Below are 71691 nucleotides of genomic sequence, written 5' to 3' on the forward strand. Positions count from 1 at the left end.
GGCTCCCGGTTGGTGGTGGAGCGTGGCTGCTGCTAAGTTAGGCTCCCTGCCTACCCTGGCCCCACACCACTCCCAGAAGGGGCCGACGTGCCCCTGCTGCCCCTGGACGGGACGGGGGGCACGTGGCTCCGTCTGCTGCCATCTCTGCAAGCACCACCCCCGCAGCTCCCATTGGCCAGGAACGGGGAGTTGTGGCCAATGGGAGCTGAGGGGTGGTGCTTGCAGAGATAGCAGCACACATAGCCACTTGCCCCCTGCCCCGTCCAGGGGACTCAGGGGCATGTCGGCCCCTTCTGGGAGTGGTGTGGGGCCGGGGTAGGCAGGGAGCCTGACTTAGCAGCAGCCCCACTGCACCACCAGAGATCGCGATCAACTGGGAGATCCTCTAGGATCTCCCAGTCGATTGTGATTGACCGGTTGGTGACCACTGAGTCAGTCTGACCTCTTGTGAATCACAGGTCACAAAATTTCACCCCTGTGTTGAGCCCAGTAACTTGTGTTTGGCTACAGCGTCTCTTCCAGAAAGGCCTCCGGTCTGGCTCTGAAGTAATATGCAATTGTGCAAGTCCAGATACGTCCTGTAGAATACACCTGCACAGCTGGGTGGATGCCAGGGTGCGTAGAGCATAAAGTGTTTATATAAACAGTGTAATATGATTGCATGTATACAGTGGCGCATGGGTGAGGTAGGAGAGTCATCCAATTGGGGCACACGACTAGCCAGCAGATCACGATACTGTGTGACCTCGGGCAAGTACCTCCCTGCCTCGGTTTCCCCCTTCTGTAGAATGGGCATCGTGAAACAAGGAAGCTCAGGAGGCTTCATCCATTAAGGTTTCTGGGATTCCTGGATATTACACTGAACAACGCCACAGCAAAGCCTCTAAATAAACAAGGAGCGTCTCAATGACACAACGCCAGTGGGCGTTAGGCACCCAAGTGCTACTTGTGCCTTTGAAAATGTCACCCTACGAAGCTACCAGTGAATATTGTCTCTGGGCCAGATCCTCACCGGCTGTTTATACCTTGTGTTGTGGCTGCTGCCTTGGTAACTGTTTGTCCGGTATGTGCAGATGAACGGTGCAGCTGAATGGTGCTCACTGAAGTGACTCATTAAGGAGTCCACCTTGGGACCCAGCAAGGTGCTGCATGTCGCAAGATCCTTAAACACCTGTTTGTAAGCAGTGAGTTTTCCCTTCCTAGGTTTTCCTTCCTTTTTGTGAGTGACTCTCTTGGGTGTAACTAATTATATATTTCCTTCTGTGTCCTACACCTTTAAATCTCTATGAAGGGTGCAGAGACAGGCAGTCATTTTGAGTTCATTTCAGTGCAGACCATCTCCTGGAAGACTTTACCATAGGTTCCCCTAGCGATTTAGGGTTCCTCTATTTTTGGATGCCTAACACAAGACACCTTAAAGGGCCTTCCTTTTTTGCCAACCCCAAACATTCAAAAATCGCGAGTCAGGTCTCCAGAAAACACGAGACGGGCTTAAAAATATGGGGTTTTCTTTTTCAAATGAAAGCTGCAATTTTTCACGCAATATCATGATTCCGGCAGCTGAAGCTTTAAGAAAAATGCTAAAAATCACAAGACTTGTGATGAGGTCTTGAAAGTTGGGCATCCTTGGTTCGGTGCTTTCTGAAAATCAGGTGTCTCGAGAAGAGAGCTGAAAATTCAAGGCACCCAAAAATTACTAGTCTTTCTGAAAATAAAGATCTTTAATTATTGATGTCAGTGGATCTACGGCAAATTACACCAGTTGGGAATCTGACCCACTGTCTTCAGTGAATCCATGTTAATTTATACCAGCTGAGGGTCCAGCCCAATGCATATATGTTTTAATTAATTAATCAGATTGCATAATGTGCCAGATCCAAAGCTGGTCTAAATTGGCATTGCTCCATTGAAGTCAAGAAAGTAACACTGCTTTACACCAGCTGAGGATAATTGCATTTCTATGGTACTTTATTGGCGTGATACAACACTGTGTTACTCTAGTGTTACTCCAGGCTCAGTTGAAATGAATGGAGTTACACCAGGATAAATACGAAGCTAACACAATAGGTAACCAGAACCAATCTGCCTTATCTTCATCTGGTGTAAACGGGTGTAGCTCCACTGAACTCAATGGCGCTGTGCTAGTTTACACCAATTGACCCCGCACGTTTAAAGCGGTGTAAAAGCATTTGAAACTTGAGTTTCAAAAAGACTTAGCCCCCAACATGTGGGACACTTTAGAGAATCTCATAGACCTTAAGGTCAGAAGGGACCATCATGATCATCTACTCTGACTTCCTGTGCATCACAGGCCACAGAACCTCACCCACCCACGCCTGGAATAGACCCCTCACCTCTGGCTGAGTTACTGAAGTCCTCAAATCATGGTTTAAAGACTTCAAGTTACAGAGACTCCACCATTTACAGTAGTGTTTGTGTTTGTACAGTGCCTGGCACATCGGTGTCCTGGTCCAGGATTTAGCCCCTTAGGAGGTCCTACAGCAATAGGAATGATAACTATAACCATTCTGCTGCCTAAACGGGAGCTGAGCTCTCCTGAAAATCTCGGCCCAATTGTGAGCGCCGAGATCTTTTGCAGATCAAAACCGTCAGCGCAAATTGGTTGCTTAAAAGTCTGAAGGAATGTTCATGGGCAAGTTGCAGGGGGAAGGGAGAGACAATTTGCTGCGTTTGCCCTGGTAACTCAGCACCGAGGATGCCTTAGCTGGAGTCCTGAGTCCAATTCTTGGCACTGCTCTTTAGGAACGATGTAGACAAATTGGAGAGACTCCAGAGCAGAGCCACAAAAATGGAGAAAGGTTTAGAAAACCTGACCCGTGAGGAAAGGTTAAAAAAACTGGGCAAGTTTAGTCTTGAGAAGAGAAAACTGAGAAGGGACCTGATAACAGCCTTCAAATATTTCAAGGGTTGTTATACAGCAGACAGTGATCAATTATTCCATAGGCTCAACACTCACCAGCCACCTGCCGATCAGCTGTCCGACGGTGGGCTGGAGGTGCTTGGTGGAGGGGGCGGAGCTGGGATGGAAAGAGGTGGAGCGAGGGTGGGACCTTGGGCGAAGGGCAAAGTAGGGGCGGAGCCGGGGGGTGGAGCACCCATAAAGAAGTAGTGGACTTAATCTGCAGCAAGGGAAATGTAAGTTAGATATTAGGGAAAACTTTCCAGCTATACCAGTAGTTAAGTCCTAGAACAGGTTTCCAAGGGAGGTTATGTAATCCCTGTCATTGGAGATTTTGAAGAATAGGTTGGCTGTCGGGGTGATCTAGGTATGCTTGGTCCTGCCTCAGTGCAGGGGACTGGACTGGACGACCTCTCAAGGTCCCTTCCAGCCCTGCATTTCTATGATTCTAGGATATTATCTAAGAAAGGAGACTTTTTCAAAGCAGGAAGGAAAGAGGCAAAATTCCTTCACACTGCTCCGTTCCCAGCCTGCATCCTTGTATCAAATTGAAGGGCTGATGTTGGTAGCAGCGTAGGGTGGATTTGATCTCTGACAGGCACAGGGTTAATAATGACAATCTTTCTTACACCAGTGTCATCAGGAATTCAGTTACTCCACCATGTCTATGGGGGTTATGTGAGTGTGAGAACAGTGTAAGATCACAATCAGGTCCTTGAGTGTGCGGGGCCCAATTTTCCACTGCACCTGGTGTTAGTCATTCCGACCTGGGCAAAGTGTTCATGCTTTCCACAGGAGTAAGCGACGGCCCGAGATCCTATGTGTGCATGGAGGTGTTAACACCATCAAAATTGCCCTGGAAGAACCAGATTCACCAGCGCTGCCTAGGGTGTGAAACACCAGCATGGAGTTTGGCCCTGGGAATTAAAACTAGGATGAATCAGATTATGTATCACAAACAAAGAGGATTAAATACTCTCCTGAGAGCTTTTGTTTGGAATTTTCTCCTTCTCTCTCTCTCTCAGACACACACACACACACACGTAAACTCTGCAAGCAAGAAGATAATTCCTCTGTCCCCCTCAAGGGGAAGTGCACTGACTCAGAGCAAAAGTTACTGCCTGGTGTAAACTTGTGCAATGCGCTACAGGGCATGCGATTTGCTGCCAAAGTTTCCCATCCAGACCAACTAGGACAGCAGGTGGCCCTGTTCCAAAACAAAAAGAAAAGGAGGACTTGTGGCATCTTAGAGACTAAGAAATTTATTTGAGCATAAGCTTTCGTGAGCTACAGCTCACTTCACGAAAGCTTATGCTCAAATAAATTTCTTAGTCTCTAAGGTGCCACAAGTCCTCCTTTTCTTCTTGCGGATACAGACTAACACGGCTGCTACTCTGAAACCTGTTCCAAAACAGGTGATACTAGGAGTTAGTTGCCCAAACAGCATTAGCTCATGCCTACAGCACCACTGACAAGAACCCATTAAACGCTTGACCTCAACACTGACCAACAAATAGTGCGCGAGTTGCATAACCCAACCAGCTCTGCAGCTGGCTGGGTTGTATCATTTACAAGGTGGTTCACAGTGTGGAGCCATACAGCCCTGAGGAGGGAGCTTTGGGAGGCGTCTAACCCCTGCTTCGCGCTCATTCTGAGCAGCTGCTAACAATGGAACACGGTAGCGGAGAATCAGGTCCAACGAAAGTACCTCAGCCGTAAGTGGCAGGAAATCAGGCCCTTTGCCTTATAAAATATCTTTTTAAAAATCAAATTTTTGACTGTTTGAACTTTCAGATATTTGAAATGTTGGATTTTCTAATTTGTGACTTTTGTAATGTTCAAAAATTTCAGTTTTTATTCCCCCCACCCCCTTTCCCCCTTTTTCTCTTCCTTTTTTGCCACTGAGTGCCATGAAATGAATAATTTCTGGGGTCCTTTCTCCTCAAGCACTTTTCTCACTCTGTACCTTTCTTAGACTTCACCAATTTGGAAAACGTTACCGAGTGGAGAATAACAGAATTTCATTTTTCCTGGTGCGTGGAAAAAGGAAAAGGTGGTGTGTGTGTGTGGGGGGGAGGGGACGACAAAACAAAACGGGGCTTCATTCGTGTGGTTACATTCTGTGGTAAAAAGTGGGGGGGAGACCTGAAAACTGAAGTGAAACAAATTTCAATTTGAAGCAAAACTAAACGGAACATTTGGTTTCACAGCGTCCCGCTGAAAAATTTAGTTGAAAACCTTTTCCTATGAAAAATTCCACACTCGACAAACCTTTATTTTTCATCATTTTCAAGTAATGGCTCTAGCTAGCCACTCTGTCTAGTGTCTTCCTCCCTCTTTATGACTCCTCCTTCCTCTGATTTCTCTTTCCAACACAAGGCTGCCTTCTTAGCCCTGCTCGGGCTTAGCATATCGCTACAGTTGTTTTCCAGTACCACCCTGGAACAAAACTGCCCTTTACCAGAAAATAAGGACGTGGTTGTTTTGTTTTGTTTTGTTTTCAAACAAAGGTTGCAGGGCATTCTAACCTCACGATCCATCTAGTGCAAGCAGGTACGCAATCGTATAAATACCCACGTTGCTTCATAAACCGCTAGCTTTGAAATGTTTGCAGCGCCCACTGTAACAGAATACACCATGACTGATGCCATAAACAATGAGTTAATGAGACATAATATAAAACCACAGGGCATCGTTAAAAAAGATGATGCAACAAAGCAAGCCAGATCCTAATCTCATTTACAGCGGTGTAATATGGTGTACTGTAACTGCATTGAATTACTTTATTGTGGATTGGATTATATTTAGCAGCATATGTCAGAGCACTTTGCAAAGACAGGTATGTATCACTTATGCCCAATGGGGAAACTAAGGCACTAAACAGCCATTTCACTTGCTCAAAGTAACACAATAGGGAATAACAGTAATACCTAGCTCTTATATAGCACTTTTCATCAGGAGATCTCAAGCCACTTAACAATCTTTAATATTTTTAGCCTCACAACACCCCTACCAGGTAGAGAAGTATTATCCAAAATTTACAGCTAGGGAACTGAGGGGCTACATACAACCCACAGGGCTGAGAACAAAAACCAAGATTTTGGGGGTCCCATGGTAGCATGTTAGCCACAGAACCATGCAGTTTCCCTGTGCATAAGGGTAACTGAAAGTTCACACTAGGCAGCAGGTTTAAAACAAACAAAAGGAAGTATGTCTTCACACAATGCACAGTCAACCTGTGGAACTCTTTGCCGGAGGATGTTGTGAAGGCCAAGCTAAAAAACAGGGATCAAAAAAGAACTAGATAAATTCATGGAGGATAGGTCCATCAATGGCTATTAGCCAGGATGGGCAGGGATGGTGTCCCTAGCCTCTGTTTGCCAGAAGCTGGGAATGGGCAACAGGGGACGGATCCTTGATGATTTACCTGTTCTGTTCATTCCCTCTGGGGCACCTGGCATTGGCCACTGTCGGAAGACAGGATATTGGGCTAAATGGACCTTTGGTTTGACCCAGTATGGCTGTTCTTACGTTCTTACATTATGTTCTAATTTGGCTGTGTTTTTTGTTATTGCTGTGTTCGTGGCATGCAAACAGATGTTAGATAAGAACACAAACAATTCTTTGTCGAAGATTGCAACATTAACCCTACTTTATGTCTTCAAATCCGGAATGTAGATTCATAGATACTAAGGTCAGAAGGGACCATTACAATCATCTAGTCTGACCTCCTGCACAATGCAGGCCACCGAATCTCACCCACCCACTCCTGCGATAAACCTCTCACCTATGTCTGAGCTATTGAATGTAAACACACAAGACCCAAAAACAGAGAGAGAAAAAGCAGGCTGCTCACTAATTCAACTCAGACAGCTCACCCGGCCTTATTCAAGGCTGGCTCTTAGAAGGCTGGCTGTGGTAGATGACCCAGAGCTCATGCATCCCTATGGAGCCCACGTAGCCTACAAGCAGTCAAGAAAAGAACCCTGATTGTTTAAAGTAATAGCACACAATTTGAATATGGTTTTCAATGCACCACAGTTATTACCGAAGTTGTCTATCCTGGCCTATGTTAACCACTGCTGAAACTCCATTGGGGTCACTGATGTTAAATCAGGGACGAAGCTGGCTCAGGATAGAAGGGAATTATCCACAATTACGCCGAATTTGGAACCATCTTGTACACTGCAGGTTTGAAAGACGTCAAACAGTATCAGCTTCTTGTTACACTTGGATGAGGAGAGACTGAAAACCAAAAAAGGAACAGAGAGGGAGAGAAATAAAAAGAAACCAACCAATGCCAGGTTTGAAAACAGAGCCGAGAGCAGCACGGAGTAAAACACACAGAGAGATTTCCCTGGGTAGCTAAGCCCTTAGTCTGATGCAGTTAATGTGGCCTGGTGGATATTAAATTAGGACTAAGAAGAGCTGGGCTCCTCGTGTTGTGCCTCAGTTTCCCCATCTGTAAAATGCAGATAATGATACAGCCCTCCTCTGTCAAGCACTTTGAGAGCTACTGATGATCAGGGCTATGTAAGAGCCAGGTATTCTCATCTCACACAACATTGCACTGGAGCAAGCTCGTGAGATTTTAGCATTGCCGAGTTGGAAATTAGCCCCGGTCTGCCTTGAACTCCCTCATTCCAGCCTAAGCATAACCCAGAAGCTGATGTGAACTTTGCCCTTTGGATAAGTGAGTCTGTCTGTGTCCCTCTGTTGCCTCTTGTCTTATACTTAGATTGGAAGCTCTTTGAGGTAGGCACCTAACATAATGGGGACCTCCTGGTCCATAACTACTGGTAGGCAGTGTGATTTAGTGGTTAGAGCACTGGGTTGGGATTCAGGAGACCTGCGTTCTATTCCCAGCTCTGCTACTATCCTCCTAGTTGACCTTGAGCAAGTTACTTCACCTCCCCATGCCTCAGTTTCCCCATCTATAAAATGCAGATAATGAGACTGACTTCCTTTGTAAAGTGCTTCGTGATCTACTGGTGAAAGTGTTATGCAAGAGGGAGCTACTATTATTGTCACTGCAATACAACTAATAAATACATCATTAAAAAAAAATAACAGCATGCAAGAGCAAGCTAAGCCACACAAGCCAAAGTCAGGCTTGTACCTGCCCCTAACCCCAACACCCGTCCACACACAAAACCCTGTCTCCTGAGCTCACAGTCACAAACTTGCGATGGTCAGAAGTGTGAAGAAGCAGATGCTGAACCAAAGGCAGGGTGGCATGTGGAGACCAGAGAGGCATATTCAGGGAGCTGGGCACAGACACTGTGTTTACACTAGAGAACTGAACCAGCTTCTGGTGAACCCGTTTAAACACAAATGGGCTGAAATTTTCCAAGTGGTTTAGTGGATTTAGACACACAGCCCTCTTAATTTCAGTTTGCATCTAAAGCTCTTAGGTGGCTTGACAATCTCAGTGACATGCCTCAATACATCCACAATAGCAATGCTGAACTGGTTTGAGTTTTGCCTCATAGGCGTTATTCTAAGGGTCTAACTCTGCAGTGAAGATAACTTGGGTGATCGGCACCTGGGTCTACCAAGCCCAGGTCTGAGCCACCACACTGGAAAGCCCTCTCCATAGTAATGTGTCCTCACTGGTGCCGTGCTACATGGGGGTGTGTCCCCTTGGACTTTCCGGGGTTATGTCCCATGGGTCCTTGGAGCGTCTTGTGGGAAGGCATTGGAGGGTTATCAGCATCAGAGTGATTTAGCCTTCACTGCAAAGTGGTTTAAGTGGGCAGGATACCAGAGCAACAGAAGAACGAGTCTCTAACCCACCCCCCAGCCAGGCCAGCTAGCCCAAGTTGAAAGCACCACTAAACTGGGGAGAGAGGGTTTTGTGTGTGGCCAGGTGTTGGGGTTAGGGGCAGGTACAAGCCTGAGTTAACTTGGCAGTGAAGACAGACCCTAAACCATTTCAGCTGCAGTGCTTTCTGGATACCTACCCCACAATTCTCAGCACAGCTCCAAGAAGCAGTGCATTTTGGGAGATTTTTGCAAGACCACCAGTGCAGCAGTGACTAGGACAAGTTGACCTGTTTTAGCTTATCTGCGTCCAAACTGGTACTAAACAAGTTTGGACTGAGCCAGTTTAACTTTGAACCAATTTAACTGCTATTCTAGGTAGCTATTGGACCAGCATTTGTGTGTGCGTGTGAATACAAAGCGTTCCATCACAGTCTGAGCCTTTAATTGGGATTTTTAAAAGAGACCAAAGGAGTTAGGCACGCAAATCCCATTAAAAGTCAAATAACTCCTTTGAAATTCTTTTAGAGTAGACCAGAACAACAAGACAGGGAGTAGAAATGGGTGGGGAATACGTTCCTCCCCCCCCAATCCTGTTTTGCACTGGGACGAAACTGACACCACTCAAAGTTCTTTGTGAAAAAATAAGGGAGTGCCCCACAGCCCTGATAGTCAATGGGCCGGTAGTTAGGGTGCTCACCTTGTAGATTGGTGACTCCGGTTCAACGCCTTGCTCTCCCTAATTCAGACCAGACACTTCAGTCTGTTAGAGCGCTGATTGCAGGGGAGTGACCTAACCACTGGGGTGTGGGTCTCTCTGGATCTGAGCAGAAAAATTCCATCCTGAACCTGATAAACTGCTCCTGGCTAACATGACTTTTGATTTCGATGAACTGGCATTTTCAGATGAAAAATGGTTTAGTCGGAAAATTTGCAACCAGAGCCAGCGGGGGGGTCGTTCCAGAGGTGCTGGGGAGTGTGGGAGTTTCTCTCGGCCTTCCCCTGCAGGGCAGAGGGAAAGAGACCTGGTGTCCACCAAGGAAGGCGGGCAGGAGAACAGGAAGAGACAAATGATTCTGTCACCGCTTAATTGATGTTGTTGTTACTTATTATTTAGTGCCTGAAATTCCCAGGAGCTTACGTGGGCAGTGAATGGGTTGAAATCATCCTTGTGTATGAAATTGGAAGTATCGTGCTGGCCTGTCCCGTCCTGCCTTTTACAACTCTTTGTAAAATTCTCTTTGGGTGATGTCTTTATTTATTTTTAGCATCGCTGTTAGATTTGGCAGCAGAAATCTGGGTGAGAGGGGAAAGGAAGGAAGGGGACAGTGGGATGCTAGGAGGAGTGGTGGGGTGGGGATGGATTTGGGGGAGCAGATAACAAAGGGAAGAGAGAAAGGAAGAATGAACTGAGACAAAAAAGGGGGAAGGACCAGGAATAAATGAGAAAAAAGAGGGAATAGATGAATAAATAACAGGGGAGCAGAATAGTGTTGGAAGAGAGCTGAGATGGGGAAGGAGCCAGGGAAGAAAACTGGAGCAGTGGGACCCAGACTGGGACCCTTTTTTTTCCATACAGAGCAACCCCTACTCCGATGCTCCCCAGCCCCAGCTTGCTGAGGTCAGGCCAGATTCCCCCTCCCATTTAGCAATATGGGAAGCAATATGCAACCCGCCGGACACCCGTATGTGAGCTTCCAGGTTGAGAACCCTTGGACTAGAGCAGCGGTTTTCAAACTTTAGCAACCCGAGGACCCCCGTTTTGATTTTAAAATGTTCACGGACCCACACCCCCCACCCCACTCAGCCCCAGGCACCGCACCCACTCCACCCCTTCCCCCAAGGACCCACCTCTTCCCACCCCTGCTCCAACCCTGCCCCTCCTTTTCCCCACCTCTTTCCGCCCCCCTCCCCCAAGCGTACCCCCTCCCCGCTCCTCCCCCTCCCTGCCAGCGCCTCCTGCACACCGCTGAACAGCTGTTCCCCAGCGTGCAGGAGGCGCTGGTAGGGTGGGGGAGGAGCTGAGGTAGGAAAGGGGAGGAGTTGATCAGTGGGGCCCGCAGGGGTCCATGGTCCCCAGTTTGAGAAATGGTGTACTAGAGGGATAAGCTGAACAGAATGACAGAAGGGAAAGGAGAGAACTAAGACAGGAAGGCTAGTTAAAGCACTAGCCTGGGAGTTGGGAATCCCAGCATCCATTCCCTGCTCTGCCACAGATTTTCTATGTGACCTTGGGCTAGTCACTTAGGCCCTGATCCTGGGAGGTTTTTAGCCTTCTAGCGTCCATTTAGTTTCACTAGGAGTTAGCAGCCTAACTATCTCGGAGGTTCTGGGCCTTAGTCTCTCTCTGCCTCAGTTCCTCACCTGTAAAAGGAGGCTAATAGCATTTGTGAGAATTAAAGATTATGAGGTGCCCAGATACTCCAGGGAAGGGGGCCAGATAAGTAACAGCGTGACAGCATCCAAAGAGCAGGAATGGACAGAGACCCAAATAGAGGAAAGAGAAAGGAACTGCTCCCCTGGTATTTACACAGCTGAAAATCAGGAATGAGGCCTGGGGAGTTATTCCTGTTTTATGCTGCTGTGAGGGAGAGCTGAATAAAGGGATTGATTGTCTCACATACTTGGAAAGGTGGGGTTGAAAAAAGTAGCCCAGCCAGACTTCCCCCAGGCTTCCCTTCTGGGACCTTCCCCCTCACCTCCTCGCGGAGTCCCAGAGCCCAGGCTCCGGCCCGAGCCCGAAGGTCTACACAGCAATTAAACAGCCCCATAGCCCAAGCCCCACAAGCCTGAGTCAGCTGACATGGGCCAGCCCTGTGTAGACAGGTCCTTAGGGAGAGAATTGGCCTCCAAAGCACACCAGTGTTTGCTTTTGCTCACACCCGTGCAGCCTTCTCCAATACAGTGGGGTCTCAGGGGTGTTAGTGAGGACACAGCTTGGACCTCTGTCCTTATTATGGTGGCGTCTGCCATCTCTGGGAGGGAGAGCTAAACACTTACACAGCCCAAGTCAGGGCTTAACCCACAGGAACAATTTGAGCTTTACATGAGACCTCCCCGGGGGGAGAGGGAGGGTCGGTTGTCCCACTTCTGCCCGCTGGGGGGTTCTAAACCTTCCTCTGCGCCACCCGGCCCCCACCTGTGTCACAGACAGGCTACTGCACGGCATGGACCTGGGTCTGATCCCAGTGCCCTATCCACCACCCATCCTAGTTGCATTTGCCCGCCCCGAGATAGATCTGTGATATCGGGCCATTCCCGTGTGCCTGCGTTGATTAACCTCCTGCGGTCCCACTTCACATACGCCTCAGAGGCCGGAACTGGTTTCAATGAACCCTGTTGACCCAGGCCATTATAAAGCCAAGACTACAATAGCATTCAAAAAAGAACTAGATACATTCATGGAGGATAGGTCCATCGATGGCTATTAGCCAGGATGTGCAGGGATGGTGTCCCTAGCCTCTGTTTGCCAGAATCTGGGAATGGGAGCCAGGGGATGGATCACTTGATGATGACCTGCTCTGTTCATAACCTCTGGGGCACCTGGCATTGGCCATTGTTGGAAGACAGGATACTGGGCTAGATGGACCTTTGGTCTGACCCAGTCTGGCCGTTCTTATGTTATGTTCATGCGCATTCCCCTCTCTGGGTCTCCCATTCCTCTCTTGCCTGCCCTTTGTTGTTCAGACTCCGTGGGGCAGGGCTGGCTTCTTTATTTGTGACACGCAGGGAACCTGCCTATAGCCCAATAAACAGCGTTGAATGAACTAAGAAATAACCCCACTAGGCAGGAGAAACCTGTGTCAATAACCGGAGGAGGTCAGTTTTGGGGTGGTGGGGGTGAATCATGGCAAGGTTTCTAGGAAACCCGTGGTTCGTCTGAACTAGCTGGATTGTCACGTCTTGCAGTGACACAAGGGCTGGGTTTTTGTTTGTCAATCTTCCCCCACCCCCCACTCCGCGGCCCAGAAAGTGCCAAGTGTTATAGACGGGAGCTGCAGATTGCAGCCTTCAGAGACCAGCCCATTTTCACTTGCTCCAAATACCTTGCCCAGGCGGGTATTTTCAATTGCTCCAAATACCACCGGCCGGAAGGGAAGGAACACCCTGAGACAGAACGGCTGCCTCTCCCAGAGGGCAGGGGAGAGACACAAACACAAAGCAGGATTCATGCTGGTGGCACTCAGGGTACCCGCCCCCTCCATCCCTGCAGTAAGATCACACAGTGATGCCAATTCCTGCTGCCGGATTGGTAGGTGCGGAGTGGCTGCGGGCTTCCCAGCGGCAGTGCCATGCCAATGCCGGGTCAGACTGGCAGGCGCTTCCACATAGCAGTGCCCTGGCTGGATGCTCCCCGTATCAGCCTTGCAAATAGCTCCACCAGAGAGGACACCAGCGGTGTGAGCTCTCCTACAGCAGTGCCGTCTCTTAAAGGGCCAGACTGGGCCCCCTCTTACACAGCCATATAGGGCAGAGTGAAGGGAGGAAGGAGCCTGTACCTTGCAGTTCCTGCTCAGAACAGCACTCCCTGCCCAAGCTGGAGAGAAGAGGCCCTTACCAAATTGCATCTCCTCCCTCCGACCCCCTGCTTGCCCCACATGAAGCTGGGAGGGGGTCGGGGGGTGGACAGAGCTCACAGGTGCTGCAGAGGGAAACAGGGGGTAGCAGAGCATTCTGGCACTCCTTAAAGGGCTATACCTCTCTGCCCGGCGCAACCAGAGAGCTCTAGGGGACGTGTCTACTCTGCAGCTGGAAGTGAGCCTTCCGGCCTGAGCAGACACAGCCGCTAGCGGGGTTCAAGCTAGCGTGCTAAAAATAGGGCGGACACAGCAGCTCGAGATGGAGCGCGGGGTCTGAAGCCCGCCTGCCCCCTTCGGCTCGGGAGCCCAAGCCGCAGTGTCCACACGTGCCGTTTTTAGGACACGGGCTCGAGCATTCTAATGCAAGTCCATTCACCCAGGCTGGGCAGGGTCCAAGGCCCCCATCATCATTGTGATCACCTAGGCTGACCTCCTGTATAACACAGGCCCGAGAACTTCCCTAAAATAATTCATTTTGAACTAGAGCAAAGCTTGTAAAAAACAAACAAACTCCAGGCTTGATTTAAAAATTGTCAGTGACGGAGAATCCACCATGATGTCTTGGCAAAATGTTCCAGTAGTTAATTCTCCTCACCAATATTGATGCTCTCGCTATAATTAAACCATGAATGAGTAGCCCACAATGCAGGCTGGGTAATCTTGCCTCGTCTTTCAAGAGACATGAGTTTCTCCATTTCCTACGTCTGGATTTTGCTTTGAACCTTTGTGTTATTTTTTTAATTATTTGTATTCCGAAAAGCCCTCGTGTGAACTTGTTGACCCATCGTGCGAGGCACCGTAAAAATGCTCGCAATGGTTGAAAGTTGTTCAACGAAACGTTTGTCGCCCTTTGAAAATGCCGTTTCGTCAAAAGCAAAACAGAAAATTGAAACTGGCCGCAGAACTGTGTCGCTTTCGATAAAAGTTTGTTTTTTTTTAAAAAAAGTCACAGACTTCTCGCAATGGAACCTTTTGATTTTTCCTTTCAAAGGTTCTTTGATTTGGTATTAATTGTAAATTATAATAGACATTTAAAAAATAGGAATGACAAGTTCAGATGGACCAAAAATTTTCAAACTTTTTGTTGAGTCGGAAATTTGGAATGTTTTTGGTTTCGTTCCAGTTTGGAATGAAAACAAATTTCATAATGTCAACATTTCCCGCAGAATGGACATTGTGAGCTTCAGCCAACTCGAACCACCTCAGCGTAAGGGCTAATCTCTTCCCCCAAGAGTTTCTCATCTAAATAGACAAAGGGTGGAAGACAGGCTGTAGCACTTGATCCTCATGAGGAACTAAGAACCATAGATGGTAAAATTGTCAAAAATGACTCACAGTGACTTAGGCGCTTACGTTTCATTGAAAGACAATGGGACTTAGGCTCTTGGGGCCAGATTTTAAAAGATTTTTAGGCACCTAACGATGCAGGGACATGCCTTGTGGGGTTTTCAAAAGTACCTGGGTGACGATTAAATTGGGTGCTTTGGTGCTACTGGGTGCTTTGGTGCTTTCAAAAATCCCACTAGGCACCTCTCTGTGTATTCAGGTGCCTAAACACCTTTAATAATTTGGCCATAAGGGCTCGAGCCACTTTTGTAAATGGGACTGAAATTCCTAAGTCACTTAGGGTACATCTACACTGCATCATAAGCCCACATCTGTGGGACCCCGGTCTGTGGACTCAGTATTGCCGAGCACGCACTTGAGCATCCACACTGCATTGTTAACCTGAACCCGGGTCTCACAGCTGTGCTAATGTGTCCACACTGTGCTACCCAGATGGTCTATTTGTCTGCAGCTTCAGTTGCCTCCCCACTGCAAAATGACAGGGCTTGGACCGGCGTGACAGCAGGACTTGGGCTCTGACCCATCCCCTTCGCAAAGTCCTAGGACCTAGATCCTGAGCGTTTGCTGATCCAAGTCACAGTGATCTGTGTGAGGATGGAAACAGGGCTGGGGCTCAAACCCGAGTGAGAGCGAGGGCATAGTGTGCAGATATATCCTTAGATGATTCTGAAAATTGTATTCATACCCAGCGTCACAGAGGGGGCTATGACTTTCTCTGATGACTAGTGATTTTGCATGCCTTAAATTTTAGGTGCCTGACCTAAGACGACTTAAAAGGGCCTCATTTTTAGAAAGTGCTCAGCACCTGCCCTCTGAAAACCAGACCCTTGTAGGGAGCGATAGCTCAGTGGTTTGAACATTGGCCTGCTAAATCCAGGGTTGTGAGTTCAATCCTTGAGGGGGCCATTTAGGGATCTGGGGCAAAAATTGGGGATTGGTCCTGCTTTGAGCAGGGGGTTGGACTAGATGACCTCCTGAGGCCCCTTCCAACCGTGGTATTCTATGATACCTCCAGCCAGCCACCCAAAATTGCTGGTCTCCTCTGAAAGCCCAGGGTAGAGTCAGGAATTGAATCACCACCTTGTGAATCATTGCCCATTACCTTAATGACATACCTATCCACTTTGTATGAGGGAGGCAGATCCTTGTGCCACTGGCTCGTTTCTTCACCATTTAAGGATGAGGAAGTCGGCTGCTCGGGGCACGTGGGTGCGAGCGATTTCATTTCCCTGTGAGTATCAGGGCCTGTGTGCTCGCTCCCCAATCAAACAAGCTGCACATGAAAGGCGGGAACGTAAACAAACAAAAAAGAGGCCAACAGGTTGATCTGGATTACCTCAACAGTCACGCCCTTCTCATTTTATGAACATAGCAGCGCAGGTGTTTGTAATGCATTAGCTAACCCCAGCTCAGTGGAGGCAGGAATTAAACAGACCATATTCCCCAAGGTGACACTTCTCTTTCCCGGCAGCAGCGGGTGGCTTAGTTCATACACCTTCCCCTACCTCCCCACCACCTGCCGAGCCAGGATGACCAGCCACTCCAATGAATTCAGCAGCCTCAGCAGCAGTTCCCTCTCATCTTGGCAGGCATCATGGAATCAGACCAGGGGGAGCTCAGTCGTGACGTCCTCCGAATACTACGGCTGCAGCAGTCCTGGCGGTCCAGCCAGCAGAAGCTTCAGCACCTCGAGTCTTGGTGGACACACGTCTTCCTCTTGCCCATCCGTCTTCAGCAATGAGAAGCTCTGGACCCCACTGCACCTAGACATGGACCCCACATTCCAGCAGAGGAGGAAGCAGGAGAAAGAGGAGATGAAGATCCTCAACGACCAATTTGCATCCTTAATCGGGAAGGTAAGAGGAGTGCCAGGTTCTAGTGACCACAGAGGCCAGCAGGGGATGGGCTGTGAGGTGCCTGTGGCAGGAGAGATTCGCAAGGATAGCCATTCCCTGGTGCTAAATATTAGCTAATTTCCCCAGTTGGGGGGATAGTTCTTTCCTCCCGTGCTGTCTATTTTACCAAAAGTTTGCATGATTATTAGCTAACTATGGCAAGTAGCCCAGTCCACCGCTTCCAAGACCCTGCCCATCCCCATCGGCTAGTAATCTCCCTGGGTGATCCCTGGGAAAAGGGAAACTCGGCCACTGACAGAAGTAGATATGGGGTAAGCAGCAAAGACAGGGGCTGTGAGGACAAAGGATAGAGCAGAAGGAGTTTCATACCTGTAGCTGGGCAGAGAACCAGCACAGAAGCTGCGATCAGTAAACTAGCCTATGGTTCCTGCTCGTCTTGTTGTCTAATGGCTAAAATGAGAGAAAACTAACCAGCCAACAATGTGGCGGGTGACGGGGGGTTGGGAGGAAGGGTGGCTGGATCGGCTAAGCAAAGCTCTCCTGCAGAGAGTCTTTCATCTGCTAAGATCCAGGGGAAGGTAGAAGATTTCTCAAAGCAAAACAGTTCGCCTACTTGAGGCAGGTTCCTGCAAAGCTCTTATACTCTGTAATCAGATGGTAATCTCCCGAAAGAGTTGCTTCACTGAAGTATATTATGTAGGCAGTTAATGCCAAGCTACTATTATTTAAAATAAAATAAAAAAAAACAGTGCTAATATGGGTCTGAACTAGTACCGTGGGGCTCTGTTTTCAACAGCATCTGCCCAAACTGCACCTACACAGGGTTCTGCGTTTCTGCGTGCGTAAACAAGCATCCAGGCAGGCCCAGCTACCCCTTGGAGTGTACAAATGTGACCATCTGTGCATTGCACTTTTTCAGATGCCAGCCCTGAGAATGAAATCTAGCGTGTATGAAATTCACCCCCGGGCAGAGGCCAACACGAGACCCAGGCCCCACTTAAACCCTCAAAACTGGCCTTAAGTGGCGCATACGAATCCCACTGGTGAGTGTGTATTACAGGGCCTCTTCTGTGTCTGACCCACAAAGCGTCTGGTACAACCCTAGCTAGGGTGGGTTGGCTCTTTAGCTCAAGGGCTTCTAGCTATGGAGATCTCTGGTGTGTCAGCCAAGATGGCGCCCATCTCCCACTGGCCTTCTACACAGGAGTGAATTTCAACCCATTGGCAGAGAAACGTAACAGACACTTGCGAATGTGCCACTGGACAGGGAGTGTGTCTTTTTATCAGGAATTCACATGACCTCAGTCAAATGCCACACAAGCCATAAACCCCCAGGGAAGTAGCTGTGGCCATAGCTGGGAGGTAGGGGTTGACCATTCCCAGTCAGAAGGCCACGCACCTTTGGGATCTGCCACGCGGCTGAGGATGAGGAGTCCTGGTCAAGCTCTTACTGACTCTGGGTTTCTTTTTGATGTGGCTCACATGTGTTTGGAGAGGAGGCAGAAATGGCTGGCTAGTGGGTTCTCAGTTCTGACCTCTTCTGCAGTCTAACGAATGCAGGAACACAGGACACTGGACTGGAAGAGATCTCCTGGGTCATCGAGACCAGTCCCTGCTATCTCAGGCAACCCTGGCTTCTCATCCTGTTCATACTTAGCAAACTAGAAACAAGAGACCTCCAGGGATAACGTGTATGGCAGGTTCTCCCATTCTGTGCTCAGTGATGATTATCTAAGGCCCATAGGTCAAATCTTGGGTCCCTCTATGAATAGCCCCAGTAACTTTGGAAGGAGGGGAGTGGCATGCTCTCCCCTCAATCAAGGCTTAGGGACCAGAACACCCAGGCTGCAAGGTCTCAGCCATCCCTGCAGCCTCTGAGCAGGAGTAGCAGCAACCACCAGCTATGCCCCTTTCACACTGGTGTTTGGGGTCCCTGTGTTGTGCAGGGACCTGGTAGCCACTTCCCTAGCCCACCAGCCACCCCACTGTCCATGACTCCTCCTCACTGAGCTCTGCCACTGAGCACTTGTTCGGTGGCACTTTGCAGGTTGGCTCTCCGTGCCCTGCTGCCTTGTACCTCTGAAACAGGGCCTTTCCTACTGCATCCTGGAGGATCTTTCACACAGGCCCGGGGTGGACTTGGCTCAGTGTTTGTGCCGGCCGTTTCCAGTGGTGCCTCTGTAAGCTTCTCTGTTCAGATGTAGGCGCATCAGGGTAGGGGTTGCCTCTTATTTTATTTATTATTTGTATTACGGTAGCACCTACGGGCCCTAGTCATGGAGCAGGACCCCATTGCGCTAGGTGTTGTATCTTATTGATTAGGTGTACTATGTTAGCAGCTAGCCACTTACAATCTAAGCATATGACTAGAGATAGCAGATGGATGCAGACAGGGCTGGGGAGGGACACTAGGAAACAATAAGCTAATATTGGTCAGAGGCAGAGATGTCAGCAAAGCAACTGCCTAACCATTGTCCAGCCTTCCTTGCAGGCTGCATGGCAAAGGAGAGTTTTAAGCAGGGGGTTGGAAGGTGGGTCACGAGGGGGCTTTGCAGACGTTCACAGGGAGTTCCTCCAAAGCATGGGGGGGAGGGGGCATCATGGGAGAAGGCAGGATGGTTCTCCTTGTGTGAACAGTGCTTCACACAATGGGGTCCTGATCACAGCTGGAGCCTCGAGGCACTACTGTAACCTAAAGAAGAAGGCAGATCAGGAGGGTCGTTCCGTGACTGCTGACAGACGCCAGACCAGGGACAAACTAAGCCGATAAAACACACTCTATTAGAAGGTCTTCTCCCAGGGACCAGTGCAATTTTCTACCCCTGGGCAAAGGAAGTTAGATCAGTCCTCACCTGCTCAATGTCTTGGATGGGCAGGAGCAGGCAGCTTTGCACAGGTGATGCTGTTACTATCCTTCAGAGAGGACGCACGGTGTCTCATGAGTGAGCCATCCCCTCAGTTGACTTATGGCCGCTTTACAGCATTTGGCAGCTGTCACCTGCCAAATTAAGTGCAATTAAAGCAATTTGTTTTGTGCGTGGAGAGGAGAGCTGGCAATTAAATCATTACTGGAAGCACTTTGAGGCTGAGCCGTATGGCTATCGTTGCGAATATGGGAGTGTGCCAAGTTAGACTGGAGGGTGGACGACCTCCTGCATGTACCAAAAAAAAAAAAAAACATGCCTGCACACACACACACTGACAGGATACAGCGTCTGTAATTCTTGCGGTGATTGTATGTAGTTCCATAGGGGTGCATGGCCCTTGGCAGTGCAAACGTTGGAAACTGATTCACACGACGTTACTCCAGTTTTGCCCCAGCGTCGGCCTAAAATTATTTATTTATTGAATGGCTGTAGTCCCGAGTAGCAATAGTCACAGCCCAGTACAGCTCTAGTTGTACAAACACAGATCAAAAAGACAGTCCCTTCCCTGAGGGGCTAATAATCTAAGTCACCCTTCTGATTTCAGTGGAGTGACACTGGAATACGCTGCAAGGACGCAGCAGCGAATGAGGCCCATATTTATGTTTTAGGACCAACAGTTATTACTGATACCTGCAGGGAAGTGAATATCATGCTGGCCCAACTGGGCTGAGGAATTGTCTTATCATAGTGTTATCATTTGTAGTATTGTAGCAAGATGGAGGCCCCTATTGTGCCAGGTGCTGCACAAACACATAGCAGGAGACAGTTCCGCTCCTAAAGAGCATACAGTCTTAAGGGGAAGAGGCTGGCGGGGGGGGTGGGGGGGAGGATGGTCCAGTGGCCAGGACATGAGTCTGACGCTCAGGAGATCCCAGTTCATTTCCCTGCTCTACCTCGGATTTCCTCTATGACCTTGGGCAAGACACTTCTCGCAGTGCCTCACTCCCCTGACTGTAAAATGGGTTTAAATAGCAGCACCCTACCTCACAGGGGTGTCGTGAGGATAAATGCATCAGAGATTGAGGCGTGCTCAGATACTACAGTAATGGGGGGCCAAATAAGTACTTTAAATAGAGGGGAAACTGAGGCACAGAGAGGTGAGTCACTGGCAGAGCTCAGGTCTTCTGCAGCCCAGGGTGGTGTGCTACTCGCTGGACCATGTTCCCTCAAACCAATCCCCAGCTGCATGAAGCCTGATGGACGTAGCCCATACAGAAATCAAAGCACTGCCAGCATATGTAACAGAGATGCTGCCAGACAGACTGCAGGCTGAAATGGGGGTGGGGGGTGTGTGTGGAAGCCCTAGCAGATGAAAAGGCAAGTTGTTACTTGTAAAGAAAGATTGCAAAGATGGACAGAGAACAGAAGGATCAGGCAATCAAATAGGGATGGTGCCTATAAATGGGTGGATGGATAGATTCAATGCATGGGCTGATGAAGAGTGTATCTCTGTTAGCTCACAGGAATGTTATCCATGCTTCAGATTCATATTGAGGAGAAGGGGTGTTTACACAGAGGAGATAGTGCCCTGTATTGTTTATGCCCCAATCACATCTGATGGTGTGGGAAAGATTCCAATACAGATTAGTATTATTCTGTCCATGAGACTTTGCCTTGGGATTCTCCTACCAGCCTCTTCTCTCCACTCCTACTCATTTCCAGGGGTTGGTTTTGCTAGTTGAACCCTGATCTGCCACATTCTGTAGAGGGTGCTCTCAGCAGCCATCCACACTTGCTCCCCTCTATCCTGGGCCGCTCTTTGCATGTCCTCTATGTTGTTCATTCCCATAAGTTTACCCTCTTTAACGTTCAATGGAGGGGTTCTATTGGTTGGCCTTGTGTGTTCCTTCAGCTGCCCAATGGCATGGTAGAAGCTCTGGCTTCAGTCTTTATGCACGTCCTAGATATTTTCCACTGCTTTTGTATAAAGCTTTGGCACTTAGGGGTCGAACTCTGACAAATCTCAGCATTCATTGTAAAGTCATTCCATTTAATAACTAGTATTTTTCTAAGGCTTTTGTTCTTGACGGCATTGAGATGATTGTCCGTCCCCTTGGTAGATCTCCAGCTTTTCACATCCATATGTGAAGACGGAAATAACCTTTGAGTTGGAGCTTCATAGCTTGGTCTTTAAGTTGTCAGGTTTTGATGTCATGTCCAATAGGATGCGCTAATCAGCTGTGATTTGACTTGAGTGATGGTCTGTCGAGAAACCACTGAGTATGTAAAGCAAAGCCTCCATATGTCAATGTAATGCCCTTCTGTGCCTGATCTGCGTGGGATGGAATTTTTTTACCGCTCCTTGCTTGAGAGCCTAGTTGGGTCCCCCAAGATATAAAGGTTCATGCATTTATTTCTGGGGTTCCCCATCTAGTGTGTTGGCTGAGGGGTGGACATCAGCCTTCCACCATCAACCTTCCTAATGTCTCCGGATTCCGTTCTGCAGGTCCAATGCCTGGAGCGGCAGAACAAGATTCTCACGATCAAGTGGAGCTTCCTGAAAGATCAGGACAATTCCCGTTCTGAATCAGACATCAAACTCCTCTACGACCAGTACATGAGCAAACTGAAGCAAGAGATAAGGGCTATCGGCCACGAGAGAGAACAGCTGGAGTCGGAGTTGACTGAGGTGTTGAAGTCCATGGATAACATACGAAGCAGGTGCCAGTTGTCCTAGTTTGTTGGGGGTCTTTGGAAATAAAGGGATTAATTTCAGCCTATTGTTAGGTACCATTTCAAAAGTATGGACTGTGGATAACTAAGATAATAACATGGAGTTCTTCTCTTGTTGTCCATACTCAAAACCCTCAAGGGTCTGATTTTGGGGGGGATGATGAGCTTTCAACAAGAACTGCAGGTTCTGAAAATAAGGCTCACACTTTTTTCATGCTTAATGAACTTAGACAAGTAGACAAATAGAAATCCATGGACAGTGTGAGAGAGAGAGATTCTAAGGGCTTGTCTACCCAATTTACATGCACAAAATCACATTTGCATGAACAGTGATGGGGTTTTTGAATGCACAAGTGCCCTGTTTGCACAAGTCAATGATTGTATTTTGACACAGAAATGAATACCTCACTCATTTCAAGAGAGTGTTCTCTGAGCCCCTGTGAAATGTGCCCCCTTCTGTCATGTTCTCCCAATCTGTGACTTTAGAAAGTGTGACTTTACCCCGGCTTAACTGTTGTATTGTCCAGTTATTATGGGTTTACAACTATTAATGAGCCTGATTCTTCTTTCACTTATGCAAATTTTACACCAGTGTAACTGCATGAACTACAGCGGAGTTACTTCTGATTTACACTAGTGTAGACTGAAGAAGAATCAGGTATAATATTCATTATGAGTCTGACTCTTAAACCCTTTACACCACTTTGGCAGTTGAGGTAGTGTTGCCTAGTGGTTACAGTATGGGACAGAGACTCAGCAGTCCTAGGATCTATCCTTGGCTCTGCCAGTGGCCTATCTGATAACCTTGACCAAGTCACTTTACCGCCTTGTGCCTCAGTTTCCCCATCTGTGCAATGACGATAACAATGCTGTTTGTTTGTAAAGCATTTTGAGATCTACTGATAAGTGCTATAGAAGAGCACAGATGTAAAAATTAGTATTACTTAAGTGGTTGTAATTATTTAATCTAATTTACGTAGAATTTAAGCCCACAGTCAGAGTGGTGCAAAGGAGCCTTAGTTGCAGTTAGAGTCATGCCCCTCTGAATTCAGCCCCTTTGTTAATTGACAAATCATCCCCAACCATTACGGGTTTTGAACATATTGGTTATTTGTACCTTTTCAGCCAACACTGTGAACAAACCATTTTCACACAATGGCCTGACCGCTCACCTTGCTTAATTCGATCTGTTCCCTCATTGGGATGGTTCATGGAACTGGTGAATAATTAACAGTGAATGTGCCTCACAGAGCAAATTCAGACCAAACAAACCACTGGAGTAAAAATTCATGGCATTTTGGGGCATTCGTGAAAAGTTTCTTGAATGAATGGTAATCATGCAAATTTGTGCTTAGCTATTTGACCCAACAAATCATAGTGAAGCCAGCTCCCTGCTTTTATTCCGGGCCGGTTCCTCAGCAGATTAAAACAAATGTAGCTCCTGGATGATTCACCAGCTGAGGATCTGGCCTCAAAGCCTGGACTTTCCTTTACTCTTCAACCAGCACTTGATTTTGCACAGAAGGTTTTTTCTTAAGCATTTAGAAAATGTTATTCTTTATCTCATATTTCCCCAGGCTGCTATAATAATACTTATCTTTTATCATCCAGAGATCTCAGGGCACCCTTTACAAAGATGGGTAAATATCATGATCCCCATTTTACAGATGGAGAAACTGAGACACAGAGAGGTATCACTAGACAGCAGCAGAGCAGGGATTAGAACCTAGGTTTCCTGATGCGGAAGCTGCTTGAAAAAACAGAATTTCTGTCCCCTGGGAAATTCTGATGTTTTGACATTTTGCTCGGTCCTGCATTGGAATAAAATGTTGAAACTTTTCATGGACCAAAAATGTCCAAAGAATTTCAATTTAGAAATATTGTAACGTTTCATGACCGAGACATAGGGAGAGATAGAGAGGGGTGCATCATGGGAAATGTAGTCTGGCCAGGTAGCAGGTCCCATACGGGACAATAGAGGCATGAGGGGTCCAAAAGTACGACTCCCATCTGGCACCATGGTGCTCAGGCGGACTCAGCGATCAATGTCAAATCAATCAAACAGCGAAATATTTTGTTTTGCTTTTCCCCCAACAGAAAACTCCATCAAAACCAACTTTTCCCCACAGAGAATTTGCTGATTGGAAAATGCCTGATTTGAAATTAGTCAAGCAGTCCCTAGCTAACTCCCAGTCCACTCACTCAGACAGGAGGACCTTGTACAGTGCGTTTTTGCTATTGTGCACTCTGCTGCGTTGCTACTCAATAGCCAGACCAGTTACCCTTAAAGCTACACACCACCCCACAGGTCCTCAGGATCGTCCTGAAGGAGAAAGTGAGCTGTGATCTGTTTGTGCTCTGAAAGGGTCGCTCAACCCCCTCACGAGTCACCTCCCTGCTCCCAGGCCCTCCACATCTGAAGGCGCGTCTCTGCCACCCTTCTCCAGCCAAAAGCTGGCTAAGCCGGACGGGGGGGTTGGGGGGATGAGCATCGGTTGCGGACAAGCCCGGCTGCTATCCTGTCAGGATTGTTGTTTGCGCAGTAGGTGACATGATGTCAATGCCCTGCAATGAGTGAAGCGTTTTCAGCAGGGATTGGGGTGAGGATGGCGCGGGAGAGAGGCAGGCTGTAATTAAGAACAACATACGTGTGCTGGCACCAAGTCAGACATTCCAGTTAAGAAGCAGAAAAACCAGAAGAACCAACCACTTCTCCCATTCGCCTCCCGATCAGGGCTTATGAAACAGTTAAATACCAGGGCGAGGCAGAAACAATGGCATCACCTGTCATTGTCATTTTTTTCCCCTGTTCTCCTCCCTTGTGCCCTTCCCCTAGACCCAGCTACTTTAGCACTCAGATTGTAAGCTCTCCGGGACAGGGATCATCTTCCTGGGTGGTAACTGGTGCTCTGACCGCAATGCAAATGATTATTACGAACGATCAATGATTAAGAAGAGCCACAGTAACTGTGGGATGAGTTTGGGTTCTCTATTCCCATATAGATTGGTCTCCTTTGCAAGGGTTACGCTCACTTGGGATCCGGCACGTTTCAGTTAGTTGTCAGATGGAGGCTACATTTATATGCAGGTTATAAAGGGTTAGTGGCTGAGCAAGTCACAAGCGAGAGTAGCACGTCCCACGCACTCCCCATAAAGCACATCACTACAAGTGTGGAAGCCTGGTTATGAGCCAGGGTTAAGAGCGACTGATTGACTCCGTAACAATTGATTAGCCAGGTCTTAAAACCGCTAGGAAGCGTTTATTAACCCTTTGCAAACTCTTTATGCAGGTAACCCTCAATATAAAGGTGTAACGATGCTGCCTCTGGAGGGACACAACTGAGAGTATCAATTCAGGACAAATTGCTTAGAGCAGGGCAGTCACAGCCCAAGGCTGGGGTCCTTTACTATTAAGGCACATCAAACCAGCCATACAGAGAGGGCTTCGGTCTCACCCCACTGGCTAACCAGAAGTCATACAAGCAATTCCCTTAGACCAGTGGTCCCCAACGCGGTGCCCGCAGGCGCCATGCCATGCCTGCCGGGGCATTTCTGTGCGCCCGCCTACTGACAAGGGAGTGCGGCCACCGGACAACCCGCCGCCGAGGAGTGCGGCCGCCAGACAACCCGCCGCCGAGGATTGGCAACGCCGCTGCATTCAGCGGCATTATGGCAGCGACGCTTCTTGACGACACCCCTTCTCGGCGGCTGGTCATCCGGCACCTGCCACGCTCTTCTGGGAACATGAATACGCTACTGCAACAGAAAGGTTGGGGACCACTGCCTTAGACAGTCCAGTTTCCCAGTATCACCACCAACGCCACTCGTTACGGGGAGGAATGGTTATGAAAACCAATACCCCAGTAAAACAAAAAAGGTTCTCTCGGTCCCAAAGGCCCAAGCCCCAGACCCAGGTCAATATACTCATTAGACTCAGACTATCAGGGTTGGAAGGGACCTCAGGAGGTCATCTTGTCCAACCCCCTGCTCAAAGCAGGCACAATCCCCAATTTTTTCTGCCCCAGATCCCTAAATGGCCCCCTCAAGGATTGAGCTCACAACCCTGGGTTTAGCGGGCTCAATGCTCAAACCACTGAGCTATCCCTCCCCCCACAAATCTTACCCACGAATCACACTGTTGCCAATCCTTTAGACTCTAAAATCTAAAGGTTTTTATTCATAAAAAGAAAGAAATATAGATGAGAGCTAGGATTGGTTACATGGAGTCAATCACATACAGGAATGGCAAAGTTCTTGGTTCAGGCTTGTAGCAGTGATGGAATAAACTGCAGGTTCAAATCAAGTCTCTAGAATACACCCACAGCTGGGTCATTCAGTCCTTTGTTTAGAGCTTCAGTTTGTCGCAAGGTTCCTCCAGAGGTAAGCAGCAGGATTGAAGACAAAATGGAGGTGCTGCAGTTGCCTTTTCTAGTCCTTTTGCCATGTGGCTTGTGCTTCCTTTGTTCCAAACACAAGCCACCCAGCACATGGCATGAAAAAAACTTTAGAGTTTGGTCCATAGGCACATCCCTGCACACCTTGCTGAGTCACAAGGTATATCTGCCTTCTCTCAATGGATCAATTGTATAGCTGATGGTCCTTAATGGGCCATCAAGCAGGCTAGGCAGTGGTGACGCCCCATTGTCTGGGGTGTCACCCAGAAGCATTGCACAAGTTTGAAATACAGACAGAACAGAGCCAACACTTATAACTTTAAATACAACATGATACATGCATTCAGATAGCATAATCATAACCAGCAAATCATAACCTTGGTTGCACCAATGATCTATACAGTCACTGTTCACGTCAATAACTTCAAAAAAGGGTTACTATCTTTTCCTTTAAATGGCCCTTTCCCACTCTGATGGAAGTTGAAGGAAGGCTGCCACTGTTGGGCTGGGTTGGGTTGTTCCCTTTTGAGAGCGGTAAATGGCGAATTTGGTCCCCTGGATGCAGGGTGGTCCAATGAGGAGCCCATTGGCCTTGGGTTCAGAGGACCTTGGTTCTATTTCTAGCTGGACCAGCAACTTCCCCTCCCACAGTTTGTCTGTTCCAATTATAAAAACTGTCTGGGGATCACTGTGACTCTTATTGATATATTGGTACAAGCGGTGTTAAACAAAGTGACCTGCAAGATCTCCAATACAGGATTTAGCTAAGCCTTGCCGCGTTTCACACCAGCCTGCTTCTCTCTCCGTAGATACGAGGACGAAATACATAAACGGAGTGGCATGGAATTCACCTTCACGGAGCTGAAAAGGGTAAGAAGCCATTCATCTTCACAGCGGTATAAAGGGCTGCGTGCCCATCTATGGAGAAGATGCACCTGCAGTGGAAGGAGTGTCTAGTGGTTAGGGTCCTAGCCTGGGCTTAGGAGATCTGGATTTGCATCTCTGCTCTGCCACAGACTTGCTGAGTGGCCTTGAGCAAGTCACATCGTCTTTCTCGTGCAGGGCCTCAAAGATACTGTATTTAGGTGCTTAACTTCCTTTGATATCAGTGGGCGTTAGATGGCCAGATTTCTTTGAGGACCTAGGCCTCAGATCTCTGTGAAATGGGAATAGTAGAAGCATGGTGAGGTGCAGAAATACTACATTCACGGGGTCAGGTAAGCACCAAGAAGAGGGTTGGGTTGGCTCTGTATTCGTATGAGAGACCTGCCCCTATAGGAAATCTAGAGCATGGCTACCCAGAACAAAGAGACCAGCAGCCACGAGTTGCAGAGCCCAGGTCAACTGTCTGCAGAGCTAAAACAGACGTTCAAGCCTCGGCTCTGAAACCTGGAAACGGGGGAGGGACTCAGGGCCCAGGCTCCAGCCCAAACCTGAATATCTACATGGCCGTTTTTAGTCCCACAGCCTGAGCCCCACAAGCCCTAGCCAGTTGACCTGGGCTCTCTTGCTGTGTAGCCATTCCCCTACAGTGCTAAAGGCAGGGGGGTTATAGGCTCAGTAGATGGCAACCTGGGCCAGGAGGACCACAGACTGGTGGAGGTGATGTATTTTGAAATGAACCATAGACAAATGAGGACCTGAGCACCTGTGGTTGCTAAAGATCCTGTGCTTTTGCACCAAATGCTGTGGAGTATTACCTGCCACGTCTTGGCCAAGTTCTATCAGGCAAGATTCCTATGCAGTTTCAGTGGCATACACCATGGGGTCTCAGCCTGGGGTCATGATCCAGTAGGGTCACAAGGACGGGTCGTAACCACCTTCCCTTCAGGGGCGCCCTGAAACATTTCTCTACATGCGGTCACAGTATGCCAAGGTTGAAAACCAGTGGCAGACAGTATTCTCCTTCACTCCCTGTGAAATGTAGTGCAGGCAGGCTCTGTTAAACAGCCACCTTGTTCCACCCCAGAGGAAGCTGCACTTGTGATGAGTGAATGGAAATCAGTTGTTGTGTATGTGGGTTTGGAATCTTTGGCAAGGAAAGCTAGGGTGTCATGAGCTGTGGGGAATGCTCACCATAAATGATTGTTATGGTTAATTACAAGTTGTTCCCAAGCATGCTCATGGCCTGGTAAGGGCAGTTTGTGCGATTTTTGTTTATTGCATCAGTGTTTTCAACAATCTCTGCTTTTCCTTATGATTAAAAGATGACTGTTTATGGGCCAGTCTTGCTTGTTTCCTTTTATGGAATGGCTATTAGCCAGGATGGGCAGGGATGGCGTCTCTAGCCTCTGTTTGCCAGCAGCTGGGAATGGGCAACAGGGGATGGATCACTTGATGATTCCCTGTTCTGTTCATGGCATTGGTCACTGTCAGAATACAGGATACTGGGCTAGACAGACCTTTGGTCTGACCCAATATGGTCATTCTTATGTTCTATGCCCCACCTCCTTTCATGCACTCAAGCTCTAACAAAAAGAAATTCTATCTAGAGGTCTTCTTCTCATATCACCCAACCTCAATGGGAACAGCAAAACAGGGTCCCACCAGCAACATCCACCATCCTGCAGAATGGATGGATAGTATCCCCAAAGGACACTGCTTTCTCCTGGGACTGGGTAATCAGTGCACAATGGAGAAGATCTCTAGCCCCAACAGAGCCCAACGTACAGACCATTTGTTAGCAGCACTGATATGTCTTCTTTGCCCCACAGGATTTAGACGCTGGTTGCATGCATAGAACCGAGCTTGAGGTCAAACTGCACGGGCTTCAAGAGTTGATGGAGTTAAAGAAAGCCGTATACGAGCAGGTAAGAAGCAACAATAAGACCAGATGCCTAAGCGTGTGCAATGAGGCTGGTGGAGCTGGGCGAAATGTTTCAGCTAAATACTTTCTTTCTGGGGAAAAATGCAGTTTTGGCAGCACCAAAGAGTCAGGTGAATTTGTGTCCATTGTGCCAAATTCTTTGGTTTGGGGGGGAGGGGGCAGAAGGGGGGGGAAATGCAAAAAAAAAGAATTCTGAAAAAATTTGACAGATTTCACGGCTGTGTTTGTGAACTCATTGGGATTTTCCCCGTTTGAAATTACTTTCTTTCAAAATTTCCTTTCGTTTGATGTTTTCAGGGTCCACTGAATAGAACAAACTACCTCTGTGCATACGTCTGCAATAAAAAACTCATGGCACTAAGTCTTAGAACCTGGGAGAGCTGACTCGGGCTCCGGGGGCTACCAGTTGCAGTGTAGATGTTCGGCCTCAGGTTGGAGTTGGGGGTCTGAGACCCTCTGCACTCCCAGGGTCTGAGAGCCCGGGCTCCAGCCCAAGCCCAAAAGTCTACACCAGTATTCCCTCTACTTTTTGACAGGCCATGTGCGCAAAAAATTTCTGCTGTGCAAATTTTTGTGCGCGCGGTGTTTTGCCGTGTGCATGGGGTTTAGGATCTGTGTACACAGCTTAGAAGGAACAGTGGTCTACACTGCAATTCTATAGCCCCGCAGCCCAAGGCAGCTGCCCCTGGCCAGCCCCGGCCATGCTATGGGTCTCTTATCACAGTGTAGATGTAGCCTGTGTCATTTTCGTAACAGGGTGTTGTTAAGGGAAATAGCTTAGCGAGATTCAAAGGAAGGGGATTAAGGCATATTAGGATCAGAAGAACGGCATCAGCAGCTGAGCTAGCTAGGATGATTTTACAAGCTCAGTGCTGCAAGGCATACACTTGTCTCCAGCTGGGATCGGGATGGAATCCTCAACCAGCACCCTTATCTGCCGCTCCTCTATGGTATATTTTAACAGAACAGGTGCCCTCTAACCGTGTTCTACCTTCCTCCGAAACACCTGGAACAGGCCGCTCTCCAAGGAACGGGCCCGGCCGTTCCGTTTTGGAAGCGAGCTGAGCGACAGTCGCCTTCAGACTCACACCGGGCGCGAGGCACCCATCAGCCTCCTGCCGAAACAGCTGCTTGGCAGCTGTTGGGAGGCGTCGGGGGGGAGAGGGAAGAGCGGGGGTGGGAAGAGGTGGAGCAAGGGCAGGGCATGTGCAGCGAAGGAGGGGCAGGGCGGGAAGAGGCGGAGCAAGGGCGGAAAAGATGGAGTGGGGACGAGGCCTCGGGGCAGAGCAGGGGTGGAGCACCCACCCACAAAGAAGAAAGTCAGCACCGTAATATCAATGAATTGACCCAGAGAATGCAGCCGATTTCCAATGGTGCATCAGGCACCATGCAGCTGAGAAAGGCCATGCTTTTCAACAGTAAAGCTCCAAGTGCTTTACAAAGCAGGCCAGTATAATTATCCCTGTTTTATAGGTGGGGTGCACTGGGACTAAAACCCAGGTTTCCGGAGGGTTAGACCTGTGTCCTAGCCACTAGACCATACTGCCTTCTGAATGACTTTATAAGCTGCCAGGCTGTCTCCCTGTGCTGACTGCACTGCTGGAAAAGGATGCACTAGAGATGGGAGGAAGCCATCCCTATGCGCTGCAGCACCTAGTGGCCTGGCTGTATGTGCCCCTCGCTATGTTCCCAGCTTCCTCTTGGATTAGTTTCTGTTGGGATTCACACTGTTGACTTTGGCAACCTGTTGTATTCTTTAATCCATCCTTCGCGCAAAGAAATTGTACCTGCCCCGCCTATTCCTCAGACTGAGCCTGTATTCAGCTTAAGCCACTTTCCTAGCAACCCTTATAGAGCTATTTGACATCAAGGATCTTGTTTCCTGGATCCCTCGCTTTGTCTCCTCTTTTCCAAAGCTACAGGGGCCAAGGGAACTAGTCTTTCTTCTATGGCAAGAGATATGGGGGAAGGTCTCTAAGGGTATGTCTACACTGCATTGTAAACTTGGGTCTGGAGGACCGGGATTGTGTTTCCAAGCCCACGCTTGAGTGTCCACAATGAATTGTAAACCTGGGTTTACAATTGCTGGATCCAGCTCTCACAGTCATGTTAACACATCCACACTACTCTGCGTAGACCTTCTGCCTTGAGTCTTCAGCTAGAGTTGTGTCCACACTGAAGAATGACAGGACTTGGACCTGAGCTCCAGCTGGACTTGGGCTCTGATCTATACCCCTAGCAGGGTCATAGGACATGGGTCATAAGTGCTTGCTGACGCAAGTCAGACTGATTTGTGTGTGGACAGGAGGAGGACTTGGGCTCACACCTACAGGAGAACTTGGGCTTAGTGTGTGGTTTAGACATACCCTAACCATATTATACATCTGTTGTGCATAGTTTTTCCCTGGTACAATTCAAAATTGATAGTGAAAGGTCCCTTTAACATCATAACGTTTTCTGGGACTTCCATCATAATTTACAGAGGTTTTTTGTTGGTCTTGCTGTTCTGGTAAATCTGGATTAGTGGTTAGAGCAAGGGGAAGTCAGGATTTCTGGATTCTTTCCCCAGCCGTGGGAATAGAGCCTAGAGCGAGTGGGACTTGGGAGGCAAGATTCCTGCGTTCTATTTCAGCCTCCGGGAGTGTATTCTACTGGAAGAGAAAAACTTGGTTCTCTTCTAAATGAAAAACTTTCCTTTGCAATTGATTTGTCAAAAGGTCAGGAAAATCTACACAAAAAATTGAACATGAAATAATCCCCTTTTTTGAACAACCCCTAGTCCTTCCTGAGGTAACTGATACACAACCTAGCTCCTAGTTTGAATTGGTTTCCTCCATTATTCCGTAACGACAGCCGCACTAGAAGAAAAGTTCTTGGGCACGATTCTGCTCTCATGTCTGTTTCACAGACTTGTAACTCCACGTACCTGATTCTGCTCATCCTTATAACAGTGACAATCACAAGTAACACCGCTGAGTTACTCCTGATTTATACTGGCATGAATGTGAAAAGGCCCTCTATGCATGGAAACTGCTCCAGCATATGAAATTTACATGTGTTCTCCCACATTAACCTTTCCTCTAACAACCCCTATAAATTACCTGGGGATCAAGTCTCAACGGGGAAGAAATACATTTAAAATCCTGTTTAATGGAAAGATTTGTCATCGGTAACAGATGAATCATCCATCCAGTCCCAATCATTGTTCCCCCAGTCAGGGAGAGGTAACGCAAACAAAGCCATAAGTACCCTACCTTCTTGCAAAGCCTTCCATACAAAGGGCCACAAAAGCGTGGAATAAAAGAACGTTGACGGAGACAAAAGGCCAAAAATGCAGAGTCTTATTGTAAAGGGGTAAATCAGGAGTAATCCCATTGAAGTCAGTCATGTTACGCCAGCATAAAAGGGGAATGAGACCTACAGCGAGATGCAGCGTGAAAGAGGATTATCAGGCATTCCATTAGTTTACAGTCCCTTCAGGTTTGGTCTTGTCTGAGTACCAATGGCACAGGAGTGTGGTTTCCTAGCATCGATTAGGGTGTCTTTTTTGATTTGCTGAGCCACGTCTGTATCCGTTCTCACTTCCCCTTAGTCATCAAGAACAAACACCAGAGTCAGGAGTTGCAACATGTGTATGCTGGCTGAGGTGTGCCTACCACTACTGCCCAGTGTTGGATGGAGTCACACCTTCTCACGTGCGGGACAAGGCATAAGACATAGAGTCCCCATTTATCCTTTGGGTGGTGGACAATGGAGATCCCCCTTTAGTTCGGCTGTATGCCCAGAGAAGAGCGTCTTAGTCCTGTGTCCACCTGCTAGACACTGTAATCATGAGACGGTAGCAACCCCACACCACTGACCATTTCCTCACAGAGAGCATATATCACCAAGGACACATGGCCACCTTAGCTTTGCAATGGGTGCAGGCACCACACTGCCCTCTACTGGATGGCAGGCGTGTGTCATAGGCCGTATATTTTCAGGAGTTAGTTGCAATTCTTCTTAAGTGCTCCGGGGCCTTTGCCGCAACATGTGGACCCACGTTCTCTCTATAGCATTGATTTGGAGTCCCAAGGGGCTGGGTTGTACAGTCCAGAGTCAGCCCTGAAGTCTGTGGGCAGCCACAGTATGTCAGCAAGTATCTGGCACAAACTAGGTAACAAAGAACATAAGAATGGCCATACTGGGTCAAACCAATGGTCCATCTAGCCCAATATCCTGTTGTAGCAGATCGCAGACTCACTGGCGCGACACCTCCTGCTGGTCAACCAGGAATTAGCTCCTCAGCCTCAGAGCACCCCCTGCTGGCCAGAGTCTCGCCTGCCACAGGCCCTGCATCCCTCCCGGACCCCGTTGCCCTCTTATCTTGGGATGCTGCCCCACAGCAGCACCCCCCACTCTCTGGGTCTCCCCTCCCAGGGGAATCCACACCCTCTATGCCCACCTTACCTCTGTGGTTTGTTGTCATCTAGCCCCCTTTCTCTGGGGCAAACTGCAGCCTGTAATGGCCCCTCATCACTGGCAAGGGGGTTGGACCAGCTGCCTCTGCCTATCCCTGGGCTGCAACTCTGCAGCCCCAGTACCTCCTTAGGCCTTTACCAAGGCCTCAGCCTGGGGAGTTGCAAGGCTAGAGCTCCGCTCTGCTCTGCATGGCAGCCAGGTCCTTCTCACTCCAAAGCTAGAGAGAGGCTGACTACCTTCTGGCCCTGCAGTTCTTTTATAGGACCCAGCCTGGCCCTGATTGGCTGCCTCCCCACCTCTTCTTATTGGCTCTCAGCCCCAGCCCTCTCCAAGGGCTGGCTTTTAACCCTTTCAGGGCCGGAGCGGGGTGACCGCCCCGCTACACCTGTCTTCCGACAGTGGCCAGAACCAGATGTTTCAGAGGGAATGAACAGAACAGGGCAATTATTGAGTGATCCACCCCCTGTCATCCAGTCCCATCTTCTGGCAGTCAGAGGCTTAGAGAGCATGGGGTTGGGTCCCTGACCATCTTGGCTAATAGCCATCGATGGACCTATCCTCCGTGAGCTTTTTATATACTTGGGGCCTTCACAGCATCCCCTGGCAATGAGTTCCACAGCCCTCAGATTAATTCACACCCCCTTGGCCCTACCCCACGTGCCCACTGCATATGAGCATGGTGTCTGGGTATTGACATGACCACAAACTCTTGCTAAATCAACCAACACGCACATCGTGCTGCATATAATTTTGCCCAGGATCGGGGGGAATTTGAAATCCCAGCAATGGCCAAACCCACAGCCACTGCTCTGAGCCCCAGCCCAAACCCTGAGGGGGGCTGGTTGAATTAAGCAGGACACCAGAGCCAAACCACTCCATGGTGGGGTTTGCAAACCTGAGCCTTGACTTATGGAAACTTCCCACCTCCCAGCGGTGTACAGGAGGGACTGGGCTGGCCACGCACAGCTGACTGTGACCTTGCCTCCTACGTATCCGCTCAGTTCTCCTCTCCTCCCTGCGATCCAGGAGCTTCAGGAGGTGCTGGCAGAAATCAAGGACATCTCAGTCGTCATGGGGATCGATAACAGATGCAACCTTGACCTGAGCAACATCGTGGAGGAAGTGAGGGCGCAGTATGAAGCCCTCGCTTTCAGGAGCTGGGAGGAGGCAGAAGCCCTTACCTGGAGCAAGGTACTCGTCTCTCTCTCATGGGAGACATGCCGCAAAGCCATTGGTGCGGGGGAGCAGGAGAGAGCCAGCCTAGGAATCATGGGGATCGGTGAGCGGTAGATAAACAGCGAGATGGTGGAGAAAGAAGGGGGGGCAAGGGGAAGTGAGAGAGAAGGAAGAGCTAGACAGTTTCTGAACTGGCAAGAGGGTTGGGCGGAGGGATAGTTCAGTGGTTTGAGCATTGGCCTGCTAAACCCAGGGCTGTGAGTTCAATCCTTGAGCGGGCCATTTAGGGGTCATGGGCAAAAATTGGGGATTGGTGAGCAGGGGGTTGGACTAGATGACCTCCTGAGGTCCCTTCCAACCCTGATATTCTATGAACCCGGCACCCGTGAGGGACCAGCTCCCTGCAGAATCCCAGGCATGGCTGCAAGGTGGGGAGGGGGTGACTCCATCTCAACTCTTCCCTGCAGCTGAACGAAGGAGCCACCCACTCCGCCACGTACAGGGACCAGCTCTTCAGCAGCCGGCGGGAGATTGCAGAGCTGACCATACACATTCAGAAGCTGAGGTCCTGCATCGTGTCCCTGAAGAGCCAGGTAAGGCTGGGGTCTTGGGAGAGTGGGAGCCTCGGGCATTGGAAACACAAGAGAAACGGCAGCCGCCCCCAGGTCCGAGCCAGGTGCCCACGCACACCCATCACTCCCCGCTTGGGATGAGTCTGCCAGGGGAGTCTCTTGTTATTCTCTGTGTTACTCCTCAAGTGAGGCCTCAAGTGAGATCAGGGCCTTGTCGTGCCAGGCATTGCACAGACACACAGAGGGAGACAGTCCCTGCCCCAAAGAGCTCACAGTCTAAATAGCCTAAGGGTGGGAGGGGAAACTGAGGCAGAGAGAGAGGCTGTGATTTGCCAGTGATTTGTGTGATGGGGAGCATGGGGATGGAGGTGGGAGAGGGCTTCGGGGGGCAGTGTCATAGGAGAGGATTATGGAGGGAGGGTGGGGGTGGGAGAGGGCTATTGAGCGGGGGTGGGGATGTCATGGGATGGGGGTGGGAGAGGGCTATGAAGGGAGTGGGGTGGGGATGTTATGGGGTGGGGTGGGAGAGGGCTATGGAGGGAGGGGGTGGGGATGTCCTGGGGTGGGGGGTTATGGAGGGAGAGTGCGGGATGTCATGGGGTGGACATGGGGGAGGATCATGGAGGGAGAGTGAGGGAAGGGGTGCCATGGGGGTTGGGTTGGGGGAGAGGTATAGAGGGCGAGTGGGAGGGGGTATGTGTGTTATGGGGGTGGAGGGGAAGAGCTTTGGAGGGGGAGTGGGGCTGGGGAGAAGGTGATGGGGGAAGATCGGGTGGAGGTGGGGGCAGATGTGATATGAGGGGAAGTCGGTGGAGAACGCTTATTGGGGGAGGGGGGAAGATATATTACGGGTGGAGGGAGGTTGATGGAGGCAAAAAGCACTTGGAGAAAACAGCTGCTGGCCCATCTGGCTGTTTCTAAAATATGGGGAGTCTCGCAGAAGTAGGAACTCAAGCACTTCAGACCCCCACCTCACCTCCCCATAGACCCACTGCAGCAGCAGCAGTCCCCAGACCTCTTCATTTATGCTCCCAGCTGAAAAGCACCCAGAGATCAACTGAGGCCAAGAAAGCCTGTGCAGAAAACCAGGGGTGAGGAACCCTAGTCACGGGCTGGGGGGCGGGAGCTGCCCATCTGGCTCAGCACCCGCTGCCCACCTAACGGCGCTTCCCTTCCCCTTCGCTGCCCCAGTGCCTGCATTTGGAAGGTGGCATCAAAGAGGCCGGGGGAAACGGCCAGCTCGCCCTCCAGGATGCTGAAGCCAAGCTGGCCGAGCTCCAGGAAGCCCTGCGGAAAGGGAAGGTGGACATGGCCGGCTTGGTGAAGGAGTATCACGAGCTGATGAACATCAAGCTGGCCCTGGACGTGGAGATCCTCACCTACAGGAAGCTGGTGGAAGGCGAGGAGAGCAGGTGGGTCAGGCGGACGTGTGCAGGGGAAAGGACGTGCGTGAGCCTCCCAGGAGAAAACCAGGCACCTAGCACGTGCGTCTGGCTCTTTGAAGGCCGGGTCCAATGTCCTTTCATGTCAATGGAGAAGCAGATCCTGAGCCTCATCCTTGTCTCGGCTGCCAGCCGAACCAAACCACTGGGCCTGAAACCTCCTGCCCCAGATGTGGGCGTGTTCACATCCAGACCTGAACTCTGTGGCTTGGAGGCATCTCCAGACATAACACAGAAGGTGGCGGGGTAACACAAAGGGACCAAGCTGTGCAGTCAGCTACACCTGTGCAAACCCATTGGAGCACGGAGCAGGGGGTCCCAAACTGAGACATCTCGGGGTGGGGAGGAGGGCACACGGGAGAAATTGTGCAGTGGTGGATTTTATTAATTAATTTGTTGCATTTCCAAAATAGGCTACTCAGACAAAGCGTTAAAACTCTGTGGGAACTTGTTATATAAAATGCGGGAATTAATTCACTTCAAAATGTACCAATGAGAACACAGATAGACAGAGACACTAACGTACAGAGCCCTCACCTCCAATCATCGTACAGCGCGGGTTCAGTTGCCCAGCAACTGTCAAGTCTAACTCAGCTGGTAGATCTGGAAGGGGGTACGCGAGTCAGCTGGTAGATCTGGAAGGGGATGTGCAATACTCTGTTATGTAGAGTGTCAAATTCTGTCTTCACCTCCACCCACGTAACCCCATTCAAGTGGGGACAGTACACAGGATCAGGTCCTACATCCATTTCCACCTATCTAACCTCCCTGAGGACAGTTGGGTCACTGTGTCTGGGTATAACATTGTTTGGGAGGGCGGCACTTTGCACAAGGGTCTGAAACTGTCTGTGTTCCATAGCCTCTTAACGTCTGTCTTTACTTCCCAGCATGGAGTCACTGACATGCCCTGTCGTCAGCAGCATCCACTCCAGCCCAAGGCACTGTAAGCATTTATTACTATAGCTTGATGAAAGCAGCAGCTGTAGGAAAAATAAATGCCAAGCCACTACTCTCATCTCCTTTCCCTGCAGTTTCATCCATCTCCAGCTTCTCGGGGTCTTCCCAGCTGGCTTCTCGAGTGAGGGGCAATTCTACCGATGGGGTGACCCGAAATGGAGCAGTGGCAGAAGCCGTCCCCACCAGGAGCCAGAGCAGCGGCTCAGCAAGTTGGGATGCAGAAGGACGGCCCAGTGGGGCACGTCCGAAGCATCGCTTGCTGTCTGATGAAGAACACAGCCATGAGGAGTCAATCCCTGCGGAATAGATGCTGGACGGGTTGGCAGCTGCGCCTGAACGAGACCAGAATGCTTTCTCCTGAAGCCCAATTCTTGCCAACGTCTGCGGGGCCAAGAATGGGAATCAACTTCAAACCAGCTCTTCCCAGCGTTTACGTCTTCCCATCTCCAACTGGTTAGAAGCGGGACCCCCATCCTGGCAGAACGCTCTTTGAACGTGCCCAATTCTCAAGCCAGTGCTGACAAACTCATCCTGATCCTACCTCCCTGAGGTGGGGCTTGTAAGGCTTAATTCATTGATGTGCTTTGAGATCTTCAAACAGAAAGCTCCGCAGAAGGAGAAAGTGTTATTACTTAGGCTCCAACGATGGTAAACTGAAGGATAGTAGCAGCATAGCGGAAGGTAGCATGCGGGAGCCTAGTGGGTAGAGCTGGACTCAGGAAACCTGGGTTCTATTCCTGATTCTGCTGGGTGAGCTATGTCCCTCCATATGCCTCAGTTTCCCCATCTGTGAAATGAGGATAATGCTATTGACCTCCTTTGCAGAGCGGTTTGAGATCACAGTGCTAGCTAAGAGCTAAGTATTATTAGTTATTTTACCAGTATTACCAAAAGGTTTCTCGCTTTCCTTCTTGCTTTCGTTCTTTGGTTTGTGCGGATTTGCGTTAGGGTCTCTTTCACCGGCTGATGATGTGGTGCGTACGAACGTTCTCAGCCACATGACTTGGCAGAGGCTGTGTTTGGTGACGTTTCACCACTGGCATTCTGGCTGCTCAGGGGAAATGGTTGTGTAGTCCCAGAATCCTCAATCAAAGGGTTTTTTCCTGTTGCCGGCGGGAACTCTATCTTGATGGTGTCCTTTAAAAATAAAATAAAATAATCGTCACCTCAGGTATGCTGGTGTAAATCCAGAGCAACTCTGCTGACTTCAAAGGAGTTTGGCCCAGATTCTGATCTGAATTACAGTGCTGTAAAAACAGGTTTACTTCAGCTGGGTCAATGGCGTGAGGGCCTGTCTTTAATCTCATTTCCACTCGCATAAACCCAGAATGACTCCAATAATTTAAACAGCAGGTTTATCCTAGTGTAATAGAGATTTTAAAAGAAACCCATACGTTTGTAAGTGTCCTTCTCTGTGTTGCTTGATAATGGCCATCCCTCCTGGTTTGGGGGAGGTGGGACAGGTGCACTCTTCTCAATTGGACAGTAAAGCTAGATGGGTCAGTTTTACTTTCGGCTCGTGGTGGGTCGAGGAGCCCAATTCGGCAAGGTGCCGAATTCTCCTCTATTAGATGCCTCAACCCAGCCCCTTATATGGCTGGGTGCTCATGCAGTTGCCATAGGAAATCTCACTGCATGCTGGCTGTTAACGTAGCCTTTCAGGGCTGACCTCTGCACCCTTCAGAGAAGCAGCACAAGGCGAGACACCATTCGAAGTTCACTTAAGCATGCTGAATTAGACACAGTGCACGAGGGAGAACGTCATCCTCAGAGCTCCTGGAGGCTACGAAAAACCCAAAGCGACTGTAAAAGACAAGCATCGACGGGGGGTGGGGGGTTAGTTGTTATTTGTTCTGGGATGTTTATTGGTTGTCATTTAAAGAGAATAATCAGCATTATATATATATATATATTTCATAACTTATGATGTCGCTTTACACTTAATTAGCTAGATCCCCAGCTGGCGTACATCAGCATTGTCCCATTGAAGTCAGTGGGGGCACGCCAAATTTACACCAGCTGAGGATCTGGCCTAGTGTATATATTTGATTCCCTCTTGCACAGACTCAAGTATACCCTGCATTCCACCGAGGGCCAAAGCCAATGGGCTTGCTCTGGTGGCAATGAGTCAATTGCAAGGCCCTTTTTTTATGGTTCTGTTACGCGTGTTGCAATATTTCCACATGTTTTTGTAGGGTCGCCACCTGCTATGGCACCCGTGGAACCAGCATGTCGTCTGCTCCACGCTCTGGCTGTGTTATTAAAGTATGATTCCGAGTGAGCATAGCTGTGTGGGTCCTAGGATATTAGCGAGACCAGGGGAGTGAGGTCAGATCCTGCAATGGACCAGCTTTTGTTGGTGGAAGGGGAGAGACAGGCTTTCGAGCATACTCAGAGCTGAAGAAGAGCTCGTCAGAAACTCCAAAGTTTGTCTCTTTCTGACCTGCTCCATCTCTTTCATAAAGTATTGAGAGGCGCGGAAGAGGGGAAAGGCGGGGGCGTGTCAATTATTTCTTTACAGCGTGCTGACAGCTAAGGCACAATCCTGCTCTCAGAAGCCAATTCCAACACCTGCTAGAAACAGTTCCTTGGGTATCGACTCACGTCAGTGGCTGGAGAGGAAAGCTGGCCTGGGGGCTAGGCTGCAAATTGGCAGAGCCGCGTCCAGATCTATGCTCTGCCGTTGGCTTCTTGTGTGTGACCTGCAGCAAGTCGCTTAGTCTCTCTATCTCTCTGGGCTTCAGGTCCCCCTCTGTAAAATGGGGATCATCCCACTTTCCTACCCTGGCTGGGGTGTGGTGAAGGCAAATACATTGGAGATGGTCAGGTACTATGGGAAAAGGGACCAGATGCGGAGCTAAGATCAAGCCAGCTCCGTCAGAAATCAGTTGGGTTTCACTCCCACCTTAGCCTTCCTGCTCATTCAACGAAGAGCCTTCCCCACCTTGACCAACACCAATAGCCTTTATCTCTGCCCTAGATGGACACCCCTTTGCTTGGGGTAAAAAGGAAGCTCAGAGGAGACTGCCCTCTCCTTGGAAGGGGAGAAGAGAATATGGCCTTTGCTCCGAGTGGCAGTAGGGTCCAGTGGCTAGACCAATGGGCTGGAACTCAGGAGAGGTGGGTTTAAGTCCAGACATTGCCCCTGGCTAGCACAAGTTTCCCCACCTTTTCCCCTCCCACCTTTGTGTCAGCTATTTAGACTGTAAGCTCTTTGGGGCAGGGATTGTCTCTTCCTATGAGTATGTACTGCATCTAGCACAATAGGGGCTTTATCGAGCTAGACACTGCTGTAATGCAAATAATGCACCCGATGAAGTGAGCTGTAGCTCACGAAAGCTTATGCGCAAATAAATTGGTTAGTCTCTAAGGTGCCACAAGTCCTCCTGTTCTTTTTGCGAATACAGACGAACACGGCTGTTACTCTGAACCAATAACAATCATAATAAATGTTATTCGTCCAGTTCAACCCTGAGCCTCTGATCATGTCATAAAGTGATGCTAGACCCTTGAAGATTCAGGACTTCATGGTCCATGTATTTGATGGGCTACCCAACAACAGTAGCACGGGTGTTCTCAATCCATCCACCTCCAGCATGCCGATCTAGAGACCAGTTTAGACGGGAGGCAACCTTACCATTGCTCTGGCATTCGCTGGTATGAAATGTGTCTCCTGGAGAGACCCAGGGATCTGACCAGAACTGGTGGAAAATTTGCCATCAGAAAACGCTGATTCCATAAAATCGAAACATTGCATGGGAAGGTATCACTTTTGTCTAAAGTCTCAAAACGTTTTGTTCCGACAAGATTGAAATGTTTCGACTTGTTGCTCTGTACCATAGATTACAGTTGAACACACTAATCAAAAGGAAACATTTCAATAAGATCAACATGAATTTGTTTTGTGAAAAAAATCTGACTCCCCCCCCCCAAGTTGCTATGAATCCAAATTCTGAAATCACAGAATTTCCCATGGGACAGAAAGTCCTTATTTTGGCCAGCTCTGGATTTCACAACTCCCTGAAGTTTGTGTTTCCCTGAGACACGTGAAGAAATGCAATGTGGCTTTTGAGCCTGGTGGGCCTGTGCTACCTCTTCGGAAACAACTTTGGGACATCTCTTCTCCAACCCACTCCTCCTCCCTGCAAACTGCACCAGCATCTCCCCACAAATAATAAAATTGCCCTCCTTTGCCAAGAGTAAGTTTGGGAACAACCTTGGCAAGGAAGCAGCCTGCTGCATCCTGAAGAAATACACACACAGAGAAATCAAGAAACCATATGGGAAAGGTATACCAAACACGGGTGGTGGCTGGAAGTGGATGTAGGGTATAACAACCTGGACTCCCACGGGACACTACTTAGCTCTCATTCGAGATGCCACGGAACTTTTCATAAGAGTAGAGACTTCCCTACACGCAAACTTGAATCAGTTTAATGAAGCAGCGCCAACCCCTGTGTGGACACTCTCAGTTCCATTTAGGAGTGGCTTATTAAGACTTATCTTAAGCCTGGTCCTTATTTCCACTCAACCAAATGAATCTATGCTCCAACCAAAGTAAGTGTCCACACTTAGAGAACTGTTGCACTGGTTTAGTACCGTAAATTAGACCAGTATAACTTTACATATAGCCACGCCCTTGGGGTATTGGCTCTGCTGTGCTGCCTCAATCCTAACTTGGGAAAGCAAATTCTGTCTCCTGGGATATAATCTCCTTCTTTATATTATGCTCTAACCTGTAATGCCGTGTTGCTGTTTGCTGTTAAATAGCTGCTGTGTTCCACCCCAGAGGCAACTGCATTTCACAGACAGGCGGCGAGATCCCGGTATATCTCTTTGGCTCGTTTATTAATACCATGCAAAGTCTTTTTCAGGCTCTGGAGAAGCTCAGGGCAACGTTTTCAGACGTGGGTGCCTGAAGCGAGGCACCAAAATCCATATGTAAGGAATCTAAATGACAGTCGGAAAGTCAGGCCGTGTTGATTGAGGCGCCTTACTGTGGAATTAAGTGCCTAACTTTAGCCACCCAAATGTCTACAACATACCATCATCCCAAACAGAAAATGAGACGTTGATTTTAACAGGGGAGCTGGGCCAAGAAGACTCAGAGGGGTAAGGAGGGTCTCCCACCAGCACTGACTCACCTGAGAGTTACCTTCACAGGTAGGGTTTTTTATGCATCTGCTGACATCCTGTTTATTCGATTTTAGAATGTCTCCCGACGGCAACTCTCCCTTGCACAATACCAGCAGCCTAGCTGTGATCAGAGCATGGAGCTTTTACTGGAATGATCGCATTCCTTCCTGGAAAAGCCAGGCCACCGGCCTTGGAAAACACCTGCCCCGCACATCTCTGCTCTGACTGCCCGCTGGAGGACTTCCCTCCTCTTGGCTGGATCACTCGCCGTTACATGAGATGGGATGAAAAATATCATGAAAAGATGTAAGACCTGGTCTAAAGCCCTTTGAAAGCAATAGAAAGACCTCCCTCATTCATTCCAGTGGGGCTGGAATCAGGCCCATGAATACTTGCTGTCTGTTTTGGCCTGTGGGGTTAGCCATTATTCGGAGCCTTTCCAGGTTGCTTCCACTGGGAGGAGAAATCACTGATAGGCCCACAAAAAAATTAGCTTCAATGAATCGGCACTTTCCAATGAAACCAACGTTTTGTCGAAGAAGTTCCCCACCTGCTCTATTTTAATAAATAGAATAATTAGGCTGGAGAAAGGGAGAGAAAGCAAACATGAGACCTAGCCTTGTGGATTCACCTGGGAGATAGGAGATCCAAGGTACATCTACACGGGAATGAATGACCCGCGGCACAGGGTTGTATCCCGGACCATCTTGGTCAATAGCCATTGATGGACCGATCCTCCATGACTTTATCTAGTTTTTTTTTTTTTTAAAGCCAGCTATACTTTTGGCCTTCACAACATCCCAAAGCAGTGAGTTCCACAGGTTGTGCATTGTGTGAAGAAATACTTCCTTCTGTTTGTTTTAAACCTGCTGCCTATTGATTTCATGGGGTCACTCCTGGTTCTTGTGTTATGCGAAGGAGTAAATAACACTTCCTGAGTTACTTTCTTCATGATGTATAGATCTCTATCATATCCCCTCTCCCCCATTAAGCACCTGGTTCCTAAGATGAACAGTCCCACTCTTTTTAATCTCTCCCAATGATTTTCTAGGGGCTTAAAAGTTAGACATGGTGATGCCCAGCAACCGTCATCCTGCCTAAGTTTCTTTGTGAATCTACTTCTCAGTGTGGCCCACTCTAGCAATTTAGCATGATTTACAGCGGCTGAAGGGCAATTTAGCATGAGTCTCACAATATTGAGTGCTTTTCATAAAGCCCCAGCTTCTGGAGTCAGGTGATGACGTAAGAATTACATTTTTAAAAAAGAGTCCATTTCTAGCCCTTGTTATGGCAGAGAAAAGCTAGAAAAGACTACCGCTAAAGGCTCCGACACTGGAAAGCAAATGAAAAGCACCCAAAATGTATTATTATTTTCAAAATACCATGATTTTTAAGCCAATCTCGTGATTTGTTTTGGAGACCTGACTCATAATTTTTGAACGCTCTGGGCTGGCAGTACTGGGTGCTGTACGAACACATCAAGGGAGAGAGAGAAAAGCCCTGCCCTGATGCGCATGCAGTCTGAAGAGACAAGCAAGGCAACTGATCCCATTTTACAGACAGGGCACTGAGAGTATATCTAGACTGCAATGAAACACCCGTGGCTGGCCCATGTCAGCTGACTCAGGCTAGGGAGCCATTTAATTGCAATGTAGATGTTTGGGATTTCATGATGGGGTGGGTCCCAGAGCCTGGGCTCCAGCCAGAGTCTAAATGTCTACACCGCAAATGTACAGCCCCGTAACCTGAGCCCCGTGACCCTGAGTCAGCTGACACAGACCAGCTTCAGGTGTCATTGCAGCATAGCTTTACCCAGGGATGGCAAGGCCCAGATCCTAAATACCTCTGCGAATCTGCACCTAAGTGACTTGCCAAAGGTGGTGTAGGAATCTAAATCCAGAGCCTGACTGGAAACAAACTGCCTGCAAGTGACACTGGAGGATTGTTCTGCACGGGAGGAAGCTTAACTAGCGCGGAGATAATTACATTACAAGGCATTACAAGCTGCTGGCAGGTCAGGCTGTCTCCCTGCATCAGATGCTCACCATAACCCAGTCATTAATAAGCTGGCAGTACTGCAAGTCAACTGAAAGGCTGGCACAAAGGCACATTTCTGAGCTGCTAATGAGCAGCCCCTGTGCCAGTCATGCCAGAATTTCAGCAATTTGTATTTACTTTTTGGAACATCCCCAGCCATCTGGAGTGTGCTGGGCTCCCTGCAGACACAGGGTCTAATGCTGATCTCACACCTGTTTCATCCTGGTGGCCTGGATGCAGGAATTACCGGGTGAGCATCTCGGGCCTGTGCTATGCAGGAGATCAGATTAGATAATCTGGTGGCACCTTCTGGCCATAACATTTAGGAGTCTCCTTTGTCCTCACCTGATTTGCACCAAGCTAAGGGCAATTGTTCACGATGGGCCCCTTGGCTGCTCTCCTCCTTTGATCACTTTTTCCTCCTTCTTTAGAGTTGGTTTGAATTTAGAAATTTCACCAGAATGGGAAGAAGAACATTTTTCATGGAGAGTTTTGTGAAATTTTCACTGGACTGGTCAAATAGATATATATTTGGAAATTTGGAATATATATATATATTTGGAAATTTCACAATATTATCCAACCCCCCTCTCCCTACCATTCTAGTTTCCATGATTCCCTCTCTGCTGATTCTTCTCCTGCCTCCAATTCACCACTCCTCTCAAGCTCTTCCTTCTGTCTCTCAGCAGCTTTCAGGGTTTTGTCCTTGACTCCCCCCCACCACCACCACCCTTGCCTCTCTACCTGGTAACCTTTTGTGGCTTCCACTGCCACTCTATGCAGATGAATCCAAAATCTACCTCCCCATTACTGAACTCCTTCCAGCCGCTCACTCACACATTCTGAGCCTCTTCCACATGTCTCCTTTGGGGATGTCCTCCCAACTTGCCAACCCAACTTGCCTTCCAAGCCTCCTTTCTCCATCACTGCTAGAAAATCTTCATCTCCCCATCCTGGCTCTGGCTCCGGCTCCACGTTGCTCAAGATCCTTTGCTCTCCTCTCTCATGGTATATGGGATGTTCATGAGAAGGTGCATGGGATGTTCAGTGGAAAGTTCATGGATGTTAATGAGAAGATATATGGGATAGTTATGGCAAGGTACAATGGAAGTTCATGATAAGGTACATGGGATGTTAATGAAATGTTCATAGAATCATAGACCTGGAAGGGACCTCAACAGGTCATCTAGTCCAGTCCCCTGCACTCATGGCAGGACTAAGTATTATCTAGACCACCCGTGACAGGTGTTTGTCTAACCTGCACTTAAAAATCCCCAATGATGGAGATTCCACAACCTCCCTAGGCAAAACAGTAACTACCTCAATTAGCTAGCGGCACTTGTAGGTTTTTCATGACACGTTACAAGGGATTTTCATGGTAAGATCGAAAGGATTTTCATTGGAAGGTACACTGGATGTTTGTGGCAGGGTACATGGGGTTTTCATTGGATGTTCTACATGGGGTGTTCTCTGAAGGGTACGTGAGCTGTTAATGTCAAGGTACATGGGACATTCGTGGTGAGATATGTGGGCTATTCAGGCAAAGATAGGATATAGATCCACAGAATCCAGGGGAAGGTCCTCATACCAGCACTGCATGCACAGGGCCAAGAGAAGCCTGTGGCACATGCAAAATTAAAATGCAATACGGTAAAATAATCCTTTCACCCCCCCCCCCAACTACTGCAGGGCAGAGGATGCCTCCCTGAATTTTCCTTTGTCACCAGTGGTTGTGCTAGGGGGTTAATAATAGACTCCTGGCATTATATATAGCTCCTTTCAGCTGAGGATCTCAAAGAACCTTACTAACATTAATTAACTAGCAATGTCCCGGGAAGCTAGTTATTATTATCCCTGTTTTGCACATGGGGGAAATGAGGCACAGAGGTAGCATGACTCAACCGAGGTCACCCCACGAGTCAGTAGTGGAGATGGAAATGGGACCCACACTCCTGATTGCTAGTCCCATGCTGCCCTGGTCACTGGTGGTAGCTCGCTTGTTGCATAAGGTACCTGCTGATAGACTGCATTGCCATTGTGCTGCCTAGCCCACCTGAGCAACACAGGTGTGATTCCACAACCCTTATTTGTGGTCAGCTGCACTTAATTTTGCAAGCGGTTGTACTGAATGAGTGCCGTCCAGCAGCCATAAGATTGAGCCTTGCAAGTTTGCAACTAAAGCTGGTGGGTGATATTTATCAGCTGAAACTTTTGAGGGGGCGGGGCAAAACCACCCAAATTTCATCGCTTCCAAGGCCAGAAGAGACCACTCAGATCATCTAGTCTGACCTCCTGCATAACATAAGTCACAGGACTTCCCCGAAATAATTCCTAGAATGGATCTATCCAAAAAATACCCAGTCTTGATTTTAAAATGATCCGGGATGGAGAAACCACCACGACCCTGGGTAAATGGTTCCAATGGTTAATTACTCTCACCATTAAAAAAATTACACTTTCTTTCTGGTCTGAATTTGTCCAGCTTCAACTTCCAGCCATTGGATCATGTTAGACTTTTCTCTGCTAGACTGAAGAGCCCATTCTTAAATATTTGTTCTTCATGAAGGTACTTACAGACTGTGATCATGTCACCCCTTAACCTTCTCATTGTTAAACTAAATAGATAGATTTTTTTGAATTAATGATTGTAATGCAGGTTTTCTAATCTCTTCTCTGAACCATCTCCTATTTATCAACATCCTTCCTGAACTGTACACTCCAAAACTGGACACAGTTTTACAGCAGCAGTCCTCAGAACAGCCATACTGGGTCAGACCAATGGTCCACATAGCCCAGTATCCTGGCTTCTGACAGTGACCAGGGCCAGATGTTTCAGGGGGAACAGGGTAGTTTCGAGTGATGCATCCCCTGTCATCCAGTCCCTGCCTCTGTCAATTGGAGGTTAAGGGATGCCTGGAGCATGGGATTGGATGCCCTTGGATCTCTTTCAGACCATTGCTAGGCAGCTTTTTTCCTCTGCTCATTAACACATGTGCCTGGGTCCTGTTTTGATACTGCAAAGCCCCTCTGGGAATTATTGTCTCGGGATTGTCTCCTTGATCAGCTAAGGTTTGCACTTAAAATTTAGGTCGACACAGTTACGGCGTTCAGTGCCGACCTAATCCCCAATGTAGACGCAGCTAAGTCTATGGAAGAACACTTCCTTTACCACTCTGAGTGATGGTAGCTAGGGCAGAGTTCCTACAGTGGTGGAAAAAACCCTTCCATCACTGCTGCATCTCCACTACGGGAGTTATGCCGGCATAGCCACAGTGCCGTAACTATATCATGATAGTCCCCGTAGTGTAGACATAACCAGCGTGAGTTCCTTAAGCTCAGACTCTCCTGATATGACTAAACCCAGCAAACTAGCTGACATCTGGTTCTGGCCATTTGTCCCCAAATTCTGGGAGCGTGGAATTGATTGTGAATGTCTCCCCACGGGAAACAGGTATCCAGCTGAGAGGCATTGGCATTGAAAGGGCATCAGATGGATAATTCAGTCCCAGAGTCTAGAGACTATGGTGATGGGCACTTGACAAACGCCAAAGAACTTAGCAGCTCAGGCCAATCTGCCCTACCCATCTTCCCCCGCTCCACTCAGCCACCTCGATCAGACTCTCCCAGCCAAAGAGAAGCAGCTCTGAAAGTGAGCAAATCTCTGGGATTGCGGTAGAAGTGCTCACAGCACGGGAATGCTGGGCATGAAACTTCTCCATGGAACATGGAGATATCCCATGAACTTCAGTTTGGGCTGCACATTCTTAGGAGGTAGGAAGTGGAGAGAGAAGGCCCTCAAGGAAGGGATTGTGCAAGTGAGGAGCACCTTGCACGGTGTCTAGGGATGAGCTCACGCTGCAAAGTTCTTGCCCAAACGTTGTCAAAGTCCAGGCAAGTGTGGATCTGGAGCTACATGTCAGGTCCATCCGTAGCTATGTCTGGGTCCCAAAGAGCTCTTTGGTTCAGGGACCATCTGAGAAACAGTCCCAAAGAGAAACTGGCTACAGGGCACTGGCTATGGGCTGCTTAAGCACAACATGGAGAGTGTGAAGATGACCTTGTGGCTAAGAGACATTGGTGTCCCCTGTTCCATTCCTTGCTTCATTATAAGCTTCCCGTGTGACCTTGGACAAGTCACCTGTGGCTGGATTCAAGAGCTGAGCACCTGCAATTGGGCCCAGATGCAATATTGCCAACATAAGCACTCAAAAGTGATGCGTCTCGTCTCCACCTTCTCCCCAATAAACCAGGAGATGGGCTTAAAAATCAGGAGATTTTTTTTTTTTAAAATGCACGGAGGGATTTTTTTTTTATTATTTGCCTCCTACTTCTGGAGCACTGAGGGGGTCAGTTGCTTCTCTCTGCTTTCCTCTGTAATCAAGAGGATTCGAAATTTCTTTCTATTTTTAAGTGAAAGCAGCTGTTCTCAGGTAATAAACTCATTCCGGCATCTGGGGCTTTACGAAAAATCACCATTCCACCCCCGTTAGGTCTCAAAGTGGCACTTGGAGGTTTCAGCACACTGGGTGGCAAATGGATAATAAATGTGGTAATAGGTTTCAGAGGGGAAGCCGTGTTACTCTGAATTAGCAAAAACAATAAGGAGTCCTTGTATTACAATTCTTGAGGTCTGATTTCTATGCAAAAGAATAAATGGACACAAATCAGACCTCAAGAATTGTAACATTCAAAAACCAGTAAGAGAGCACTTCAATCTCCCTGGACACTCAATAACAGACTTAAAAGTGGCCATTCATCAACAAAAAAAACTTCAAAAACAGACTTCAACAAGAAACCGCAGAACTAGAATTAATTTGCAAACTTGACACCATCAACTTAGGCCTGAATAAAGACTGGGAGTGGCTGGGTCACTACAAAAAGTAATTTTCCCTCTGTTGATACTCACACCTTCTTGTCAGCTGCTGGGAATGGGCCACATCCACCCTGATTCAATTGGCCTCGTTAGCACTACAAAAAGTAATTTTACCTCTGTTGATATTCACCCCTTCTTGTCAACTGTTGGGAATAGGCCACATCCACCTTGATTGAATTGGCCTTGTTAGCACTGACCCCACCCCCACTCGGTAAGGCAACTCTCATCTTTTCATGTGCTGTATATTCATACCTGCCTACTGTATTTTCCACTCCATGCATCTGATGAAGTGGGTTATAGCCCACGAAAGCTTATGCCCAGATAAATTTGTTAGTCTCTAAAGTGCCACAAGGACTCCTTAAACATGATAATCTAGCTCTTGAATCTCTCTGTACCTTCGTTTCCAATCTGTCAAATGAGGGTGAGAACAATTATGTCTTTATTTGTATGGTGGTAGCATCTGGGAGCCCTAGTCATGGCCAGGATCCCATTGTGCAAGACGCTGTACAAACAGAACAAAAAGATGGTCCCTGAACCAAAGAGTTTATAAGCTAAGTATAAGACAAGGGACACCAGATAGACAGGGTAGCACATGGAACCAATAAGATGGTCATACTTCCTGATCTCCCAGGGATTCACTGGGCCTGATTCTCCTCCCAAGATAACCACAATAACACCTCTCATACAGCGCTTTCCATCTGTTGTTCTCAAAGCACTTCACAAAGCAGATCAGTATCATTATCTCCCTTTTACAGCGGGGGAAACTAAGGCACAGAAAGGTGACATGACTTGCCCAAGATCACCCGTCAGCAGAGCCAGGAAGGGAGCCCAGCTCTCCTGAGTCACAGATCAGTGTTGTATTTACTAGGTCATGCTGCCTCCCTAGCACACGAGTGAAACATCTCCTGATTTACACTGGCATAAAGTGACTTCAGAATCAGGCCCATCAACAATTGCAAGGGGCTCGTCTTGCTGTGGAGGTGGAGGCCATGGAAGAACCTGCATAATTCTGGGTGAACCCACTACCATCCTCTGAGTTCCCCCTACCCGGCCAGGACCAGGACTGGAGGAGGAAGAGGAGGAGAAAACAATGCTGGCTAGGAGAAGCAGCTCCCCACATTTTAGACCTGAGGGATTTGCAAGGGGATCCAGCTGTCAGTTCCCCGGCTGCCACAACCCTGACTTGGGTGGAGTCCCTCTGGCTTTACAAATTGTGAAACAGTCAGGAGGGAGATTGTACCTGGGTGCAGGGCTCCCCCTAGAGGCGCAATCTGGCAAAGCCCTTCGCCTCCAGCCCAGCCAGCCGAGAACAAAGCAGGGCTTGTGTGAAGTGTTCTGAAACGAAGGGTGCATGAAAGCCGGAGGATTAATGACCAAGCTCTGAATAGCACCGACCTCTCTCGAGGGCAGGGTGGGGCTCAGGTGCTGCAGAGAGACAGAGAGAGATGGAATAAAAAAGGTCATATTTCCAAAAAAAGGAAGAAATAGCTAATTGTTTGGAGGGCAAGGGTGGGGTGCGGGGCTGGGGGGTGGATTTGCACATTTGACTCTGGGCGAAATGGGGGCAGTTTGAGACGTGAGATCATGGGAGGGTTGTAAGCATCCCAGTCTCTGCCAGCAGCCACGGCTCTGTGTTGTAAGACAGGGTCTGCTCCTAAGGCCAGCCTCCCTTGCTAGCCTGATTGTTGCTTGCATATTTATACCCGCCTCTGGGAATGTCCACTACATGCATCCGACGAAGCTTATGCTCCAATACGTCTGTTAGTCTATAAGGTGCCACAGGACTCTTTGCCACTTTTACAGATCCAGACTAACATGGCTACCCCTCTGATACTTGACACCCCTTTGTATCTCAGTCTCCTGGGAGCGTGGACGGTGGAGAGGAGACAGGGGTCTAGGAGTGAGAGCAGGGGATTGGGAGACAAGCTGCCTGGGTTCTAGTCTCAGCTGTGGGAGGGGAACAGGGCTGAAAGAGAGGATTGGACCTCAGGATTTCTGTGTTTTATTCCTAGGTCTGAGAGGGGAGTGACGTCTAGTGGCTGCAACAGGGAAGTCAGGACTCCCGGGTTCTATTCTTAGGTCTGGAAGAGACCAGGAAGGGGACTAGAAATTAGGACTCCCGGGTTCCCATGTCTTCCAGTGACTCAGTGGGTGACCTTTGGCAGGTCTCGGCACTAATTGTGCCTCAGTTTCCCCCATCTGCAATCGGAAGAATAAAACAGACCTTATTGGGGGGGGGGGCAGTTTAATTCATCTTTGGCCTCTTCAGACAGAAGGAATAACAGCTGATGGCTCCACTGTGATGTGCCCAAGCCTAGAGGGAGTCACTCTGACTTTACTGCTCTGATTCTTGCCCTTCCCCCTCCATGCCATTATCCCTGCTTCTTCTGCCAACTCTAAGGGCCCGACAGCCTCAGCTGGAGTAAATCAGCATAGCTCCTCTTACACCAGCTGAGGATCTGGCCTGAAATTTAGCTCTTAAGTGCTCCATGATGGGGACCAGATTTCAATTTGTTTCAATGGGAGTTCGGCGCCTAAATGCCTTTTGAGGATGCAGACCGTATCTTTTTGATTGTCCAGTCAAGCACTGTGTCAGCTAGGGATATTGACGCAGCTCTGGAGAACAGACTGAAGGGTCGGCCCTGCCCCTGCTTGGCTCCTGAGGAGCATACGGGTCTAACTCCTAGGAGGGGACTTTGTTTGGCCTGCTGGCATCTGTAAATTGCCTTCTATTTACCAAAGAGGCAACCTGGGTGTGGTAATGTCTGGTATGGGGCCAGCTTCAGTTGGTGAAAGAGACAAACTTTGGGCCGGAAAGAGCTCTGTGTAAATTTGAAAGCTTGGCTTCCTCACCCACCTTGTCTCTTTAACATCCTGGGACCAACCTGGCAATCGCAACACTGCAAACTTCCCTTTACTGACATTTCAAACCCCGCTACTCCGCTGTAGAAGCCACTTCAGTCTCAGCTGGGAAAGGTTTCTCTCCCTGAAGACCTTGGCTAGAGGCAAAGACAGGCATCTTCCCAGTGCAAGGGATGGGGATCTCCCAAGGCCAGGGACACTGCCCCGGCTTCTGGAAGACACACGGGGCAGGGTGTTGTGGCTGAACCGAGAGACAAATAAAACTCCACTCCTGGGGGAGATCATCGGGAAAATATTCATCTCTGAATAGCACCATCTGGGAAGGAATCTGGAGGATGTGCCGAGGCAGATCCGAGTGGAAATGTCAGGAATCGGCCCATGTTTTCAGGCGTGGGAGAGTCAGTACACCGGACCACATCTAAGCTATAGCTGCATTCCTGGGCAATGCTATCTCTGGGTGCAAAGGTGCGTCTAAGTGTGAGCATCAGGCTCCCCCTAGTGGCCAGGTGTGGTCAGTGCAAGTGCACCTAAGAGGATTTGGAGGACTGGATGCAGACTGCAGCACTTCACAGCCCATGTTCCAGGCCCTCCGTCAACCCTGAGCTTTGGAGGGAAGGAAAAACAGCCTCCCTGAGCCTGTGGCATGATCCTCTCATATGCACCCAAATGAAGCTGCTAAATGTGGAGAGATTAGATTCATGACCCTCTCCCAACCCCAGAGCTACCTCCGGGTCCAGGGATTTCAGAAACATATAGGTGAGGCATGGGAACAGAGCACAAGAAGTGACCTCACCCCACAGCCCCTGCCTTCAGAAAAAGCCTGTTAGTGCCCATAAGTATCAAGTAGGATTAGAACTAACTCTAGGCTTTGATGGATAATTGCAAAGTGGAAACCCCTCTGTCCTCCACCCCCAGTACAGGAGGAGAAACAACAGCGGGCCAGTGGTGAGGGCCCTTTCCTGGGACTTAAGATCACTGGGTTCAGGTTCCTGATCTACCACTGACTTCCGCTGGGCACTTGGGCAAGTCACTTAGCCTTTCTGTGCCTCAGTTTCCCCATCTATCAAAGGGGGATAATGATGCTGCCCTACCTCCCAGGGTATTGTGAGATGCTCGGACACTGTGGTAATGGGTGGGCTTTAAACAGATCCCTCCATTACAAGGAGTCCCTTTTTGGGTTTACCATGCACACACTCTTCTGCTGTTTGTACCAGTGACATAGCAACCTTTTGAGGGGACAAAATAACATTTATGCAGTGGGGACTGCTAGGAACAAGCCATCTGTGCTAGGCGCTGTCCAGCTTACAGTCTAGTACTTTTCACCTGCCGACCACAGAGCACTTTATAAAGACAAGTCAGTATCATTAGCCCTCATTTTATGGGGGAAAGCCACGGAACGGCGAATTGCCTAAGATCATTAGTGGCAGACCCAGGAACAGATCCCAGAGAGCCTGAGGTCAGTGTCCTAACCACGAGACCACACTGCACCCCCAGAGCTAAAGCCCAGATGGAATACATTTATAATTTGCAAACTGGATACAATTAACTTAGGCTTGAATAAAGACTGGGAGTGGATGTGTCATTACACAAAGTAAAACTATTTCCCCATGTTTATTCCCCCCCCCCCACTACTGTTCCTCACACGTTCTTGTCAACTGCTGGAAATGGCCCACCTTGATTATCACTACAAATGTTCCCCCTCCACCCCCGCTCTCCTGCTGGTAATAGCTCACCTTACCTGATCACTCTCATTACAGTGTGTATGGTAACACCCATTGTTTCATGTTCTCTGTGTATATAAAATCTCCCCACTGTATTTTCCACTGCATGCATCCAATGAAGTGAGCTGTAGCTCACGAAAGCTTATGCTCAAACAAATTTGTTAGTCTCTAAGGTGCCACAAGTCCTCCTTTTCTTTTTGCGGATACAGACTAACACGGCTGCTACTCTGAAACCAACCATTTATATTCTTGTAACTCTTGCAGCCCTAGATTGGTAGATAAGTTGCCTAGGGAGGTTGTGGAATCTTCACCACTGGAGATTTTTGAGAGCAGGTTAGACAAACACCTGTCAGGGATGGGCTAGATAATACTTAGTCCTGCCTTGAGTGCAGGGGACTGGACTAGATGACCTCTCGAGGTCCCTTCCAGTCCTATGTTGTTTACACACATGCACAATCCCTCCCTTCCCCTGCCCATTCCTCAAACCCAGAAATCCACCCTCCGTCTCTGCTGTGAGCAGGGAAATTGATTCCCAGAGGGACCAATGACACCAAGACACATTCCTCTGGATCAAATGAATGAATGAATTGTTTCCCACTCCTTGGTGTTTGGCAGAGGCACTTGTGAGTCATCTGAGCGAGCGCTGAAAGCACAGGTTGGTGTTTGTGCTTATAGCCAAGAGGTTAGTTTACACAAGACCTGAGACCCTTTCTGGATTCTAGACAAATGAGCAGATCGAATATCAGCCATTTGTCTCTATTAAAAACAATAGGCTTGGCCCTGCCCCAGCTACACAAGAATGCACTAAGAATGGCCCACAGGGAATGAAAGACACTGGGAGCGGTAAACCCCAAACGGTTTTCAGTACCCAAATCCCTTCACAACAGGGCATCTAACTCTCATAGATTCCTTGAAAAGCCCAGCCTTTAGACTCCCTCTACCTGCTGCCCGGCGAGCGTGCCGGGGGAGCTGCTTTCTGGTTCCTCTAACGGCTTTTTTTCTCTCCACAAATATAACAAACCGATCAGCCCAGTCTATGCAGAGACAGAGCAAACTCTCAGGGTCCAGCACAAATGGGCAAGGGAGACAAGAGTCCCATCCAATGCAAACCATTCCAATCCAGTTCAATCCCATGCAATCCAGCCCAAGATCACTGAAACCAGCACAGCTTCATCCATTCCAAGCCGATCCAATCCGGTCTCACCAAGGCCACGCCAAATCAGTACACTGCAGGGTCGTTTATTCCCACCTGATCCAGTCCTCTAACCCAGGGGTTCTTAACATGGGGGGGGCGGGGGGAGGAGGATTGCCCTTGCCCTTCTTACATCGCTAAGTGGGCTAGATTGGGGCCAGACTAGAGCAGGTTCCCAGCATGGAATTCTGCTCCACACACGTTCCTCGCCAACCTAATCCTGTTTCACTCCTTCCAGACTCAGTCCAGTCTGTTCTCACCCACCCTGATGCAGTCTCGCCCACTTGAGCCCCTTCCTGGCCTAAAGCCAATGCAACCTATTCCAATCTACTCTTGCATTACAGGCCCACGGGCAATATGCAAATGAAAGTGGGGATGCATCCCCACAGGACAAGGGTTACATTGCAAAGAGATTGGAAACGGCCTGTCGTCAGTGTCAGAGCAGCAGTCTCAGGAAGCCGAAAGGGTTAATCCTTAGCAAATCAGCTGTTAGGGAGTGCCCAGGGTTAGAAAAGGGGGGCAGGGTTCTAGATTAGCCTTCAATCCCATTCCCAGTGCAGGGAGCTGCAGGGAACAGGTGAGGGAGGGTAGCCTTTGGCGCCAGGTTGATTTGTCTTGTCAGGTGCTGGTCACTGTGTTAGGGGACAAAGGAGGCCGAGAGATGGCCTGGGAGAGCTGTTCTACCCCGTCTCTCTATGTAGCGGGGGATTCCCACCCCGGCTCCCCTTTGTTCCTTCCCTGCCCCTTCAGTTAACGTGTGTCCAGGTGGAATATCTCACTGTAAAAATGCTGTAAAGTCCTCCAGGGCACCTCGCTAGGGACCCAGGGGAAGGGCGGGGAGGGCAACAAGCCCAGCAGCACCATTCCAGACATGTTCCCCCTCTGCCAAGGAGGTGGAGCGAGTTGAGTGACTTTTTTTGCCCGTATAAGGCGATCTGTCTCTCCTAGCAGTGGAGGAATGCAAACACCTCAGCCCTGAGACCTGGATCATCTGCCAGGAACATTTTCCCCTCCCTGCCTAGCCAGGTGTGGGGATTTGAACCTAGGGACGCAGGACTTCGGGGGGGGAGGGGTAGAGGAGGTCACCGTTGAACTTCTGGAGCTCACCTCTGTTCAGGACATGAGCCGAAAGTGGGGGAGCCTCAGCTCTGTCTAAATCTCCCCCCTCCCCCCCCGCCCTTTGCAGCATGAGGCCTGGGCACCACTGAAGTCCTTAGTGCTGCAGCAATGAGTTTTGGGGGGCTCTGCACAGGGGTGAATAGCCCTCATATCAGTCTCTGGCTCACCCCACAGCCTGGGAGACCTACTCCATCCCCTTGGCGATGGGGCTGGGTGTTTTCCATACACCGCTCCTGCCAGGTGGTTGCAACACCCGGGGCAAGGTCCTTCACTCAGACCCGGCTGAGCTGGCAGGGTCTGCAAGCCATAAGCACCGCAGCTGCCGTTCAGCCAGGCTTCCTAATTCTGTCCCACCAGGCCCTGCATTGGGAGCAGAACGGACGACCCCCAAACCCTGCTCCGTGTACACAGCCATGCTTCGGGACTCCTGGAGGGCAGCCCTGGTTGTAAGGCATGTCATGGTCTGTAAAGAAGGGTGTCTGTGGTGTGCTGAATTGTCACAGGGCCAAGTAACCAGTGGGCCTGACCCTGTCTGGAGGGGGTTGAGTGTTTCCATCCCACTTCGGGGCAATGGAAGCTCTGCAACTGTGCACGGCTCCCAGCAAGGACACTGGTCCGGCCATAAACGAGGCAGGTGGTATTTCACACCACTGTCCAGCCACAATGCACTTTGGGAGGACCCCACCTTGCAATGAGCACAGAATGATAGGCGGCACTGCTATGGGTACCCGCATGGCCCCACAGTATGCCAACATTTTTATGGCTGACTTAGAACAACGCTTCCTCAGCTCTCGTCCCCTAATGCCCCTACTCTACTTGTGCTATATTGATGACATCTTCATCATCTGGACTTATGGAAAAGAAGCCCTTGAGGAATTCCACCATGATTTCAACAATTTCCATTCCACCATCAACCTCAGGCTGGTCCAGTCCACACAAGAGATCCACTTCCTGGACACTACAGTGCTAATAAACGATGGTCACATAAACACCACCCTATACCGGAAACCTACTGACCGCTATGCCTACCTGCATGCCTCCAGCTTTCACTCTGACCACACCACACGATCCACTGTCTACAGCCAAGCTCTGCGATACAACAACATTTGCTCCAACCCCTCAGACAGAGACAGACACCTACAAGATCTCTATCAAGCATTCTTACAACTACAGTACCCACCTGCAGAAGTGAAGAAACAGATTGATAGAGCCAGAAGAGTTCCCAGAAGTCACCTACTACAGGACAGGCCTAACAAAGATAATAACAGAAAGCCACTAGCCGTCACCTTCAGCCCCCAACTAAAACCCCTCCAACGCATTGTTAAGGATCTACAACCTATCCTAAAGGATGACCCAACACTCTCAGAAATCTTGGGGGACAGGCCAGTCCTTGCCTACAGACAGCCCCCCAACCTGAAGCAAATACTCACCAGCAACCACATACCACACAACAGAACCACTAATGCAGGAACCAACCCCTGCAACAAAGCCCGTTGCCAACTGTGCCCACATATCTATTCAGGGGACACCATCACAGGGCCTAATCACATCAGCCACACTATCAGAGGCTCGTTCACCTGCACATCCACCAATGTGATATATGCCATCATGTGCCAGCAATGCCCCTCTGCCGTTTACATTGGTCAAACTGGACAGTCTCTACGTAAAAGAATAAATGGACACAAATCAGATGTCAAGAATTATAACATTCATAAACCAGTCGGAGAACACTTCAATCTCTCTGGTCACGCGATTACAGACATAAAAGTTGCGATATTACAACAAAAAAACTTCAAAACCAGACTCCAGCGAGAGACTGTTGAATTGAAATTCATTTGGAAATTGGATACAATTAACTTAGGTTTGAATAGAGACTGGGAGTGGCTGAGTCATTATGCAAGGTAACCTATTTCCCCTTGTTTTTTCCTACCCCGCCCAGACGTTCTTGTTAAACCCTGGATTTGTGCTGGAAATGGCCCACCTTGACTATCGTACACATTGTAAGGAGAGTGATCACTTTAGCTAAGCTATTACCAGCAGGAGAGTGGGGTGGGGGGAGAGAAAAACCTTTTGTAGTGGTAAACACCCATTTTTTCATGCTTTGTGTGTATAAAAAGCTCTTCTATACTTTCCACAGTATGCATCCGATGAAGTGAGCTGTAGCTCACGAAAGCTTATGCTCAAATAAATTGGTTAGTCTCTAAGGTGCCAGAAGTACTCCTTTTCTTTTTGAGAATGATAGCAAAGACTGGAGATAGGCAGGCAAAGAGCAAGCGTTCCCGCCCCCACACTGCATCTCACTCCAGACCTGCAGCCGCTCTCTCCCTCCGTACACCAGCCTTGGGCTCCCCCCACACAGCTCTGCCAGTGCCCCTCACTCCTGCCCTGAAGCTGCCCACTGAAGCTTCCAGTCCTGCGCTCCCCACACAGCGTTCTGCCAATGCCCCTCAAGCCTGGCCTGCTACCCTGCCCCCATCCCCCCAGTTCCAGCCCTGGGCTCCCCAACTTCATCTCTGCAGCTTCACCTCAATCACAACCTGCTCCAGTTCTGCTGCCACACTGGACACACACACACACACACACACACACACACACACCACCTTGGCTGCTGCCCGCACCCTGACCTGCAGGCCCCTGCTATTCTTGCTCCAGTTCTTGCCTCTCAGCTTCCCCCCTGGCCTAGACACCCGTTCAGCAACCACCTCGACCCCCTCTCCGCATCCGCACTGACATCCAATCCTCTGCACGGCCTCCTTCCCACTGACGCCCACAAACACACACTCCCCAGCTACCGATGGGCGTGGGCAGCAGTCCAGATAGCCTGTGGCTGGCTCAGCTTTTCGGCTGGGACCTGCAAAGAGCCGAAGGCTCCCCTCGGAGGAATGAGCAGATGGGGGTGCTGTGACTCTGGGGAAGAGCACGGTGCTAGGAGTGCTCACTGAGTCTCCGTTCCTTCCCACATCCAGGCTCTCCGGGCCGCCTTGGCGACCACGCTCAGCGTGGGACTATGGGGCTATACAGTGGAGCCACACGGGGGGAAGGGAAGGAAGAAGACCCTGCAGTCCTGCATGGAGCAGCTAGAAAGCCACTCAGTCAGGGGTGGGGATACTTTGGGGCCTGGCCCTGGTTCAGCAGGAGCGTGGGCTACACTGAAGCCTCAGCCGGACTGAGGGTCATGCACTAAAGGACTGTTCCCCATGCTGCCATGCTGCCCCACTGAAGGCAGGTTCGAACAAAGAGCAGGGGGTCCTGGTTCCTCCACGCCCCAGCGACTGCTGGAACGGCTCTCCCAGGGCACCGCGCAGCGCCCTCGGCCCACCAGCCCAGGCCTGGGGGACTCCGTCCCCAGCCGCCGGCCTTGCAGCTGCTGCAGGAATGCACGCACCAAGCCCGCCGTGACTCTGCATGCCAGGGCCCAGATCGGGCGAGCCCGGGAAATTCTGAGAAGCCCCACAACCCTTGTTGTGCTGCCAAGACGCAGCGTCCTGCCTTGCCAAAGAGCGGGACGGCTTCCAGAGGGGTTATGTCAGCCCACGCCGCACACACATACACCCCCCCCGCATCTTTGCCGGAAGGCATGCCAAGGCGCTCTCTCTCTCTCACACACACCCCAGCAGCAGCCGCCACCTGAACGGCCTGCCAAGCCCAGTCCAACCCCAGGCTTTCCACAGGGCCATCAGCTAGGCCTGAAAGAAGCCTCTGCATGGGAGAGGGGCTGGTGGGCAGAGGGTGCCAGCCCTGGGTGATGCCCGTTGCCCATGTGTATCCTGGAGAGCCCTGGTGTGGGGCGGGGAGGGGGCAGAGGGGTGTGGAGCTGCTCGTGTGGGTGGCGAGGGTTTCATGTCTCTGGAGGTAAGAGGCAACAGGAAGGCAGGGCCCAATCGCCCGAGTGCTGGCCCTTTGTAATTGCCTCCCCCATGGGATGGCGTGGTGCTGAGATCAGGGCCCCATTGCGCAAACTCAAAGCAAGAGGCAGCTCTCACCAGGCCAAGGGAGGCTGGACACCCGGGTACTGGAGGAGTCCATACTTCCTTGCACGTCAGGAAGCCAGCTTCACCTTCCACCAGGGGCAACAGACAAGGCAGGCAAAGGGCAGGAGGCCGTGCTGAGGGGAAGTGACTTGCCCGAGGCCACCAGTTGGTCAGAGGCAGAGGAATAGAACCCGAGTCTTCTAACCACCTAGCCAGTACCCTCCCCACTGCCCAAGCCTCCACGTCAGACCAGGAGTGAGCAGGGGCCCCAAGTGTGTTGCATCCTTGCCCGTTTCACTTGTCTCTTCCAGGTGCAACTCAAGAATAAACCCAGGATTGAGTCAGAGCTTCGGACTGCGTGCTATCTCAGCGGGTCACAGCAAGCCAAGGACATAGAGGTGGTGTCATCGTTGGGGGGCTCAAGTGGGCACTTGGGCCCCAGCAGCAGTCTCCAGTCCCCCAGGCTGAAGCTGCCGTCCGAGCAGAGAGGTGTATGGGGCATGGCAAACAGGGGCGGCGCCCACGGGTAGGGCAGGGTGGAGAAAGTATTTGAGATTGAAGCTTAGGCAAGATGAGTCACAGGGAACTTCAGCTGCCGTTGCAGGACCCAGTCGTGGGAACTGGGACCGTGCAGCGAGGCGCAAGGGGGCAAATGGGTGGCTGTTGTCGAGAGAGGGGTAAAATCAACCTTCCTTCCAAAACAGCAACTTAAGGAGGAGCAAACCCCAAGCGCTCAGGGGTCTGGATGCTGTGGGGTTGGACTGCTGGGCTGGCAGAGCCCTGGTGGCACCGGGCCAGGTATTCATCTCGCAGTGAGAAAGGCTCTTGCTTCTTTCCTGCTGAGACCTGTGTGTTTGGGAGATTTGGGGCCACACCCTCTGATTCAGGGCTTTGAACAATATTAAACACAGCACGGGCGGGGGGGGGGCGAGGTGTGGGAGAGGAACCACCTCACAGCTGAGGAATCCCAGGGTGAGTCACCCACCGCAGAGGGCCTGGAGCTGGAATAGCCGGAGCAAGGCTGCACAGGCTGGAGAAACGGTCAATAGGGAGGCTGGACTTCCCCCGTGCAAGGGAGTCAGACTGACCCGATGCAAAGGGAGACCCTGGCCGCCTTGAGTCCAAGAGTGTCCAGACTCCCAGCTGCGGTGGCATCTGGACTCTCCCGGTGCAAAGGAAGACTAGTGTCTTCAAATGCGAGGACGTCAGGCTTGTGCTAATGAGTCAGATTGCTTCCCAGTGCAAGGGAGCGTGGTCTCTTCTGCTACACATGCTCCTGGCCTCCCCTAGTGCCGATGTGCCTTGCCTCACCTCCTGCACTGATGCCGGGTGGAGGAGTGACTCTGGCCTGTTCCCATCCCAGCCCGGCTCTCTGCCTCTCCACGGTGACTTCTCCACCATGCAGTGGGGTGAGAAACCAGGAAAGCTGGGGCCTCAATTTCTAGCACGTGTCGGTGCAGAGAAAAGCTTAAAAACATGAGCCGTGAAGCCTCAAAAAACAGAAGGCCAAGGAAAAGACCCCCAAATTATTTATATTGAATCCCATGATTTTAAGCCAGTCTCTTGATGCCGCGAGCCCTGACTCCTGGTTGGGGAACGTTTGGATCTGGCAATGCTGTTTACATCACCGGCGACTCTGGCCCGCGTTGGACCCAGACTAACCTTTCTAGATCCCTTCTTGGCCACCTGCCCCCCACCAAGAATTGCTCCCTAGCATCTGGTTCCCTGTGCTTTGCTTTCAGTGTAGCAAGATGAGGGAGGCACTGGGTCCTTCTGCATCTGGAAGGAGGGAGATGAAACTGCAGACCCCATGTGTCCGTGTTCCAGAAGCAATTCCCAGCCCTTGTTAATCACACCAGCATCTAACGAGCACGTTCCAGCCTGAGCACCCAGTTTAGTGCGCCCCCGGGGGGACTCGCCCACATACATACGTGGAACATGTTCTGCAGGTTACACAACGCAACTATGTAGAACACAAGCAGGAAGTGTCTCCAGGTACCCTGCAGAGATGGGCCCCAATCCTGCAAGGTGCTGAGCGACTGCACAGAAGGGCTGAGCACTGGCAGCTCCCATGGGCTTTGAATGGCCGCTGGGGGGCTCTTGGCAGCTCCAAGGTGGGACTGCAGGCTCGAGCTCTACGGAGTGAAATTCGCCCCTGTGCAAAGGGCTCGTGCACTGGAACATCAAGGGTGCATAGAGCTCAGGCTGGCCCTTAGGAAGAGCAGCTGCTATCTCAGGGGCACATCCTCGGTGAAGGTCAATCAGTATCGCTCCACTGACTCCAATGGAGCCGTGGGCCCACAACTGGAAAATGTCCCGTTGCTGCTTGCAGTGATTGAAGAGAACCAGATTCAGTGCCTTGCAGTGCCACAGGCTTCCCTATTCGACCTTGGGCAAGTCACTTATTCACTCTTGGCCTCAGTTCACCATCCATACAATGGACACAATAGCACAGTCCTACCTCATTGGGCTGGGAGCTGCTAAGATACTGTGATGACTGGGACCACCTAAGTACCTTAGACAGGGGTTGAAAGTGCTAGTGGAAAGGGACTGCTGAAAGCAGGGCAGAGACCTGGTGGCATCTGGGTCCTGACTCCATTGAGGACTCTGCTTCTGCTCTCAGGTGCAGCAGTGTAAATCAGGAGTGACTCCAGTTCTCCTGCTTACCTGAGTGCAATTCTATCGACAGAAGTGGAGTTACTCCTGGTTTACCTTAGTGAAATCAGAATCTGGACCTCCATAGAAGTTGCAGCTAGGAACACCTGGGTGTACGTGAGGTCTTAGAAAGGCCTGATCATTTGAGGGTCTGTTCTGGTTCCCAGCAGCAAACCCCCTCCCGCCCCGGATTCGGTGGGAACAGAATTGGGCCCCTGGCTCATGAGCGGACACGTGTCTCCTTTATGCTGCTCTCTCTGCAGTGCACCAAAAAGCCTGTGTTTTGTAGTAAACTATCCCTGCCATGCGAGGAATGGGGTGGGAATGTTGTGACACAGCGGGCTGGACCATTTACAGCTCACCTCCCTCCGGGGTCATCTTTGAATGCTCTCCTAAGTGTTTTTCTTTCTTTCTTGATAGCATCTGTGAGTGGGTGACTCCAACAGCTAGACACCAGTTATTAAAACACAGCTAGTGTTCTTAAGAAGCATAAATTCACAAATACAGGGAGCAGGAGATTATAGGCTGTTGAGGACGGTGCCTGGGATTGCAAAAAATCTTATGCATGTTGGATTGCCAGGGACAACATGCGTGCGTTTGGGGTGTGGGCATATTTGTGTGTGTATCCCCAGTTCCCACGGGTCTAAGTGTGCAAAGAAAGGTGTCTTTCTGTGCAAGAGCTTGGGTCTGTTGCCCCAGTTTTCTTAGCTCTGAGTGCAGAAGGGAAAGGTTTGTGCACACATGCGTGAGTTGGTGCATGTGAGCTTGTGTGTGGATGTGTGCACACACATAAGCTCGTGGGTGGGCACAAGATCTTCCTCCTTGAGTCTAAGGCCGGACTCTCAGCTGGGCATAACATTGCATGGATGTCAACGGAGCTTCACCGATTTACAGCGGCTGATGGTCTGGCCCATGGAGAGAAGCATTTCACCACCCTGACATGCAAGAAGACCCCTGGACACCCTGATACCGAGAGCAGGGCGTCCGCTATGGCCAGTGAGCAAAGAAAGGGGAGTCTTCAGGGCCAGTTCTGGCCACTGCAAAGTAGAAGGAGCAGTAATAGGGAAAGCTGCTAATTAAGCAAGCACAGTGAATTCTTCTCAGGCTCTAGGGCCTACCTACACCAGGAGAGGACCTGCTCTTGGCAGTGAGTCTCTTATGTACCCCTTGGCTGCTGTTAAAAACAGTTTAGCTGCTAGAGTGGACAGAACAAAACCATTTTCACTTCTGTTACAAGAAGCAGTTTGGACAGAGAGTCAGGAGTCACCCCAGTGATGTCACTGGTCCTGATTCCGATCTCCCTTACATCAGCAGACCTCCAACGGCCTAGAGCTTCAGCTGGTGCAAATCAGCCTAGCCCTGATTTCCCCTAGCTGAGGATCCGTCCTGCTGATTTAATTGGCGTTACTCCTGATTTACACCACTGCAAGGTTTCAGAATAACAGCCATGTTAGTCTGCATTCGCAAAAAGAAAAGGAGTACTTGTGGCACCTTAGAGACTAACCAATTTATTTGAGCATGAGCTTTCGTGAGCTACAGCTCACTTCATCAGATGTAGCTCACGAAAGCTTATGTTCAAATAAATTGGTTAGTCTCTAAGGTGCCACAAGCACTCCTTTTCTTTTTACCACTGCAAGGGCGATCAGAACCATGGCCAATGGAGTCACACCGGTTTAATCTGGTGCGAGGCAGAATCAGACCTCAGTTCCGGATCCAGATTTCAAAACCAGCCCATATCCCAATAATCAGCTGCCCTAACCCCTTCCACCTCCCCCCGATCCAACTGTTCCAGAACTCTGCAGGCAGGAGAGGGGGAAGTTTGGAATCCAGACCCGAATCCAGGTGTGAACGTTGCATCTATAATCCACACCCACAAGATCATTATGCCGCAGGCCGAGTTCTGCAAGGTGCAAGGTTGCCTTCAGCTCCCATGGAAGCAGATGTGAGTTGGGGCTCTTGACTGAGCTGCTCCTTATTAGCAATGCACCCAGAGTTTGCCAAGGCAATGGACTGGGTAACAGCAGGCTTAGCTTGGGTGTGATTTCTGCTACCCCCTGTCATTGCATGCTCTGGGGAGAAACCAAATTGGGTGCCAGTGCCCAATCCCTGCTTCCCTCTCCCCCCCCCCCCAACACACACACCCCCCATGCAGACACTGCTGTACTGTCTGCAGCCCCATGAGCCAACTCTTCATGTTCTTTACAGGCAGGGGCCTTTGGGCAGGAGAACTGAGAGAAACACTGACAGCCCAAGGCCTCTTGCTTCCCTTTCCACCTCCCTGGGAAGGGAGAATTCATGCTCCTCAGAGGCTGGTCCACCCTGGCCCAAAGGGTTTGTTTCTGGGGGGCTTTTTTGTTTGTTTTTTTCTTTCTTGCTTTTCTTTGTCAGCGTTGTTCCCAGCACTGGGGCGGGCCCCGAGCCCCGCCCTGCATTTCCCTTTGCGTTTGCTGAGCTGGGAGCTTGCAGCGTCCACCAGCCCTGGGAGTGGGGTGACTGTAGCAAAAGCGGGCGGCTCTAACCCATTTTCCCTCGTTTAGGCACCTATGGCGAATCTTCCAGGCTTCAAAGCATCTCCATCAGCAAATCAGCTTGATCGGCGGCTAGCATTTCCCTGACAGCAGGATTTGTCCTAGATGTGCATCTCCCACTCCTAATGCGCCAGACCTGACAGGGTGTAATGTTATGGGGATTCATTCACAGTCCTTGGCTTACCTGTCCCGACTACCAGCAAGGAGGGCCTCTTAGCACGCCCTAGGTGGGTTGGCAGCAGCTGTCAAACCTGGAGCCTCGGGATCTAGACATGGACTGAACGAGGAGGCCCAACTCCGTTAGCACAAGAGTGGCAGCAGATTCATAAACCCCTGTGTGGTCCGAGCCACACTGCATGCGGGGGACACTAGGAACAAGGCTGAGACCTGCCAACCTCACTTCACCCAATAGCTGTCAGATGGGAATGGCTTTGGGTTCTCAGCTCACCTGCGCTAGACTCAAATGGCTGACCTAGGAATGAGAGGTTCAGGGAAACGCGAGGAGAATGTCGTCGATAAACAAACGTTGGGAGTCACCTCATCTGCATGAGAATTAAAAAAAAATATATGAACCTGATTGTGTTTAGAGCTTCCAGGTCTTGCTGTCCTTGAAGTTTGAGCCAGGATCAGGCCTGATCCTTCCAAATTTCAGCCCGAGTGGATCAGCTAGGATTTCCCTGGAGGAGAACGTTCACCCCTCAGTTATCAAAGGCGGAATCCTACTGCAGTGAAGTCATTGGCCAAATTCCATGGCCATGATTTCATCTATAGATCTGAAGGCCAGAAGAAATTATTATGATTATCTAGTCTGACCTCCCGGCTTTACACAGGCCACAGACTTTCATCCAGTGAGGCTGCCTCCAGCCCACATCTTGTGGTTGAGCTAGAGCATATTTTCTAGGAAGACAATCCAATGTTGGTTTAAAGACTTTGGTTGAGGGAGAACCCACCACATCCTCTCAGGAAGCTGAAAGTCCCCCACTAACATATCCCTCCATTATGTAGCAGGAGGCCAGGTTGATTTTGTTTCAACAGCGGCTGCCCTCTGGGAGCTAGCAATGCCTTCTGGGTAACAGTATGCAAACAAGCACCCTGCTTTGGGTGCACTAGAATCCCATAGCTAGTGAAGGAGCAAAGTGGTCATAGCCAGTGGGAACACACAGGAACATTCGTCTGAGCCTCATGACTGAACAGAAGTCTAGTGATGGGAGCAAGGGGTATGGGTTCTAGCCCCCTCTACCGCTGATTTCTGTAAGAGCCCTTCAATGTCCTCTGGTAGAGGATCCAATCTATTGTAACTGATCTCAGGCCTGACTCTCTCACTACCTCCAACATATTTGTCATGTATCGGATGTAAACTGGTGACTGTTCATCTGTGTCTTAGTTTTCCCAGCTGTAAAATGTGCTTTGAGTGCCTCAAATAACAGCTGCCATGTAGGTGGAAAGCGTTGGACTCTTTTCTTGACCGTGCTTTGCAACCATTCATGATAGCTGATTTTTCCCATGTGGCTGCACACCTCACACACAGGGACGCATGGTCTCACACAAACACCCTGCATGATCCACTTCGCGCACACAGAGTATGTATGCCACATGCAAACACATTTACCTGGGACCTTACAGACATGGTTTAGAGCTACACCCTTTAGCCAAAGTTCATTCCTCTGTCCTGTGCAGTGTTTTAACTCTCTGCTCATTTTAACCCTGCAAAGAAAATAAGAAACCTTTGCAAATATTTTCATTAGTAACTTTATTTGCAACCCTTTAAAAGAGCCTTCCACTCCCTACCCCCACACACATACCCCCCATGAGCCACCCACTCCCCCGGATGCCTGAAGTCAGTACTTAGCACAAACCAGCTGAAGCTGGTCTCTGTTGTTGGAAAAAATAACTCACACACACACACACAAACCAGAGAGCCGCTACCAGCCAGGGCCTGCAGCCTTGGCAGGGAACGGACACGTTCTGCTGGTGACACGCCAGTCAGAAATGCAGAACCAGAGAGAACACGGTGCAGCAGGGTTAGGTCTCCCTTTTATATCTATCCCTTCAGGCAAAGCCCACTGTGTTTGGGTTACCAGCTAATCATTTGGGAATCCTGCCAGGGGAATGGCCTGACAGGACCCTGCTTGTCTTTACACCCCTCTTAGCTCCACACTCTACAGCCCAGAGAGCAGCTAAGGACTCTGGTTCCATTGTATTGTTCAGGTGAAGGAAATCGATTGCAAAGCCCAGAATGACGCCACAGAATCAAGCTCCCCGCAGATCAGGACCTACCGACTTATAGCGGCACCAGATACTGCCAGGATGACAGCTGCTGAACCTGCAGGTGTAGCTCCGCTGCGACAGTGATCACAACACACCTTTCACGATTCATGGGTCCCACATGTGCCTATCACAACGCATGATGCACCTCAGCCAGGGGAGCAAATGCTCCACAACCACTGTGTGTGTGGGTGGAACCAGACAATCCTAACGCTTGCAAACAAACTCACACAGAAAAATGATAATAGGTGCAAAAAACCCTATATCGCCCACGGGAAAACACTTTTCACAGAGAGATCACTCCGTAGCTGACCTCTCAGTCCTTGTCCTCAAAGGAAAACTGCACAACGCCTTCAAACGGCCAGCTTGGGAACTTCAATTCATAACTCCGCTAGACACCAAAAACGCTGGACTAAACAGGGACTCTGGTTTCATGGCTCATTACAACAATTTGTAACACACCTCACTGCCGGCTACCCTTAATTGCCCACTTCAAACCCATTAAGCATAACAAACTAATCCCCAATTTCCCACTTCGTTTCATGTGCCCGCCTACGCCATGCGTTACCCCTTCTGCTTAACGATCTGTCCCAACCTGTATGTAGCTCAGGCTAAGTCTACACTGGAAACGCTACAGCAGAACTGGAATGTGTGTTTTAGGTAGAACAGTTGGGAACTAGCAGATGAAGCATTCTGCTGAAATCTGAGAACAGAGAAATCTGTGATGTGTCCCATAGAGGGCCTAGATAATGCAATGCTGGTTCTAGGTACGCGTTCTGGGACTTTCAGGATAACATAGAATGAAGTGCTGGTTCTAGATACCCGCTCTGGGAAGTTCAGGATAACTGAGAATGCAGTGTTGGTTCTAGGTGCCCGCGCTGAGAAGTTCAGGATAACTGAGAATGCAATGCTGGTTCTAGGTACGCACTCTGGGACTTTCAGGATAACAGAGAATGAAGTGCTGGTTCTAGATACCCGCTCTGGGAAGTTCAGGATAACTGAGACTGCAATGCTGGTTCTAGGTGCACACTCTGGGACTTTTAGGGTAACAGGAAATGAAGTGTTGGTTCTAGACACCTGCTCTGGGAAGTTCAGAACATAGAATGCAGCGTTGGTTCTAGGTATCAGCCCTAGGAATTTCAAGAACTTTTATAATATTCACTGCACATGTTCCTGAAAAGTCACTGCAGCTTTTTGAAAATGCTTCTGCTAATTCATGTGTCTCTGTGGTCTGTGCTTTTTTAAGACCTGATTGTGCACCCTACATCATGTGACACAAACTCTCAGAGCAGAACTCACATTCTGGATCATCTTCACAGCAGAGGGGCAGCAGGGAGAAATGCATCAGCAAGACAGCAAGGAGCTCTGCAGTTCAAAGTCAGTACCAGAGCACGGGCCCTCATTTCTGTAGACTGTGGTCAATGCATAATTACCCTGGCACCCTCTATGCTCATGCCAGATCCATTTCTCAGTTGGTTCGTGATGATGAGCACGGCCCTGTAAATTATTTCTGAGCTTTGCATTCCTCCACTGCACCCCCCATGCAATTCTGCAATGGATGCCACTCTCTGGGCACCAAGGAAGGGAAAAGTCTTCCCCAAAAGAGCATCCCACCTGAGATATCCTCCCTTGCAGAACAGAAATAATGGACAACTCAAGGGGCAAAGCACAAGGACCTCACCCACACACCTGAAACTGTGCCCTTCTGGGATGTAGCTGAGATTAAAGGGACACAGAGATCAGGGGCAGAGAAATCTCATCCTCCAGCTAGGAGAGGAGACGCCCTGCTTCTTTCTTTTGATCTCAGCAGCGAAGACAACAGATCTACCCCTCTCCTTTGATGTGTCATCCCGCAGCTTGTTCTTCCTGGGGAAGGCAGGCCTGTTGCAGCATGATGAGCATGTTCATTCAGGCACCCGGATTCCTATCTCTGGGTTTCAGCAGCTTTGCTGCCCTTTGCAGACCTCAGTGTTTCTGGGCTGACCCCCACACCCTGCAAGAGGCCAAGAATGGCCAATACTCCGACAGCCAGGTACACCAAACCCACTTGTGTGGATGCCATGTAACTTACAAGCACAGCAATAAAACTATGACCCCCTTTAGGAACTAGACTATAGGATTTCTCCTGCCAGGTCTGGTCACGGGCCCAGCAAGTCCTGCCTGTCCTAGGGGGCAATCTTATCTGCTCCAGGGGGTGGCCATCTCACCCTGCTATGCATGCGCACACACATAGATGCTGAACCAAGCCAAATTGTGCCCTGCTGTGCACGGAGGGGTAAGCATTAAAGCTGGCTGGGTCGCTCTCCATGACATTTCTTCTCACTGAAATATATGGATACATCGAAGCCAAAACATTTCGCAGAGACGTTTTGATGATGTTTTCGTGGGGAAGGGTCGAGAGAGAACTAGAGAGAGACTCACTTTCTGTGGCCTTGTGGGCTAGCACTCGCCTGGACATGGGAAACATACACACTCATCCACCCCTACACCTTCATCTAGTCCAGCATGGAGGGCTGGACTACGTCAGCCTCTCCAGGTCCCTTCCAGGTCTACATTTCTGTTTTATGAATCAAAAAGCTCACATTTCAGTAGAGGGTGTGGGCACATCAATACGGAGATCAAAGACCCTTGGCATGGCCCCAGCTCGCCTGGGTCAGCTGACTCGGGCTCGAGCTGCGGGGCTGTAAAATTGCAGTGGAGACATTCTGGCTTAGGCTGGAGCCTGAGCTCGGAGACCTCACGAGATGGGGAGGGAACCAGCATCCTCCGATCAGCTCTAGTAAGAATCCTGCCCGGAAATGCTGGCTCCGTGGTGATGAGCTAACACTCTGGCACATGAGCTTTGAGTCCCTAATGCTGCAAAACTTATTGCTTGTAATAAGACTTCCCCTCCAGCCCCAAAGAATCCAGCTTCCCTGTGAAGGACTTAAGGACTCAGATCTGTGCACGGCACTGGGGCAAACATCAAGGCAACCAATAACAGTCCTTAGCTTCTAGGCCTGATCTGAATCCCAGTGAAGTCGGTGGAAGTCTTCCCATGGATTGTGGATCAGGTCTGTATGTAACACTTTCCATCCCGAGATCTCCAAGCACTTTGCAACCGCAAATCCGCTTCCCCGTCCCACTGAGATAAAGAGGGAGGAAACTGCAGCGCTGTGAGTAGGAACGGCTTGTCCAAAGTCACGCAGCAGAGGTAGCAAGAGAACTCATGACACTTAGATCTTAGCAAAGCGCTCCAGCAACTGTCCCACAGAGGCCTCCCTTAGCATTGGAAAGGGGAGCTCCGCATCCTCGAGGCATTCACTCAACTGGTTCCTTTTAATCATCTCAGAGTCTTGCAAGGGGGTGGCACAAAAACAGGCAGTGGGGAGGGAGAGTCTGAGCTGGGTAGGAACCAGCTTTTCCCCGATCAGGAGGAAACTGAGACCTCCCCAAAG

General features: G+C 49.6%; 1 protein-coding gene across 1 annotated transcript; it reads left to right on the forward strand.

Annotated features, from left to right (window-relative positions):
* Positions 1–16139: 16139 nt before the first annotated feature.
* On the forward strand, positions 16140–38202 carry KRT80 (keratin 80). Its single transcript, XM_077838735.1, has 9 exons — positions 16140–16466; positions 21840–22054; positions 27270–27330; positions 29175–29270; positions 34775–34939; positions 35392–35517; positions 36688–36908; positions 37826–37881; positions 37970–38202. The coding sequence occupies exons 1-9, from the start codon at positions 16140–16142 to the stop codon at positions 38200–38202; spliced, it is 1500 nt and encodes a 499-aa protein (XP_077694861.1).
* The last annotated feature ends 33489 nt before the right edge of the window (positions 38203–71691 follow it).

This window comes from Eretmochelys imbricata, chromosome 20 (assembly GCF_965152235.1).
Source record: "Eretmochelys imbricata isolate rEreImb1 chromosome 20, rEreImb1.hap1, whole genome shotgun sequence".
In the NCBI taxonomy this organism is placed as follows: Eukaryota; Metazoa; Chordata; order Testudines; family Cheloniidae; genus Eretmochelys; species Eretmochelys imbricata.

Coding starts and splice junctions, on each gene's coding strand:
- KRT80 (XM_077838735.1), top strand. CDS start 16,140: ATGACCAGCCACTCCAATGAATTCAGCAGCCTCAGCAGCAGTTCCCTC. Junction 27,331..29,174: donor CCTTCACGGAGCTGAAAAGG/GTAAGAAGCCAT, acceptor TTTGCCCCACAG/GATTTAGACGCTGGTTGCAT. Junction 36,909..37,825: donor GTGGAAGGCGAGGAGAGCAG/GTGGGTCAGGCG, acceptor TTTACTTCCCAG/CATGGAGTCACTGACATGCC.